The 62,077-nt window shown below is 39.8% G+C and overlaps 1 protein-coding gene across 4 annotated transcripts; it reads right to left on the bottom strand.

Moving 5' to 3' along the window:
• Positions 1-17,765: 17,765 nt before the first annotated feature.
• Positions 17,766-61,811, bottom strand: CAPN11 (calpain 11). Of its 4 annotated transcripts, none has more exons than XM_083349114.1 (22): positions 61,711-61,811; positions 46,751-47,041; positions 45,436-45,505; positions 36,417-36,535; positions 35,844-35,977; positions 35,503-35,671; positions 32,428-32,511; positions 32,258-32,343; positions 31,027-31,101; positions 28,454-28,614; positions 28,022-28,191; positions 27,900-27,911; positions 27,183-27,394; positions 26,857-26,896; positions 25,081-25,146; positions 24,054-24,111; positions 23,858-23,922; positions 22,844-22,912; positions 22,639-22,717; positions 21,155-21,271; positions 20,588-20,646; positions 17,766-19,627 (listed from the first exon to the last, which is right to left on the bottom strand). In XM_083349114.1, the coding sequence occupies exons 2-22, from the start codon at positions 46,994-46,996 to the stop codon at positions 19,601-19,603; spliced, it is 2,118 nt and encodes a 705-aa protein (XP_083205240.1). In that variant the 5' UTR covers positions 46,997-47,041; positions 61,711-61,811; the 3' UTR covers positions 17,766-19,600. The 4 variants fall into 4 exon arrangements, with proteins under 4 accessions (XP_083205240.1, XP_083205241.1, XP_083205242.1 ...); XM_083349115.1 differs by having other exon boundaries at positions 61,663-61,784; XM_083349116.1 differs by lacking the exon at positions 61,711-61,811 and adding an exon at positions 50,699-51,101.
• Between the last annotated feature and the right edge of the window lie 266 nt (positions 61,812-62,077).

Below are 62,077 nucleotides of genomic sequence, written 5' to 3'. Positions count from 1 at the left end.
GCTAACTTGTTGGGATTATTCATTGCCAACAGAGGCAAAAGTTTCACAAACTTTTTCAAACATTACCAATCCAAAAACAGTCATTTTAGCTATACAGTAGGTTCTAAGGTTTAAATGTCATATCTAAGAGTACACTTTTTAAATCTCTCAGATCATCTCCATGTACATATTTTGTGAACATTTTTAATAATGTTTTCTTTGAGTGAATCATTTTTTAGTATAGGGACTCTGGAATTAGAAGTTGTTTTTCAATAATTTACAGTCAATAATTTAGACATCAGCATCAATTATCTTTTTTATAAAGAACATTTTGAAATTAAATATGATTAACACTACCTTTGTAATCTTTAAGTGCAGTTTAAGAAGCGACCAACCAATAGACTGCTTATTTTATTAACTCTTTAAACTGCAGTTTCTATACAACAATATTATTTTAAACTATTTTTTTCTAGTTGACATGTTAAGTATTTTTTCATTCTTATTTCCTTTATTCTATATCAAAAATACTCTAACACAGCAGAAACAATTTTAGATGCATATTACATTAGAAATGGAAAGTTAAAAGAAGGCAGACAAATGATATATCTTCCTTACCCTTCACTCAAAATCTTTTTCCCCAAGGACCCGCATAGTCATATTATTTTTTATCACATATGTATGTCTGGAATTACATAGAGCTTAAAATTCTGTTTAAAAATTAATTGTCACAAATGGTCACAATTCTTTCTTCATTCATGATGATATAGCTCTGTCTCACGACATCTCAGTGTAAAAAACAGGCACTTAAAAAGGTCCACTGCAACAAATAGGAAGTTAATACTAAGCAAGTTAAATCTCATTGAATTGCATGCTTTACCCTGCATCTAACCCTTTATATACAAGCTGATCTTAAAAACCAGAGTAAAAAGCCACTTCAATTTTCAGCTGGCTGAGTCATGTGATTAATTTTTCCCCTATTACTATATTTTTCATAGCTGCTTATAATAGGAAATTCAGATCCTTTGGGGGATGTTTACAAGCAATCCTTCCACAGAACTTGTCTTTGACTAATATAGTTCCCAGAAAACAGCATTTGCTGTGTGTATCTTACTGTCTTTCTTTAGGTTCCTCCTCGGTCTCCTCTTTCAGAGATGCAGAAGGGTCCTTCTCTGAACCACCATTGACAAAATCACTTGCCTGCGCAGCTACTATATGCCTTGACACTAAAGAACAATTTCTCTTTCACACAAAAAAAGGACCACTTCTTATCAGCTGTCCTTTTACAACTATGTTCGCACCTGGCTTTCCCTGGCCAATAGAAGGGAGTGGGGAACTGACACATGCTTGGTGTCAATGATAGCTGACAGCCTTGAAATTGTCTGTTGGGAGGACAGTCCTAATTCTTGGAAAGTTCACAGGGTTGAGGAAGATAAAGAATCCTTGCATCCATACTGCACAGTTACATCATCTGGTATGGGCAACATCTGTTGAAAAGACATATGGAAGTCCTGCTCAGGCATCCTTCTTAAAAATACTCTATGACTCTTTACGTTTACTAATGACCATCACTTGTTTGCCCAAGAAAATAGGTACTGTGAATATATGTTGTTTTTATAATTATAGTTGTTATTAGTATAGCAAATAGTTTTGTAAAAATTACAGATCTCATAAGGTAAAAGGGGCATTTCTAAAATAGGGTATAACACAGATCCTAACACTAATATATATATACGCGGGGGGGGGGGGAAAACCCGAATGACCAAAGATCCATATGCTAATAAAGAATTTTAGGGAGGCTGAAATGATCATTTTGAACTTATTATGTTCTCATCAGTCAGTCATAAGAAGTTCGAAATGATCATTTCAGCCTCCCTAAAATTCTTTATTAGCAATTTGAATAATTTACACAAATAATGAGCTGTCATAAGTTGTGATTATATCCTGTGGATAGCCTTGAGTTAGGCCAAACAGGAAAGAAAGAGTTAATTAGCAAGGCTTATTCAAAAGGCTTGACAAATATCTAACACACACACACACACACACACACACACACAAACACACACACACACACATATATATGCAACTCCTTTTCAAAATCCTGCTTTGAAGGGATCATTCATCTTTGTCTCACAAAAACCTTACATCATAGCTGAGGATAAATGTCTCAAATTCAGTTTGAGTTTGTATCAAACTGAATAAAATATTACCAAATTAAATAAAAAATTTCCAAAGGAAAGTTACGGTATATCCAATATCCTGCATGTTATGTATTGTACCTGTGGAGGGTTGTTGTTTTTAATGAAAACTACTTATAATGAATTGGAATAATAATATTCCAATTATTTGAGGTATTCAAGTTGGAAAACTTCTTTTATTTAATATATAATCTTTATTAATTATTTACAATAAGAATGACAACAGAATAATACATAGGGAAAGGGACAAGGGGTTTAAAGACACAAACCATATAATCACTTAACAGAAACCATGGAAAAGAAACAAGACAGACCGAGAGTTATATCTACTCTCCTATTAACAAAAAATATATCATCCCAGCTAAACTTAAGTTGGAAAACTTCTTCTTGACACCACCGTAAATCTGGTATCTTTATTTTTATGGTTTTTATTCTTTCCCTTGAAGAACCATAATTAAAGACCCAGTCAACTTATGGAATAAGCCCCAAAGTGCACAGTAGAATTTGTAGGTATAGATGGATATGAATAAATATGCCTATGCAAATGTGTCAATTTTAAATCATGGAATAAATGCCATGAAGGATGTTGTTCTTTTTTATTTTTTTTACTAGGTGGTTCACAATGCTTAAACATATTTTAATATTTAGTATTCATGGTAACATTTTCAGGATAAAAACATTTTGCCACTGTTACTCTACAAGAGCCCTGTGAGACAACCTTTGCTGAAGACCGGATTTATGGATAAGAAAGTTTGGACTAGACAGTTTTCTTGCGTCTAAACCTAAATGTTCTAGTCCATAATGCTATCCGTCGGTAATTCCAGTGTGCTTAAGTGATACTTGATTCGAACAGATTTTTCTTGAATAACAGCCAAGAAAGAATTTTGCTTTCACTGCATTACAGATAATGAGATGAACAATATATTGCCTATAGTTGGACATTATTATGCCAGACCCTCAAGGGGATGTATTGGTTCTTGAAGCTGGGAAATGGGTCCTCTGGATAATGACTTGCAGCTTACTCACATAGGATTTCACTGGAGAATGATGAAAGAAAAGGGAAAGCGTAGCAAAAGAAGATTGGAAACTGTATAGAGTTCAGTTTGTTTGGTTCTATGAGGAGAAATTTGTGCCTAAGATCAAAGATGACCCTTTCTCCATTCCTCCCCCCATTTTTTCTCTCCAGCTTCCAGATAAAACTTCAAGATATGACCTATTCTTTGCCCTTTGAAGGCTGTGGCAATGAGCTCAGCCAGAATGACCTTTCCCAGCCTCCGAAACTTTCTCACAGGGAAGCAGAATTCAACCCAAGGGACCATCTTAGTCCCAGCATAGTAACTTCATGCTCCAAAATCAGGAACAATCACTCAACAGCTCACTTATTAGCACGAGGGGTCAACAGTGATGTAAGACTCCTGGGGCTTTCTTCCTCCTCCTCACACCCCGCCTCCCTCTCCGTTTTGCCTCATTCTTTTAAGCTGCTCAAGAACTCGCAGTTCCATTATTTACTTTCCACAGTACTTATATATGCTCAGCGACATGCAGGATCCTTAGTAAAATGGTGCAATCTAACTAGGGATTCCTGGTTTTCAAATGAAGCACTGCAACAATACTGTGGGGATCAAGGGAAGATTCTAAACTGTAGAAAGGAACTTACATCATGCAACAGCTGTATTGTTCAGCAACAGGAACATATTAGGAGCAAATATGGTAGCGGTAATAGTCCAAATTGTTCATAGCATTTCATTGACTGCTCTTTCCTCCAACATCTCGCTAGAGGAGATGCTGCAAAGTACTTACAGTACAGCTGGTCTTGCTGTATGCAGGCACAGTGGAGGCAGAAAAATAAGGGATTTGGAGCTCAGCTAGCCTTTCAAAAAGGCCTCACTCCATATATAATCTGAAGAAGAACCATAAAGAGCAAAATTTAGTTGAGGAAAATAAGAAAAGAAAAGCCAAAGTAGAGGTGCGTACAAGAGATTTTTTGTACAGTGCTAAGAAGTTTAAATAACAAAAACGTTTTTAGTATTGAGCTTTATTTGGTTTGTCTCAGCTGCTTCATACATTACATTTCCTACCTGAAAGTATTAATCTGCTGTTTAGATACAGACATTAAGATATACTGTAAATAAACACCTTTTGTTCTCAATGTAAATACCTCTTGAACTTAATATAACACATGCATATAATTTACTTACATGTCATTTGCACGTGTTGTGCAAATTAAGGTAGTTTCATTGCATAAAATTCAGCATGCAAATATGTTGGCTTTTCATTTACTTCTATTATATAGGAAAGGACAGCCCTTGTGAATAGAGCTTTGAAGCCTATTGCTTGGTTGGAAAGAAAGCAATCATCTTTCTTGTCTGTGTAGCATTGAGGTGAGCCTCAAACTGGAAATCAAAAGGATTTAAATATTCAGTATCATAGCTAAATGGTATCCTATCCCATAGATTTGATTGCTTTAATTATTCAGAGAATTATTCAGAGAATTGCTACTAAGATGATCCAAGGCCTGGAGACTAAAATATATGAAGAACGGCTGCAGGACTTGGGTTTGGCTAGTCTAAAGAAAAGAAGAAATAGGGGTGACATGATAGCAGCATTCCAGTATTTGAGAGGCTGCCACAAAGAAGAGGGAGTCAAATTATTCTCCAAAGCACCAGAGGGCAGGGCGAGAAACAATGGTTGGAAAGTGATCAAAGAGAAAAGCAATCTGGAATTAAGGAGACAATTCCTAACAGTGAGGGCAATTAACCAGTGGAACAGCTTGCCTCCAGAAATCGTGGACGCTCCATCACTGGAGGTTTTTAAGAAGAGACTGGACTGTCACTTGTCTGAGATAGTATAGGTTCTACTGCTTGAGTGGGGGGCTGGACTAGAAGATTTCCAAGGTCCCTTACAGATTCTATTCTATTCTATTCTATTCTATTCTATTCTATTCTATTCTATTCTATTCTATTCTATTCTATTCTATTCTATTCTATTCTATTCTATTCTATTCTATTCTATTCTATTCTTATTGTTTCCAGCCATAACTCTCATTCTATTTTATGTCCCAAAGAGGACTTAGTCTTAATAGATATGTGCTGTATGCAAATATATACAGAATTTAAGATATACTGTAAAGTGTCAAGTTATTAAAGATTCTGGGGACTCAATCTAAACAAATGTGCCTGGTCTTTTTTTCTTGCATACAATTTGATAATGATGATTTTAGATCAGGTTTTTAAATTTGAAAGTAGTCAATATATTGCATTACAGGACAAGACATTTTTAGAGCCATAGATTGGATTCAAGATAAGGAAAAGTAAAGCTTTGCACACTATTGAAATGCATGATACTACAAAGCTTTTCCCAAGATGACTGGAAATTGCAAAGGGATTCCTTCCAATTTTTAGCTTGGAAAGGTTTGTCACTGTGATCCATCATGTCAACCTTGAGTCCTGTTTATGGCAAGAATACTCCCTGTAACTTTATTGGTAACATTTTCACAAGTAATGTGCAAGTACTTTCTTCCTAAGGCTGAAGGCGTGTGGCTCAAGGTCACCAGCCAGTATGTGCACTTAAGACAGGGCTAGAACTGACATATCCCAGTTTTTAATCCAGGCCTTTTATCCACTACCTCAAACAAGTTTCTGGAAAGACTATATTCTAAAGCACTACAAAGTCTTTAAATTGCCCATTTTTTGAAAAGTTCCTACCTTTAGTATGTTGTAAGGAGGATAGCTAATATGCAAAACTGTTGAATAATAACATTATAGAAAAATACATTTAAGAAAGAGGGGCAAATACACTCAAATACTCTGTAAATTTCTCTGAATCAAGTCTGTTGTTAAAGCCATTCATTACATATTTATTTAAATAAATAACTAATTCATCAAGTGAAAGCTAATATTAGGAAATTTTAAAAATCTTTTAGATCAAACTTCGTTATGGTCATCATTTTTAAATAAAGAAATGAAGGACTAAAATGTGATTTACATATGTTATTAGCCAGTAAACCATATTGAGATTTTTGTGTACATTGTTCTACAGCAGTGATGAGGAGGAGAAGTTCCATCTTTGCATAACCGTGGCAAAGCTCAACAGGATCAGAAGCCTCCCACACACGGAAATATCCTTTTTCCCACCAAGGGATTTTGTTGGATCCAATCCCAAAAGATTAGCTACACAACAGCCAGTTATGGAATTGGCTCACTTACGACACCAAGCTGGAATTGTTTAATCCTTGACTTGTGGTAAACTACAATGGCTGGGTTCACAAAATATATAAGGCTACAAACTAGCCTACAAATCACTAGCTGCACAGATTCTTCCATACAGCTGGGTTCTGGAAAGGTGCAGCAGTACTACCAGTGGCATAAAATTGTTTTAAGAAAAGAAATCATGGTTATTTCAAGGAGACCCACTTAAGAGCAGCTAGTTTGATTAGAGTCATCACTAGAAGAAGAGTGGAAAAAGGGGAGAAAGAAATGGTTGAAGAGAAGCCCATGGAGTTCAGGCCACTGCCAATGCTGTACTTTCAGGCAGAATTACAAATCTTGTTCTTAAGATCTTGCTGAGGCAGCAGAAAGGGAATGCAATGAATGTAATGAGGTCAATGATTTAACTTCATGAGCCCTTTGATAAGGGCTGTTGATGGGAGGGCAGAGGTCTGCCCCGAGGCCTCTCGTTTGTGGAGTTCATCAGGGGTCGGTTCTCTCTCCCCTCCTGTTCAATATCTATATGAAGTCGCTGGGCGAGATCATTTGTGGTTTCTGGATGGGGTATCATCAGTACGCTGATGATACCCAACTTTTTCTCTCCACCCCGAACCAACCCAGTGATGCCCTCGCCGTGATGTCCCGTTGCCTGGAGGTGGTCCAGGTCTGGATGGGGAGAAACAGGCTTCGTCTCAATCCTGCCAAGAATGAGTGGCTGTGCATACTGGCATCTCGGACTAACCAGTCTATTCCACCTTTAATGATGGGGGGTGAGGTGTTACCCCCCGTCGATAGGGCTCACAACTTGGGCGTCCTCCTGGATTCACGGCTCAGTTTTGAAGATTATATAGGAGCCGTGACCAGGGGGGCCTTTGCCCAGGTTCGCCTGGTGCACCAGTTGCCGCCCTACCTGGACCGAGATGCCCTGCGCACAGTCACTCATGCGCTCGTGACCTCCCGATTGGACTACTGCAACGCTCTCTACATGGGGCTGCCCTTGGGGACCACCTGGAGGCTTCAGCTGGTGCAGAATGCAGCCACGCGGGTTGTGATGGGGGTTTCCCGATACTCCCATGTAACACCTCTGCTCCGCGAGCTGCATTGGCTTCCGGTTGCCCTCCGGGTGAGATTCAAGGTGCTGGTGATGACCTATAAAGCCCTAAAAGGCTTGGGTCCGGGATATCTGAGGGAACACCTGCTGCCGGCATCAAGCTCCCTTCGTCCTGTGCGCTCCCACAGGGAGGGTCTTCTCAGGGTACCGCCGGTAAAAGATTGCCGGCAGACAATACCCAGGGGGAGGGCCTTCTCTGTGAGTGCGCCTGCCCTTTGGAATCAGCTGCTTGTAGAACTTAGGACTGCCCCTGACCTTCGCTCATTCCGCCGGGACCTGAAGACCTGGCTCTTTGAGCTCTCTGGCCTGGTCTGAGAATATTAATTGGGATTTTAATTGTATTTTAACTGGGGTTTTATTTCAAGGTCAATATAATCTTTCTAATTGATTTTAAGTTTTGTAATTTGTTGTACTGTTTTTAAAAACCTTGTGAACCGCCCTGAGTCCTACAGGAAATGGCGGTATATAAATTGAATAAATAAATAAAATAAAGAAAGAAAGAATCACTCAAGCAGTTTTTACACAATACAGGCAGGCCATTTTGGGCCAGGAGAATGCAGATGAAAGGCAATTAGGAAAATATGACCATTTCAAGGAAAACAACATGACCACTGTCTTTTGTCAAGCAGCTAGTTCTCATCATTCTCATCACACTATAATACCTGCTTAATAGTAAACATTTAACAACCAGGACATAAGTGCAGTGAACTCTGCAGATCAGATGAATTTTCAAGCAAAACATTGTCTTATTTTCTTTTGGTGTGGCCCTAGGATACTAGGAGAAGAAAGCTGCAGCAATAAGTGTATGGCTTTTCAAGCACAAGACCTCGAGTTTTTTAATTTATTTATACTTATTTATATTATTAATTTATATTATTCTCAAAATTACTGATCAAGACGTGGAACTTCTTTAAATATGAATGGAGAAATTATACCAAGCAAGGAGAAGCTAGACTTAACAGAGAACACTACTCCTTGTGATTAAAGCAATGACTCTTCCTATGGTCATGTGTATCGGTTTTACAACTTCTGTACTGAACCTTTGGGAAACAGCTGAAGAAGTTACTGAATTCACCATCTGAAAGACGGAACAGCCTGAATAGGCCTGCTGAGAGCAGCTGCGTCCCAAACACCAGCAATTCTGCAGCCTGGGTAGGACAGGATGGCAGACATATTAGACAACTGAAATCCCCTTCCTACTGAATTTGAGATAGGACAGTTGGTCTGCTGGCCATTCTTTGGGGACTATAAATAAGCCTGATTCTTGGCTCACTCTGCCAGTTCTGAGACATCAGTTGTTCAAAGCAGGTGGCATGGGACATCTGCTCTCCATTTTTGCCTATCCAAATTTCTAAAGGCTGGTTTCAAAGTCTGATGTTATGCAGTAGACCAGTGTTTCTCAACCTGGGCCCTTTTAAGAAAGGTGGACTTCAGCTCCCAGAATTCCCCAGCCAGAATGGCTGGCTGGGGAATTCTGGGAGCTGAAGTCCACCTTTCTTAAAAGGGCCCAGGTTAAGCACCACTGCTTCAGACTGGAAGATGGTGCAGAGAGTGGTGAGGATGGCAGGAAAGATTATTTGTAGTTCACTTCCTTCTATGCAGGACACATCCTCTTCATGACCTGTTTTCCTTGTTGCCTTCTGGGGGAGGCTTCGTGATATCTGAAGCAGAACATCTAGATTCAGTCACTTTTGTTCCCTATAGCATCAACCTTGTGAATTCTCAATCTTCCTCTTTCTGCTATATATTCAAAATGGACAGTGATTAATATATACATATGTATGGGTATAGGTATATGTATATATATAGCATGTGTATATGTGTGTTATGTACGTCTATGGGTAATATACACTTTTTGAGAGGAGGCAATAGAATTTCATTTTTAATGTGTGCAGTGTGCCCACAGTAAAAAAAAATGCCAATAAAGGTTATCTTATCTTGTAGTTGAAAACAGTGGGTGATGTTTTTTTTGTCAGTTTGGGGGTCAGGTATCCTCAGTACACAGACGATATCCGATTGTATAATTTGAGCACAGACCATGCAGGTAATGTTGTCAATATCCCAACCCCAAATCTCAAAATAGTGCCAGTGTGTGGAGAATTTTCGATCTCTGATCTTGGAGGGGAGTTATGTTTCCTCATTCAAAACTAGTGGCACAGATTTAGCAGTGCTTTTGCACAGATATAACCAGTGCTCCAGTTGTGCTCTTTTATGAACTAGGAAGGCCTTCAGACAGCCACTTGCACCTTAATCACCTCACAAATGGAGTCTACTCAGACTATAGAGCTGGTCTGGAATGCTACAGCACAGTGATGGGTATGCCTCATTATGCTCTTGTGCCCCTACCATTCTGTGAACTGCACTGGTTACTAGTTGGTTTTTCAGTGCAATGCAAAATTCTTATATCACCAATATACCTCATCATGTCACAGGACCTGGTTATTTGAAGGAAGGTTTCTGGTTTTTCTCAGGCAGAGTAGCATGCTCTTGATTTCATCAATTAAATAATCCCACCTAATGGGACCCAGGAAATATTCCTTTTCTGTCATAGTGCCTGTTTCCTCACTGACATTTAGGAAACTGGCTACTCTCCCAAGCTTGGGATTGGATTGATTTTTTAATTTTTTTGTGTTTGTTTCCAGGTCATCTAGTTCTCTATGCTTGCTTGGAATTTTTTTTTTCTTATTTTTATAATTGTAAACCATGCAGAATTGTTGGAAGTCAGGCCTCTGAATGTGTGTGAAAGAATGAATGGATAGTAAATAAAATAAAAAATGAAATAAAATAAGCCAGCTTTTTCATTTCACAGTTTTATTTGTAAGGGGTTCAATGGGTTGTAGGAAGAAAGACAAATCATCCTAGAGAGTTGCAAGATGAATGGATCAGCAAAATGGAAAGCCAATTTTATGATGACAGTTTTGAGAGCTGCGGATACTACTTGAAATCAATAGTGGAAATGACCTGAGAATGGTATGAAGAGAGTCAGTGAAGTAGAATCTGAGCTCTCTAAATGTGAAGTGGCTCTGGATACTTTTGCCAACCTCACTTCCAGTGTTGACATTAGTGAGCATAAAAGTTCTTGTGGACTTTTGAAGAGGGCCACTCCTTGTTCCATTATATTATTCTTTCCTGCTCAAATAATTTGAGGGATGCTTGACATAAGATGGAAACAGTCCTGCCCTGTTCAGTTGACCTATGATAATTCACGTTTGTGAGAGGGAGAGTTTGGAATGTAGAGGAGGAGGAAGAGGAGGAAAATAGGTAAATATACTGAATGTGGACTGTGTGGCTTAGTTTTCCCTTTTTTCTAAGGGAAGAATCAAAGAACAACACTCAAGGTAGCCTGGTTTGCTACAAATTTAGGTTGTCCTTGCCACAATTTCTCTGTCCATCCAATGCAAGCTACCTGTCAGGACCCACCCCAATCCACGTCTTAGGAAAGAAGAACTCTTGGAGACAGAATTGTCCAAAAAGGAACTTTTACTAAAACATAATTGTCAGTGGGAAATCTAGACAGGATCTGAAAACTGTGTTACAGGTTGGTACTTTTAAAGTGTCCCCGAGTGAAACCTCCTCCCCTCAGTCCATTTGGTTAGTCCTGGAACAATTAAGGTTCAGGTGTCAAAACCTTCCAAGGGAAAAGGGATCTTCCATGCCTTTACATTTCCTTCCTCCCTTTCAGATTCTAATTGGAGATACAAACCAGATCTCTCCCCCCCTCCCTTTCTTTGTTCTTCTCAGTTCAAAGGTTCTTCCCCTGGTCTAATGACGGCCTCCAGGCAGGCTGAAATAAACACCCTTGCAACAAATGGAGAAGGATAGCCAATTAACATCTTCTCTCCTCCTCCTTGGGAATGGCAGAATCCAGTGAGGGATGTAAGATTTTAGAACATATAGATAGGGATTTATGAATGGGATATAAATGGATTCTGACACTACCTACATTCTCCCAAAGTATATGTTAGGGCTCCAAGAACCAAGGCATTCCTATGATAAAAAAACCAGCAGCTGGAGCATCCATGGAGATTTGACTTGTCTGCGCTCAACCTTATCTCCTACAAAAGGCCTTTTGAGCCAGCAATTCTGGAAGGACTTGATTTGTAATAGGAGGAAAATCTTACATCTGATGGGTGGAGTGGGGGGGTCCTGAGCATTGCATGCAGTAGGCAACTGCAGCAGCTGGCATAAGCAGGTGAGCACAGGCTGGGTGGATTCCCTTCCACCCTCTGTTTGCTCAACTGCTGACTGATTTGGAAGAATTATACAAGCAGTTGCTTGTTGGAAGAGAGCAAGTGGTGGGGATGGAGCCAGGCAGTTGAACCTTTAAAGCGCTAAGAGTTCTTTGTGACTGAAATGGCTGGGCAGCTGGCCAGTGGCCAAGAGGAATGGAATGGCAAGGAGAATGTGCTTAGTGGCATTAAGTGACATGGCTCCAGAATTCTGAAGAATTATTTTTATATATGCACATAAAGGCCCAAATAATAAAGTATGTCTGCATATGTTGTAGTTAGACTTCCTTCTCCGTTAGTCATACATTTTGCTCTATTAGATGAATATATGCAATCCTGTATATTATACTGAGCATATTATGCTGTATGTAACACCATTTCACGTGTATGCTTTTCATTTGATCATATTTTTAACTAAAAGGCAGCTTTGAATCCCAGCAGTTACAGTTGGAGCAATTTAAATATGAGTGAGTGTTCATAGTGAATTGCATCATTATTAAGATATCTCAGATGGTGATATGGGATGAATTCATTTTCCTAATTTGGATTTCTTCAAATGCAGTATTGTTCCACAAAAACAACCAAAAGGCCCTACCACCCACTACCATATATCTTCAAAGATTGAAAGAAGCCAGATTTTAATAAGAAAGGATTAGCAAATCAGTTCAATTCAGCACAGCAATAAATTCTGCTATCTCTTCTGAGGCTTAAAACCTGATTGAATAATGAATATACATAGATTTAAAGAACTGCAGGAGGAATTTAGAAACTTTCATACATTATCTAGCATCCTATCAAGGCCAAAGTGTTTCCATGGCTTGAAGGTTACTGAAATATTTTACTTTATATATGGTAAGGGCTAAATAGTACAAACGGTAGCGCACCAATAATGCAGAACTGCAGAATTCAAGTCATGACAGTCATACAGCTCAGGTTTACACATTCCACTAAAACATTATGGACGTTTAATGTGTTTGTGAACTAAGGCATGATTTACAGCCAGTGGCTCAGTCTGACATTTTGTGACCCTAGTCAATTGTGATTTATTCAACAAACCAGATAAACCAATCCCTGGTTTATATTTGGTGTATAGTCAGCGTGTTGGCCCAGCAACTGTATGGATCCTGTTTAGGATGGCTAGGTACAACAGAAAGTCCTGAAATTATTTTCCAAATGGCAACTGGACTTTCTTTTTGTGTGTATGTGTGAAAATGTTTCACTTCTTATCCAAGAAGCTTCTTCAGTTCTAAGAAGCAAACTGAAGAACTGAAGAAGCTTCTTGGATGAGAAGCTAAATGTTTTCAAAGAAAAAAAAACACACAAGAAAGTCCAAAACACGAAGAAATCCCCTTTGGGACAACCACGACCTGGACGATTGAGAATATCGATAGATCTCAAAAAGAAATGTTGTATGGGAGTTGCAATTTCAACAGAGTTTTTGTTGTGTAAGGCTGTTATTCAATTTTTAAAAATGTTCTGGAAACCTCTTTATTGTTGTATTTGATCACCCTAATCCAGGGGTAAGCAACCTTGGCTCTTTTATGACTTGTGGACTTCAACTCCCAGAATTCCTGAGCCAGCCATGCTCAGTTGAAGTTGAGTTGAAGTCCACGAGTCAAAAAAGAGCCAGGTTTGCCTACCCCTGCCCTAATCCATCTAACCCAGACGTGTCAAACACAAGGCCCAGGGGCCAGATCCGGCCCGCGAAGTGGTTTCATGTGGCCTGCGAAGCCATCCTGGAAACAGTGAGGGAACGGCCCCCTCTGCCTTGGCCCTGGCCCAGAGACCCTCCTCCTGCCAGAGACCCTCAGATCTGTCCCACTCCTGCCCAGGCCCCCATAGGCACCCTTGACGCGAACGATGCAGAGTTGGCCATGCCCACCCAGTAGGTCATACGCACTCTAGCCACGCCCACCCAGTAGGCCACGCCCACCCAGGCCATACCCACCCGGCCCCCTGAGGGCAACCGCAATGCTGATGCGGCCCTCAATGAAATTGAGTTTGACACCCCTGATCTAACCGGATTAGGTATTTCAGGCACGCTAATTTAAATTTTATTGTGAGCAGACTTTAATTATGAATTGCTTTGTTTTTCTTGCAGGTTGTACTTCATGTTATTACAAATAGCATGCTATTTATAAATATGGCCAACAATTTATTTGTAATAAATGTATAACTAGTACTGAAATTCCTATAGCATACAGGTATATGACAAAAATAAAATGCCAAGCAAGATAGTTCCAATAGTTTGTTTCCCAGAGAGTTCCAGTGGATTCTTTGAAGTGCAAGAACTTTTAGCAAGTTCTTAAATAGAAGTCACTTCCCAGAGTGTCACAGCTCCTTTCAGCACACCAAGGAAACCTCTTTCTTTATTGGAACATGCCTAGAATAAGTTTTACAAGTGGGGAAAAAAAATCACTCCTCTGCCTCCGCTCCCCAGTACATTAGCCCAATTTGAGATTCTGGAGCTGTTGATGGGAGCCCGCCAACCCTGGCTAACTGGTGCCACAGCCCCGAGATGGCTTTGTTGACACCTCAAAAGCTCATGCCCCAGAGCTGTTCAGAGATCCTTACATGAGAAAAGAGGAACGGAAAGAAAAAAAAAGATGTTGCCAAACACTGAATTATATTTGGTGAGCCACAGAAAGCTCCACCTTATCCATTCACACAAGTTTCCTGGAAGCTTTTCATATCCAGCTGTGAGGTGCGGCTAATCCCAAAACACAGGAAAAGCATGCTGGCCTCCTACAAAGCCTTACCAGGGCAGTGCTTTGTGTGATTCTAAATATATTGTCTCTAAAGACAGAACATCAGGATACATTCTTACTCCCAGGGTTTTGGATTGTTGAACCGAAACAGAAGCAGTACCCAGGAAGGAAAGAACAAACTGCGCTTGTTGGAAGCTTGGCACATGGTTTTTCAGTTGTAGCCACCTAGCATGATGAATGCTCGTGCCAAATGAGCACAGGAAGTCCATGAAAGCTTATTACTATTCCAAGCTGAAGGATATTAGGAGTTAGATTTTTCTCTATTTAAATAAATACTTGGGATAAACATTAAGAGCTCGTTTCCTGCAACAGCTGACTTTTGGATCAAAGTTTAATTTCTGGATGACTCAAACTGCTGCATATATATTTAATTCCACATAGGAGAAGCTTTTGGGTTTTTTTAGATCACATTCTGGTTTTTTTTTCCAGAACACTTTCAAATTGGAAATAACCTGGATTCCAGTTTAATTGTTTAGAAAAAAATAATACTATAAGTTGGTAGCTAACTTATAATCGGGAGCAGTGCCATGGCAAAATTAAAGAAGAAAAGTATTTCTAAAGTTTTACAGAAATAATCTCTGTCATTTCCACTTTCCAAAAGAGGATAATTCTAAAAAAGCATAATAGGAGTAGAGCTATTCTAAAATAAGGCACACACAAAAAACAAGAAAGTTCAAGGCACATCAATTTTGCATTAATTTCTTTCAGCCCTTCCAGGTGATATGAATCCAATCTAACAAAATAGGGACTACTTACCTGGAATACGATTTAACATATTGTTTTATACTAGTCCAACATAAATTTAAGACAGCTCTTCATAAATTCTTTGAGGATCTTTAAGTTCTCATTCTGAGTTATATATTAAAGCAATGAATGAGCATAATTTCCCTTAAGCCAATCTAACAAACGCTTCCCTGTGTTCTTAAACCAAGTCAGTCATCTTCCAGTCATTTTAGGAATCTAAGAGTAACAGGCAGGATAGCAATCTGTGTTAAAAGAGCTATTATGCCACCTGCTGGTTTCTGAATAAAATATAGAATTGGATTGGATTTTATATTTTCACCCTCTTTTGTGTTTCTTGTATGCATCATGCAATACTACTTCAGAGAGACTAATTAAGACTGCTACCTCTTCCTACAGTAGAGTTTATACTAGGATAAATGGAAATTGGATATTTCTAGTTTAGGCTAGGATCAATGGAATTGGGTATGTCTAGTTTAATTAAAAAACGACTGGGGTAACATGATAGCAGTGTTCCAATATTTAAGGAGCTGCCTCAAAGAAGAGGGGGAATCAACCTATTCTCCAAAGCATCTGAAGGCAGGAAAAGAAGCAATGGATGAAAACTAATTAAGGACAGAATCGACCTAGAACTAAGGAGAAATTTCTTAAAGCTAAAGCAATTAATCAGTGGAAGTACTTGCCTCCAGAGGTTGTGGATGCTCCAACACTGGAAGTTTTAAAAAAGAGATTGGACAACAATTTGTCTGAAATGGCATAGGGTTTCCTGTTTGAAGAGGAGGTTGGACTAGAAGACCTCCAAGGTCCCTTCCAACTTTCTTATTCTGTTATTCTGAAGTGTTATAGCTTTAATAGTTCCACCTTTTCTACTCTTCCAACTTAATTATTTTGATGACATTTATGAGCTTACTTTGTCATGTATTGATTAGTTCGTTACACTTATTGATAGACTACAATTTCTGGTCTAAAACAAAACAAAAGCAACCATGCTGATTATGGCAGGTAAAACCATTCATATCTATATTAAGGCAGAAATATTGCAATCAGTTCAACAGAAGCTTATGAAATAATATTCAACCATTAGAATTTCCAAGAATCTTTCATCAGAATCAGGTTTTTCTATCTGCAGACAATTCCTCTTATTTTTAAGACTGTAAAAGTAATACAGATATGGCTTGGACACTAGGTTGCATTTAGTTCCACCTTTTCTGAATTTTAACCATCTTATCCTGTATAAGCAGCAAATACATGGTACATTTAATCTTGGAACAGCACCCTTCCATTATGTTATTTTTTCCATTTTAACAAAACATAAATGGTATTGTTATCCTTGCATATTTCATAATTAGTTGTTGGTAGTACACAGTATATAACATTTTTCATGCAATTGAACAGTAGGTTTTTTTAAATGTAGTCTGCAAATTTTTGTAAAAATATTTATGAAACCTGCTTTAACAAGTGGTTCCTAATAAAATCCATTAGTTTCCAATAATTTTAACCATTATTAATAGAATTGCATGCATGCACACGCACAAACACAATATACGTATGAACAGAATTTGATAAATTTCTATTATTTTACATATGTTGCAATTTGGGCGAAGGCAGCAAGAGAGTATATACATCCTTGCAAGAAAACAGTAATGTCATTGCCAGCCTCTGGACACAACCAAGGGCATGAGTTTGGATCAATACTGCGCAGGGGAATATTCTATTATTACAGGAGTAATATGGAGGCTGTGGATGACTACAATGTCAAGTGAAATAGATGCACAGAACTATGCCATTTAGTAGCCATTTGCACTTCTAAAGCCCAGATCTGGTAGTCCCACTTCAGCACATTGGCCCCTCTTCCCCTGCTGGGACTTAACTACCTAAACCTCATATCCATATTACAAACTTAATCTTCTACTCCCAACTTTTCTCCAGCAGCAGTTTTTGTAGATTTCTGAAAACCTAACTCTTGGGGAAAGAATGTACGGTTTACTGTATGCCCTTTGCAAATCTGCACTTTCTTAGTGTATATGACTTGAATACAGAAAACAGTGTTACACCCCTCCCCATTTTTAAAGGAATAGATTACAGAGTGGTGACCTCATCCTTTTAATCAAGTGAATAATCTTCCTATGAAGGCCCAGAAGACATAAATAATTTCCTTATTTGGTTAGTAAAGCATACGCCTCTCACAATTTTCATTTAGTGCCAATAACATAGGATCCGCCCCCCCCCCCTGCAATATTTCTAACTGAAAACCATTAGGCTTTAGTAGATATTCTTATAAATGGTTGTTTTGTGTTTGTTAATCAAGAATAAGGCCACAATTCTGAAATCATGTCTATATAGTACAAACTCCTGTTTTGCACAAATTACTTAACTATGCAAGTTGGACATTTGCAGAAAGATGAGGCTGCAGGTTAGATGGGAACTTTTAGCCTGGTCCTATTCAATCAATGTAGGATGGGAAGCATTACCTGAAAGGATATTCTATTCAATAGTACTACAGCGACTTAGTAGTAAGAAGTGATCTACAAGTAGTGTATTTCCTGTGTAGACATTTTATTCCACTCTGATACCTTCAGAATAATAAAGCTACTAGCAAAAAAAGAAAAAGAAAAAAAAAGATATTTTTAGCCAAGGACAAGTCAGAGGCATGACTGGAAACAACACTCATAAATAAACATTTTCCTTCAATTAAGTCACATTGTTTGTTGTACATAGATATTGCTCTTAAAGCTTGGCGTACAAGGCATGTGGTGACCTGATCTATTCTTACAACTTCAACAGTAGCCTAGCCCATTCACCAAACCCTGTCAAAACATCCTTAGTTGCGTAGGAACAGAAAATATTCTAAAATAGAAGGCTATGCTTGCAATATGTTGATGTTCTCATTTACTATGTATAAAACATAAAATTCAAGAGATACTTTAGTTTTGCTTAAAAAAAAGTATTTTCATTATTAAAAATCTCCAAGCTCTAGTGGAGATAAATAAAAAAAAATAGGAAAGCATACCCTTAAGCACACTTCACTATTTCTGTGTTGGTTTTTAAAACTTTAAATTCATAAATCTAGAAAGATTGTTCTTACATTGGATGCAGGGGAAGTGGGGTACACTCTCCAGTGTGGTTACTGATAAAAATGTTTTTCAACCATTTTCTACCTAGGATTCTGTACCAATCTAGCAGGACAGGCTGCTTGGCTGAACCTATTCTAATGAGTTGGATGGTTAGCTTTTCTAATCTAATAGTGAACAAAGAGAAACCTCACTATGGATCACTTATGTTTCTGGTACAGTTTATGAAATACAAGGACTCACAATGCAGTCCCATCCCTTAGAACAGGGGTCAGCAACCTGAAACAGTGAAAGAGCCACTCGGAACCGGTTCCCTCACAAAAGGAAAAACTGGGAGCCGCAAAAAATGTGTGCACATGCGCGTACATACGCACATGCACAGAACAGGATTTGACTGAAGAGTGGAGCCAGGGCGAGATATGCACCTACCCTGCATATTTGAATTGATTGGTTGAACTTTTTTAGTCCCACTTTTTTTTGGGGGACTGCACATGGCAGAGGACTGGGAGCCACAGGGCATGCGGCTCCGGAGCCGCGGGTTGGAGACCTGTGCCTTAGAAGAAACAGGCTTGTAAATTGAGTGTTCTCCCTCTGCCTCTGACTTTGTTGAGTTCTTTCATAAAGTGAAAATAGTGGCCCTTTGTGACAGCAGTTTCTTAGTCGTCTTGGCAAATGCCTGATTTCACCAACCTTTGGCACTAGTTTAGAGTGTCACTGCATTAGTTTAGAAAGCATTGTGTTGAAAGTTGAATCAGGGACACAATTCCCTTCGTAACTTTCCCACAGGAAAAAAAAAAGCTAAGTAGCAGATGCAGAACTGCTCAGCAAAGAGAGTGAGGCTTCCTTGCAAGGTCAAAATCAGCCATAGCCAGTGAAGAGGGTAAGACTAATTTATCAGGAGAAATAACTGAACTGCAATCCTGCCTCTTGCTAACTCCGAAGGCAGTCCCTCTTGATAAGCTCAATAAAATCACTAAAATGTGCATGCAATGTATGAACAAACATGCATCCATGCCCCCTCACCCGCCTTTCCCCAGTTCCTAAAATGCTGTTGTCAAGAGCTATGCTAACAGCAGGAAATAGCCTGCTTCCTGAAGAAGCTTTGACATATAAATCTGAGACAACATAAATCACAGGATATTGTTGGGTCTTTTGCCAAGAGGAAGAAGAAAGCAGGTTCTGGACTGGATGCAGTGGTAAAGAACAGATAGGGTTGATGGGCCGCCCTATGTCTGTAGATTCGACATGTGGAAGGCACTTCTAGTCCTTTTAGGTGGTCTTCATGAAGTTCCATCACTGCATTAGCCGCACATTGTGAGTGTCAGCCACTGTGGAGAAAAGAAAGCAACAAAGAAGCTCAGAATGATATACTAACTAATGATATACTAACTTGTGACCTCTCGCCTAGACTACTGTAACGCTCTCTACATGGGGCTGCCCTTGAGATCCACTCGGAAGCTTCAACTGGTGCAAAGTGCAGCGGCACGGACACTTTTGGGAGCCTCCCGATACTCCCATATCACACCTCTCCTCCGTGCGCTGCACTGGCTTCCAGTTGCCTTCCGGGTGAAGTTCAAGGTGCTAACAATGACATACAAAGCCCTACATGGCATGGGTCCGGACTACCTACGGGAGCACCTTCTGCCATTGTCAACACCCCACCGCCCTGTGCGCTCCCACAGAGAGGGCCTCCTCAGGGTGCCACCGCTCAAGGAATGTCGGCTGGTGGCCCCCAGGGGGAGGGCATTCTCAGTGGGTGCGCCAGCCCTCTGGAACTGCTTACCAACTGAAATCCGGATGGCCCTCGACCTCCGCACCTTCCGGCGCGACTTGAAGACTCACCTATTCCAGCAGTCCGGCCTGGCCTGATAGCTCTAATTGGGGTCCCAGTTTGTTTTGTTTTGTTGATTGTTTTTCAGTACTGTTCATTATGTTTGCCTACCTTACTCTGTACACCGCCCCGAGTCCCTCGGGAGAAGGGCGGTTTATAAAAACAAACAAACAAACAAATAAACAAATAAATAAATAAATAAATAAATAATCTGCCCTATTTTTCAGAATTATGTAGGAATTAAGTGTTAAAGCCACTTTAAAGCTATTTTTTTCTCAAGTTTTTCTCTCCTTCAATTCAGTGATAACACTACTCTCTATCAAACAAGTCCAAACCTTTGTTTTTTTTTCTCCTTCTATCTCTTCTAATTTGCTAATTTCTTCTGCCGTATCCAGATGAGGTCCAAAAATAAAAAGTGGTAATTAAAAACACACAAAAACAGTCTTAACTTCCTTACCTCACTAAGGTTCATCACAGCACTCCCAGTGCCTTCTGAATCCAAACTACGGAAGAATCCTGAAACGTGTTTAAAAAATAAAGAGAAAAGTCATTTAGGTAAAGATTTTTTATTCCAGCTTTTCCATCAACTAGTTCCTGAAAAGAGCAAACACATCAAACCTTGGACAATCGAAGGAAGAGCTAACCACTAAAAAAAATGACTTATTTTGGTAATGACCCAGTTTACCTCTGTAGCTTGACAGAGCTTCATCTGGGGAGCTAAAATGGCCATGTTACATTAACACCCCTGCAGGTTTAAATGAATTGTATAGTCAGCCGATTATAGAATTCATTTATACCTCAATAGGACTTCCTTTCCTCCCTCCCTTACTTCTTTCCTTCTTTCCATAGTTCAATGACTTGGTGTAGCACAGCTGTTTTTTTTACAGTCAAATTGTCTTGCTGTACTGCAAGGATAAAGCAGAAATCCACACATCACGCTTAGAGAAGAAACTACACAAAATGAGGGTTTTTAACTGCCTCTGGAGACGGCTGCCTTATCAGCCCCTCCACTGTAAGCACTTACTGAACATAGTTTCAAGCTTGACTAAGCAGCAGACAAAGTTATCAAAGTCCACGCCCATTGATTCGTCAGCATAGCGTGCCACTATCACTTGATGCAACTTGTTGTCCAGTTTAAAACCTACAGATGTAAAAATGGAACATTAATCTTGACAAGTGTGAAAGTCATGGAAAGTACTGCAACAGATTCAGGAAACGATTTAAAAACTCTGGAAAGTTGAATAATATTAGGTATAAGCTCACAGAAATAGTCTGGAATCACCTAGTTGCTGAAATTATGTCTATATTTATAATACGGAAACAGATGCTATGAGATGTCCTTGCTAAATTTGAAAAACGATGCTTGGAAGGGATTCCTCACCCATGAATTCCTGCTAGAGGCTGGAGGTAAACCTTATCATGCTTGGAAGAAATGGAGTGGAAACAGCAACTTATTGATCTGCGTGTATTTGCAATAAGAAGTCATATTAGAGTTTTTTTTGTTTTTACCACAAAAGCAAATACTCCTTGGAGTGAGTAAAGAGAAACTCCAGGATAGATGTTTTCCCCAAGAATCTGTCTTAGGAAAATCATATCTTAAATGCACAATGGAGGGGAAAGGTTGTGTCTAGCTTGCTCCTCCAGGAAAAACACTCTAATAATGCACTGCGAGTTATATTATTAAGTGAGGTTTCCCTTGGAGGAACAAGAATGAGTTGTAGAAAGGAGTCCCTTTCACTTAAATGAACAAGCAATTGTTAGATTAGCTGTAAGAGATTAGGACACGCTGATTGGGAACTTGGAACTCTCAAGGCACCATCCTCAGAATTAGAGGAGCTTAAAATTCTCTCCTGGTTCATGTCTAGGTAAAAATAGAATCTGGAGGACCAAGCCTACAGCTAAGAACAACTAAGTCTGGACTACTCTTGGCACTAAAAGAAGAAAGGCAAAGCCACACCCCATACTTAGAGGGATCTGAATGCTCAAGGCTTGTTCATTAAGAAGTTGTACAGTCAAGGACAGGAGACGCTCCACAGGCATAGTACAATACTTATTTCTTTTGTTTCCAAACTATGTAAAAGAATTGGGCGATTCTAGAGCTTTGCCTGGTAAGTTCAACAACATGAATAGCATATTTGTATTCATCACAGAACTGCTATTCTCTTTCATGTTCTCAAATTCAGAGATCTCCAAATCAGAATGTGAAAGCAGCATTGGCATCAGTGGCTAAGTACCTTCCAAAGTTCTCATAGCCAATCTATGAGCCTGGAACCCAACCCATATTATTCATTAGCCTTATTTTCCATGCCTGAGAAAGGGATTTCATTCTCCTTTCACCCTCCATCGATCGTACTTGCAGGAAATAACAGACTAATTGAGCAAATCCCTTATTCAGCATAAATGAAAATTCAAATAAACATGTCATAATTAACATGTCAATCTCTTCAGCTGATAAAAGATTCCTAGACCTACCAACTCACATTTTCTAACCATCCCTTCCAGACTTACCAACTGATTCCAAGGCCAGACGCATCTCATAAGAGCTCATAGTTCCTGATTTATCCAGGTCATGCTGGCGAAATACATTCTGCCCCACACATAAACAAAAAATAACCAAAAAAGGGGGTTAAGATTTCTTTTCCCATACTCTCATCATCTTTAAACACCTTCCACCAAAAGCTGTGACCGTACGCATAAACAACATCTCTCTTACCAGCCAGTTCCTGATTTTGTTCCACAAAATCTGAAATTCCACAAGACCCAGACGAGCACTGCCGTCTTTCTGAAGAGCAGAACAGTTAAGGAGGAAACTTCAAAATGTAAAACGAACAGCCTATAATCTGAAAGTCTGGGGAAATATTGGTAAATTGGTGGGAAAATAGTGCTCTTCCAGTTTATGACGTCCAAAACAGGGATACAGAACCCATAAATAATGTTGGCAGGATTCCTGGTTTTCCATGTTCACCCGATAAACACACAAAAATCTGCTCTTTCATACTATTTTTAAAGTTGTATATTGGTATCTTAGAATGCAATTGACTATATATGCTGATCTAGACAATTAAGTTAGTCTAGAGTTATTACTTCAACAGGCTCTTCTCAAACCAGAAGAAAAATAGAACAGCAGCAAGTAATTATTGGTGAGACAAATGTGATGCCTAGCTAAAGCTTGTGCATAAAGCCATTTGGTTGTCCCTGAGGAGTCTTGGGTCAACATAATGAAAAGTAGCTTCATCTCATAGCTTAATTCCATTTATTTGTTCAGAATTTTTTTCTCCCCAATGGTCAACTCTGGCTTCCTTGGTCCTACATCAGTGCTCCTATGGAAGAAATTTTTTTTGAACAAGATAACAGAATAGAGATAATGTTATTTTTTCTCTCAAATGAGATCTGTAATATCTCCAACTCTAACTCTCCACCCATAACATTTGTAAAGACTTACTACTAGTGCTAGAATGAATACTTTTGTGAGCAGAGTATAATCTCTAGTATAGTATCCTAAACTATTTTAACACATTTCTTTCTGGACTACTTATGAGCCTGCACAAAGTTTACATAGGGACAAAATAAGCTATATACTAACTTAAACGGGTTTGGATAATTTGCAGTTCAGAATAATGTAGAAGCCCAGGTATTTCTTAACATGGGATAGGCTACATAGGATATATTTTGCTTGTCTGTTTTATTATGACCAGGAAATCCCTCTTATTTATAGCAGAGAGGATACATCCATCAGATTGACCATGTTGCGACAAGAATCCATGCTGAATCCATCAGTCTTCAGATCTTTGTCTAGCCAAAGGAAGAAAAAGAGCCAGTTATGGAGGAAACTATTTCTAAAGTAACACTTAGAATACAAATATGGAAAGGAAGATCTAACAATATGATTGCCTATAATCTGAGAGTGACTAAACAGTACTTACGTCTAGCAATGACTCTATTCAAAATCGTTTTGAGTTCAAAAACACTGATTTCCATGTCCTGGAATAATGGAGAATGGATAATTAGTTGCTTATAATTGTTCAAAGGTATCAAAAATCCCAATTTCTTCTGAAAGTAGATTGCTGATAATTTCTCACACGCTGACACTATCTAGGGCAGTCTACAAATGTGTGTCAAGGGAAGATCATAACAATGGATACAATCATGGGAATTCTGATTGTGGAACTCTGCAGCCAATGTAGTTTATTCCAATGACAACCACTTAAAAAATTTATTTCATGATATATGAATTTTTAATCAAACATTTGTTTTACTTTCCCAAGCTTCTGATGATATAAGATGTGCTTTTAACTCTCACTTTATCCCCACAATATCTTATAGACCAAATTAGGCTCAAAGAAGATTACCTTCAAGGCAATCATATCAAAGAGGTCTTTAATTCAAATGTACAGGTAGTTCTCGACTTAGGACCACAATTGACCCCAACATTTCAGTTGTTAAGTGAGACATATGTTAAGTGAGTTTTGTCCCATTTTTGTGACCTTTCTTGCCACAGCTGTTAAGTGAATCATTGCAAATGATAAGTTAGTAATCCGGGTATTAAGTGAATCTGGCTTCCCCACTGACTTTGCTTGTCAGAAGGTTGCAAAGGGTGATACACGTGACCTTGGGACACAGCAATGGTCATATGAACCAGTTGCCAAGCATCTGAATTTTGATCACATGATCATGGGGAGGCTGCAAAGGTCGTAACTGTGAAAAATGGTCATCAGTCACTCTTTTCAGTCCCGTTGTAACTTTGAACAGTCACTAAACAAAGTGTTGTAAGTCGAGGACTACCTGTATTGCTTCCTCTACTAAATTGGTCTAAATGGCAATGGCCTCAAAGCCTGCTCAGTATTATGTTACTCAAAGTAACTACCGATAGCCGCTATTTTCTCTACTCCTCACTCCATACGACAACTGAAGAAGACAGAATTTATAGGAAAGCTAACGCACAATACTTACTTCTCCTGCAAGCTGCTGGAACATATTCCTGAAATTTTCATCTACATCATCCTCAGATATTTCTTCCTGAGGAAACAAAAAAATAGGAGGACCCGATTAAGCCATCGACATACTACTTTTGCGCAAGGGCACATTAGGTGTAATGTGGGAGGCGCACAGAATAACCCGCTTCATCTATATGCTCCTTACTTCCCAAATACTCTATGGTCCCATGATTAATTCAAGTCCCTCAAATGTGAGTTTGGTTAGAGAGTCAGTTTGATCTAGTGGTTAAGGCTCCAGGCCAGAAACCAGCAGCCTGCGAGTTCTAGTCCTGCCTTCAACATGGAAAGCCGGCTGGGTGATTTAGGGCCAGTCATTCTTTCTCAGCTCACATATTGAGACTCAGGTGACAAGTCAATTGGTTATTTCCTTTTGCAACCACTGGAGCAAGGGTAGGGAACCTTGGTTCTTTTATGACTCGTGGACTTCAACTCCCAGAATTCTTGAGCCAGCCACGCTGGCTCAGGAATTCTGGGAGTTGAAGTCCACGAGTCATAAAAGAGCCAAGGTTGCCTACCCCCGCATTGGAGCAACACTCAGTTGATCTATAAAAAAAACAACAGACCCTGCACTTGGGGGAAAATGCTAAGAAGAAAAAAAAATATCAGGAAAGTCTCCACACAGCCAAGGGGAGGAAAGCTCTACAGACGGCAGAGCTACAGCAATTCTGAATTCTCTTTGATGCAATGGAAATTCTGGGCTCAGATGAGAGACTGAGATTCATTCAAGCTCAATTTCCTTGCTTACACCTAACGGACAAAATCTTGCCAAACTAAAGTTGTAAGTTTCTAAGCTACTAGATATAGCTTGAGAGATACTAGGGTATGGTTACCCTGAACCTCTCCTATCTCCGCCACCCCCACCCCTTGGGACTGTGCAGTCTCTTAATCCAGCTCTCTCTCTGGGAAAGCTTTGTGTTGCCCAAACACTCTCTCTGTGTTCCTGCAGGTGTACACTGCATCACAGAAATTGACACTTTAAAACTCCTTTTCCCCTCTGAATTAAAAGGAATAAAATTAGGACAAAGGGCTTATTTGGTCAAGGTTGGATCCTGGGGAGTGCTGGTGGATTATATGGGTGCTGCAGGGGATTAAGCAATACTTGAATACTTCTACGTTAAACAATACTTGGATAAAACAATGTCGTGGAATCTTCTAGAAATGTCTATCTACGTATAAACGTAAACTGAGGATATGTTATATCCTCCCAACATTAAAGTCAATTCAGAACAGGGGTGTTAAACTGCTGGCCTGTGGGCCAGATGTGTCATGCCGAAACCACGCCCACCCCAGCTCCGGCAATGGGGAGAGAGTTGCGATACGTCGCGACATGTTACGTGACATTGCGAGTTTGACACCCCTGATTTAGAACCTTCTTACAATTGTCACCTGGGATCATCTTGTTTCAGTTCTTTCTTATTTTTCCTTCTACCCAAGCCTATTTTAATTAGTAAGGGAGCGTTCAGGTTTTTTGGAAAGGTAAACCAAGCATGGAAACATGCAAATTGGAAGCAAGCGTAACCATGTTTGTTTTAAAGCACCTGCCCATCTTATGGCTTTCAAAAATCCTCCACAGAACAGCTCTTTCTCAACCTGTGCCTGTGAAGTGGGTTGAATTTCAATGCCACGATGTAAGAAGATTATGAGAACTCAAGTCCAAGCCATTTGGACAGATACTGCATTGAAAAAGGCAAGAACAGTGAAAGAAATAATGCCCCCGGTAGTTCAACTTCACCTCATCTGGTAGATCTGCAGAGATCTCATCATCAAGCACCCTAAAAAAAAAAGAAAAAAATAGAAAGAATACTTAGAGATCCCAATGCTCTTGTAAAAGTGGGAAGACAGGGGAAACATTCTATTCCTACTGCCTTCTATTCAGAGATAGATGAAACTGAAGTCTGTTGTGGTACTGTGTGACCAGCACCTTCTTTTTCCCCCAAGGAAACTCTTAATACCCCAGGAGATTTTCAGACAGAACAAAGCCTAAGGTTACTTATAGGTCTCTGGGGGAAACCCCCCCCCCAATCATATTAGAGGGAAGATCACAAAGCACGGACTTACTCTGTGTCTGACTGTTTCTCTGTGAAGACGCGCAGAATGAAGTCTGCTTCTTTGTTGGGCTCGAAGGTGGAGGGAACTATGATGTATTCACCAGGTGGCAGGCGAATGTGATTGCTCACTTCTCGCAGGTTGACAAAGGTCTCTGAACGTGCTCGAGACTGGTTCCTCAGAAAGAAGTCCTTCTTCAGATGAACACTTTGGCAGCCCTGGGCCTGGGAGAGAAGCATTTATTATTATTATTATTAATTTTATTTGTATACCGCCCTTCTCCCGAAGGACTCAGGGCGGTGGACTCAGGTATTCTATACAGCTGCCCAACCAATCATATATGCGTGTGCGTATAACCACACACTCACACACAACTCAAAAGCATAAAGGAGAAGATACAAGTCAAAACACTTTTCTTGAAATAAAGAAGGTACATACATACCCAATTAATATTTTTACAGGAAGGCTTCTGTGTCCCCTTATTAACAACTGACCCCTTTAAGTTTCAGAATATATACAGCATTGTGTATCTTAATTAATCCACACTGTAGCCATCAAAGTAATTGTGGGCAAATTATGATGGTTTCAAGTTAAGAGGAAAGCACCCTTTTCAAATGCTTTGTGGAATAATTACGAGAGATGACTGTCTACATCTCAGCCTATTTCAGTCAGCCATTTTCCACTATCACAAACAGTTCAAATAATGGACTGGTAGAGCTCAGGGTATACCTCTTCAGGAACCTGTGGGGAGGAGGGAAGAGAGAGACAGAGAGAGAGAGAGAGAGATTATGAACAGGTTTTGTGTTAGCTTTGCTCCAGACTAGGAAAACCATAAAACCACCTGGTGTTACCTCATAGACAGCAAAGCCAATGGTGTGCATGTCTCCTCCAGCGCGTCGCTCTTTTCTTCGATGTTTTTGCATCAGAGCCACTAAGAAGCTGCATGCTGTTTCATCATCATCTGGGTCATCATCTTCTTCTAAAAGCTTGATTTTGAATTGTGGATTAATCCAGAACGTAGCTGCAAGATGAATGGATAAGTATAGTGAATCTCAGCACCAAATCTAGACAGCATCACTTGAAATGAGTAAGATCCAGGAAGAAGCCATGTCAAGGAATAAAAATCAATGGAGGACAAGAGAGCTGACTTTCAGACTTCTACCCTCTCAATAGGCTCAAGATGGTCCCTCTTTTTAATCTAATTATATGTGATGAAGTCTATAGTAATCCATCAAGTACGAGACAGAGAAGATAGTGGAGTAAGTAGAGAAAATCCCCATTACCTGGATGGTTTCTGCATCCTCCAGCAGTACTGCCCCGTCGCCAGCCCCCCTCAAATAATGAAGTGTGCCATTTCTTTGTCTCATCCTTTGTCAGAGCATCTGGGCTGAGATTACAGATCTCAAGTCTAGAAAACTCACGCATAAAGTCTCGAAAAGACATCCTGAAGGAGCAAGACATAGTAAGAATATCAAAAGCAGGTATGATGGTCTCAGTGCTACTTTACAGCAGAAGAAAATAATCCGTACAACTATTCTCTAAAACTGTAATAATAGTCCTGCTGGACCAGGTCAAAACTCATCTTAGTCCATCATTTGCTTTTTCACACTAGCCAACCAGATGCCTCCTGGGTGCTTGAAAGCAGGAAGTAGAAACATAAATTCTTTCAAAATTATTCCTTTGCAGTAGGTTTTGGGAAGCTTACTATAGGATGTTTGCATACAGTATGAAGCAGCATTTCTTTTAGTTGTTTTAAATTTCCTTCCATGCAGATACCTGATTTCACTGAAAAATTGTTCCCTATTTATTTTTTCCATGCTATGTTTGATTTTATATACTTTAATCAAGTTGCCTTTATTCCAAATTAAAAAATTTCAAGCATTTTAGTCTTTCTTTACACAGTAAGTATCCCAAGTTTCCTTACCGATTTTTTATTATTTATCATTCAACCTATTTTAAAAGATGGTCCTGGAGCTTTTCACAATCAATTTTGATATCTATCACTCTGAACAGCTTAGTATCAAAATGGGCCGATAAATGTACAACAAGATCAGGATTGCTTTCACCCACATGTCTGGAGATGCTCTCAATATTAAAAAAGCTGATGAGGCAGGGTTCACTTTTCAATTCTGATTTTCCTTCAGCAAAACTCATTTACTGTCATTATGGTTAGCTGTACAGTCAGCCAGATGTTTGGACTGAATTTGGAATTTTTATCCACCTATCAAGTCTTCCCAAGAATCTGGAATAGGCAGCTGTTGTGGTTTGGTGTTAAAAAGTATCATCACAGGATGTAAGCTATCCCAGGTAAAACTGCCTTTTGCAATTGACGGATGGTGATTTTGTCAATACCAATAGTATTCAAATGTGCTCCCGTTGTTTTGGGATTGCATCTGGTGCCTATTATTATTGGTACTGTCTTCGATTTCTTTTGCCACGGAGGTTCTACTTCTATTTACAGGTATTTGTATTTTGTAATTTTTGCTAGTGTCTTCAATTCTGTTTTCTTTCAAGTACTGCCACATCCACTATTCAGATATTTTTTTTGTCTTTTTTATCAACGTCTGGGATGTTAGCTGCAGGTACTTATCTGTTTGACTTGTAAAGCCTCCGACCAATTCTACATCTTTCTTGCCCTGTAATAGTGTTATTATAAATTGTTTCCTTTTGGCTTCACTGGTACATTCTCTTCATTGATGGATTGGTTAAAAACGTTTCTGATTTGACCGAAACTGTAGCTTCCATTTATAATGGGCAATTCCAACTTTGTATCTACTGATTTTCTTCGCTATGACTGTTATTTGCTGTTTTATTTTTTCCGGTACTGCCTTGTTTCTTGCTTGAACAGGTATTCTTTGGACCTCTTATTCTTCAACTGCTTTTCTTTCATCTGTTCTAGTTTGCTTGCATCTGATCTTGGCATGCTGATTTTATTTTCCAGTCTGGCCTTTCATTTTGGTGGTGCATTAATTGGTATTTTTTTTTCCTTCTTGTCGATTTTCCATCCTCGGGGTTCAGTTATAACTGCAGTTATACTGTATATCAGCTGCTTTGTTTCTTGCAGTCAGCTGGTGCTTATCTTTGATATTGAAGTATTGACATTTTTAATATTTAAATTTTAGATTTTATTAGATTTATATATACCGCCCTTTCCCGAAGGACTCAGGGCGGTTTACAGGGCATTTTAAAATCACATCAATATAAAATACAAAGTTAAAAGAGAATTAAAAGATTAAATTATCCCTGAAAATAAAACCCCAGTTAAAAATTCTCAGCCTGGGTCAGAGAGCTCAAAGAGCCAAGTCTTCAGGTCCCGGCGGAATGAGCGTAGGTCAGGGGCAGCCCTGAGCTCCACGGGCAGCTGGTTCCAGAGGGCAGGTGCACCCACGGAAAAGGCCCTCCCCCTGGGTGTTATGCGCCGGCAATCTTTTATCGGCGGCACCCTGAGAAGACCCTCCCTCTGCGAGCGCACTGGACGAAGGGAGCTTGATGCCGGCAGCAGGTGTTCCCTCAAATAATATTTGTGTTAGGTGCTTCTCTGGAACAAACCTCAATGCAGGCAACTTCATTCTGTGGCTTTTATGCTGTTTTCTTTGCTCAGTTATTCTTTATTTCAATTCTTTTTTTACTTGGAGAACTTTGTTCTTCTGGAGAAGGCAGCAAAGTGGGTGCCTTGATTGGAAATGAAAACAATTCAGTAGCTATGCTGGTTTCCTCTGCTGTATTAGTGGTTCTAACACAAAGATATTTTAAGAGGCAATTATTTAGTCTTGTATACTGCCAAAGTTTTAGGAGTAATTAAGATACATGCCTAGTGTACAGCACACAGAATTGTCTCCCAGATTTCAGAACTTACCAGAATTCACCATCTTCCATCTTCAGTTGCAATTCATCCTTCTCATCAGGATCTACTTCATTCCATTCAGAAGAGCTAAAATGGCAGCAAAAAGGCAATTATGCTATTTTCCCTATACTGTTGCACTACTTTCAATTTTAGCTGGGAATGTTGTTACTAAAGAACAGCAAAGGGCTACTTTATAGTTACAAGCTCAGTGATATAATATATATTTCGTAAGGAGAGAAAAAAGTTAGTCAACTCTGGGCATTCTCAAATAGATTTGGAAAAGATTCTTGCCCAAAGAATCAATGTCATTCAAGACTCACTACTTTTTAAAAAATTCTTTAAAATTGACAACCTCGTATACAAACTGCTTGTATCAGAGACCATTGGACTGGAAATTAACATAATAGGACCATGTCGCTCTCATGACTTGTATGGGTTTGTTAAGCAGACATTTACAAAGTCTGCAGATGACATAAAATTAGGAAGGCTGATTAATATTTTAGATGAAAAAGATCCCAAAGCATCCAGACAGGCTGGAATAGTGAGCTGAAAATGATATGATGATATGAAAAATGTAAAAGTTCGACTTGTAGGTAGAAAAATTGTTCATCTAAGATGGAGAAGATATGGTTTGGCTGTAGTTCACGTGAAGGGATTTGGCTGTACTTATCGTCTGTAAATTAAATGTGAGCCAGCAGTGTGGTGCAGTATTAAAAAAGGCAAAGGCTACTTTGTGGTGGTAGTGAAGCATGAACTGAAACCATATCATAGGAAGTTATTGTTCCACTCTACTGTAATCAGATCCCATTTGGGATACGGTGTCCAATTCCAGGCACTACTGTTCAAAAAGGACAGTTAGAGCAAATTCAGGGATGGTGAATGAGCTGGAAAACAAATTTTATGTGGAACAGTTAAAGGAAATGGGTAGGTTTAGCCAACATAAATTGAAGGGAGATATGACCAAGGTCTTCATATAAGAGTGAGGTTATCAAACAGAAGGAACAGATTTACTCTTTATTGCCCCAAAGGGCAGAGGCACCACTAAAAGTTAAAATTTCAAGGAATAAAGCTAGCTATCAGGAAGCGTTTCTTGTTAGCAGCTGCCAAATGAAGTGGTGTGTTCTTTACTATGAACTTTCAAACATGGTCATTTGTCAAAGATGCTCTGGTGGATCCTGCACTGAGCAAAAGTTGGACTTGATGTGTCTGAAGGACATTCTAACTCTACGGTTCTATGATTCACCTATCACTCCATGCGCCAGTCCATTCGACCTGACCCCAGGGATTCCTTATGCGAATTAGCTCTTCTTGACGGCCGCGATACTCCACCTGTCAAATTTGAGACATTAGGCTATGTACGCAAGTAATTAAATCCTTGAATTGATATTCATAACTCCACAAAAAGAAACTTACCCCTTTAAATCCTGTGACTGAGTAGGCATGACCCTTCACTAGTTTCTTGAAGGTAACTGCTTCCATGTCAAATGCACTTGTAATCTGAGAAAAAGGAAAAAAAAATACATTGCATAATAAGCAAGGTGTCCTGGTTCCTCCAGCTAGAATCAGATGGCATGAAATTAAAGACCACAGAACCAGGGGGAGCAATAAAACTTATCAATCTGGGAGACAACTTTAAGTACAGTCTGTAGAAGAAGAACCTCCCCAAAACCATGATTCCAAAGTAATGGCTCAGTTTTAGAATAGACTTTTGTAGATGGACATAGGGAATGGCCTTGAGGGATGAAGAAGAGCTACTACTGGATAAGCGGGGTTTGAGCCCAGACCAAGAAAATAACTTAAGGAAACGTCTCAGACATGTCGTGCTAGTTCACAAAAAGATACAAGTGAAGGAAAAGATAGAACATCCAGACTTTCAATATTCTGTTATTGCATTAAAGTCATCCTGGCCTATGTGGCATTGATTTCTCAGTCTGGTCTGCTTTGTTCGGTTGCCATCATTCATGGTCCAAAGCAAACTACATATGCAAAGTTTGCAGAAACTTCTTCCAAGCTTGTACTGTATTCCAGGTGATACCTGAGCACAACCAGTTCATCCTAGTGCTGTGCAGGTTCTGAGGTTTTGCTTGATAAAAAAAGTACAGGAAACCAGAAGTTGCCTTCAAGCTTTACGCTTTTATTCAGCTGAACAAAGATGGCCTTCTCTAAAAAAAAGAGAAATAGCCCCAAATATCAGAAAAGCCTTATTTTTTATACCTTCTTTGATTACATAAGCAACTCACTCAGCAAAGCTGACACACATAAGATAAAGACTTCACCCTTTAAGGCTGGCACACGGTAGATAAGAAAGGAAGAAAGCAGAAGTAGCTAAAAATGTTCCCTTTGGGGTGTTTTCCCAAGACACCAGATGTTCCCGGGTGGGTTAGGATATTGGGTATTTCCTTTGCTCTCCTTTTATGACCTTGCATTCATGGTTCTGCAAATGGCCAGAGATAGCTGGGGCATCTGCATGTATTCACAATTGATACTGTCCCCTAAGTCCAGGTCAACACTAATTCCTGGGTCCAGGTCTTGTAGACCATGCAATTTTATCTCCTTCATCATTTAACTATCTTTCTGGCTGAAGGCAAAAGCGTTCAAGTAGATTGGATAATGTTTAGTTCAGAGTCTGAGTTTTGGAAAATAAAATTAAGAGTACTGAAACAGACTTCTGCTTCATTACTGATGCTGGGTTTAGCCCTCTGGATTTGCTCTAGCAAGTGCTTCAAGTTCTTTTAAGTTCGTATATCATGACCAGAACATTGTATTCTTTTCCCTGGTTATGCTCTTTAACCTTCAAAGAATATCAATACGTCATCTTTTATTGTGCGTAACATGAGCTATTAAATATACTAGTAGCAATCCACAACTTAAGATCTTTTAAAAGATTTTATTATATTGAAATGACAGTGAGTATTCAGAGAAGGCCACACCTGGAATACTGCATCCAGTTTTGGTCACCACGATGCAAAAAAGATGTTGAGACTCTAGAAAGGGTACAGAGAAGAGCAACAAAGATGACTGGGGGACTGGAGGCTAAAACATATAGGGAACGGTTGCTGGAATTGGGTATGTGTAGTTTAACAAAGAGAAGGGTGAGGGGTGACATGATAGCAGTGTTCCAGTGTTCTCAGGGGCTGCCACAAAGTAGAGGGAGTCAAGCTATTCTCCAAAGCACCTGAAAGCAGGACAAGAAGCAATGGATGGAAACTAGTCAAGGAGAGAAGCAACCTAGAACTAAGGAGAAACTTCCTGACAGAACAATTAACCAGTGGAACAACCTGCCTCCAGAGGTGGTGAAGGCTCCAACACTGGAGGTTTTTAAGAAGAGACTGGACAGCCATTTGCCTGAAATGGTATAGGGTTTCCTGCCTGAGCAGGGGGTTGGACTAGATGACCTCCAAGGTCCTTTCCAACTTATTATTATTATTATTATTATTATTATTATTATTATTATTATTATTATTATTATTATTATTGAATCAGTCTGGTGTAATACTTAAGGCACTAGGCTAGACACTGGGAGACTGTGAGTTTTAGTCCTGCCTTAAACACAAAGCCAGCTGAGTGACCTTGAGCCAGTCATTTTTTTCTCAGCCATAGGAAGCAGGCAATGGCAAATTACTTTTGAAAAACTTTGTCATAAAAACTGCAGGGACTTGTTCAGGCAGTTAAAATGAATCAACATTGATTCAAAGACGTGTACACATATATGCACACATAAAAAGTGAGCATTCACTTGCAAGTCTGCTAGTGCATTCAGAAGAACGTGGATGACATTAGTACCAAAATAACTGATTAGTCTCTAAATGTTCCATAACGTATTTGGAAATGTTTCCTTGGTCTATCCTGTACTTTTTTCCTTCACAAACAAGTTGAACAAGAAAAAGAAAAGAAAAATCAACTCAGATATACAGATAACCACACTGTGGACAATAACTCTTTTGCTTAGACTTATGTGTATTTGTACGTAAAATCTGACTTTATTTTTACCAACTTCATATTTAAAATTGGCCCAGAAAGTCCCAAGCTTGGCAACGTGCAAATAAATCAAATGAGAGTAAATCCAGGATCCAAGCGCAGAATATGATTAATCAATTATGGTCCCATTCCCTGTGTAATACATATCTCATTGTTTTTCATGTTTGAAAGTGATATTCTTTTCTTACTTAAAGTAAAAGCTGAAAGCTTGGAATATCTTTGTCTGAACAATGATTTTCAGAAGACTCTTATATCGTATTACAACGCCAACCAAAGTGTCATGGAGAAGAAACTCTGTAATCGAACCTTTGCTATGCCGCACTTCACGTAACATAGGCCCAATCAACTGTTCAACTCTGATAAACCTATACTTACTGAATCCTATTTTCTGTTTACTTCCTGGTTCCTAATGGCATCTAAAAATCAGAACCAAATAAAGGAAGCACTCCAAGACTTTTAATATTCCCCGACTCAAGCATTTCATGAACCCCTCTCAGGAGCATATCTTACATCAATGGAACAGCCAAGCAAAGATCCTCTCTCAAGGGCCTTGCAAATGATTTTTGATAAATTGCGTGGTGGTTTCTTGAGATCATACATTTCTGCCACACCACCAGTGAAATCTTCAAAACCTTCGGTGGTGCTGCCCCCTGACAGGGCTTCATAAGAGCCATTCAACCTGTGTAGCAAGCAACAAATTCAGGATTAGAAGGATATCTGCACACCTTGTCAATGATACAGGAGGTTGGAAGTATAATAGCAGAGAAACAAATCCAAAGCAGTTTTCTGGAGAAAGCAAGCATCCACCTTTACTTTAGCAATCTAATGACCTAAACAACAGCAATACTTACTTAGCATAAGCTTTTTCCAGCAGAGCACTCCAAAACTCTTGACACTCGGCCGAGTGCACAAACACAAGTTCTCCATCTTTGGTTGGTAATCTGTCATCTATTACTACGTCTACCCATTCGCCAAATTGCCATATCTGAGGAATAAAAAAAGAAAGGAATAATGAATTTATAGCTAGGCTTGGTTTGAGCAAAGTAAGAATAGTTAGGTTGGAGTAAAACATGATCCTTTTTTTGAACTGCACTTCTTTCGTTCTGTAACTGCACTGGCACAGTGGTTAGAATGCAGTACTGCAGGCAACTTCTGCTGACTGCCAGCAGTTTGGCAGCTCGAGTCTCACCAGGCTCAAGGTTTACTCAGCCTTCCATCCTTCCGAGGTTGGTAAAATAGGACCCACATTGTTGGGGGCAATATGCTGACTCTGTAAACCGCTTAGAGAGGGCTGTAAAGCACTGTGAATTGCTATTGCTATTGCTAATACAAGGTCTCACTATGAATCGCTAGGAAGCGATTCATAGTGAGACCTTGTATTAGCAATAGCAATATGCATGCCTGTAGCAAAATGCATGCCTTACCTGAAAATGGAAAATGCCCGCATAGTCCTCCTGGAAGCTCTGTCCATGGGGTACAACCCGATGTAAGAGTTCCTCATTGAGAGTCAGGGAACCAATGGCAGCCAATAACCAACAGTCACCTTAAAAGCAAGGAAACAGAAGTTACTTCAAATCAGTCTGCAATGTCTGATCAATATATCACTTCTCCTCTAGATTTTCAAAGTCAGTATCTTCACCACTACATTTATAGATACTACTTAAAATATAATCTTTTTTCACTTATGGTATCGATAGATCATTGAAAATGAGTAGATTCTTTCTGAAACATTTAGTCAATTTTAGTAAAATCTGTAGAAACAACAAACTGGACAGACAGCTCCTATACAGTCTGCTCTGATTATAAATGTGAACCATATCCTCTTGGTCAGAAATGTGAAGACTTTTGGTGGCTAATCCAATATATTGCATTGGATTTTTTGATATAGCCATTTGATATAAGGTATTAAATCAGCTTTCTCTAATACGTTGCTTTCCAGATGTACTCCAGTGACATTATAATCCAATATTCAGAAAAATATAGAAAAATAAAGTAGAAAAATAAAGTATTGTAGGAACAAACAGTGAAAATATGGTAAGCATTATTAAAACTTGGTGAAGGTCATCAAGTGGAATGCAAGAAATAAAGGTTGAAGCAGCGAGAATTCCTGGATGCTGCCATCCTGGAACAGATTGCATCACTTTTAGGAAGGGATCATAATGGAAGAATTGAACTATCTGGATAACTAATTGAAAGTCATGACTACAAGGCTTTCCAAATTCCTCAGCACAATTGCTGTTTCATTTTACAAAAGATTGAAGAACAAATGACGGGATTGGCTAGATCTGAGCCAATAAGAAATAGCAGACTGAAGAGATAAAAACTCTGGGAAAAGGAAAAAGAAATTGAAGCAGTCTCATACATGTAGAGTAGATTTCTGGAGAGACAAATCCAACAGGTTTAGAAGTAGCAAGTGAGATCTTATGGACCGAAATCTTCAGGTTGAATGGAATATAGGAGAATGGGCAATGTCTCAAAAATGGGACACTGGAACTACAATAACATCCCATTCCAAAAAATGGGAGAGTCAGTCTGAATGCATAGGGATCTTCTGACTCAGCTAAAAATTAAAAGGAACGTGTATTGGACATGAAAGATGGATACTTTTGTTGATTAGGATGAAGTAATGAAGCTTTAAAATTTTATTTATAGAAAATGGAGTAGGATATGGGATGAAGAGATGATTTATTATATTTTAAGAGATGGTGATGTTATTAAAGTTATCTGTACTGTACTTTCTGGGACAAAGGGGGATGTTACCTTTCTTTTCTTTTTTTCTGCATTTATTTTTTTACTTTTTAATCTCTTGTATTTTGTATTTTTATCCGTATAGTTTAATAAAAGTTATTTTAAAAAAGGATCTGGAAGATGGATGCAGTTTCCAAGAAGGCATCTTAGCAAGTAGCTGGTATATGCAGAAAGTAACCCAGAAAAGATAAAGCACAAATAGAATTTAGACTTGCAAAAAAAGATAAAAGCAGTAAAAAGGTTTTTTGTTGCTGAGTTAGGAAGAGAAAGGCCACTGCTTGGATAAGATAAGATAGTTAACAGGTGAGGAATTTTGTCTTAGGCCTAATAAACCTTTTGCGTAAAATGAAAAAATGCACTTATGATTTGTGGTTTGGATGATTTAGAAAAAAACCCTGGATAATAGAAAAGAGTGAGCTTTCTTTTATAATCACAGAGTAAGATAATTTTGTAACTGTACTTATAATTGCTACAAAGAAAATTGGAAGCTTCTTTTATTTTTTTCTTAATACTTCTACTCTCTTTTCTTTTTTCTGCTTTTTAATTAGTTTGGGTTAGTTTTTATATAAAACGCTTATAATTTTAGTCTTATTGCACTGCAGAGATATTAATCAGCATATGTGGTGATCACATATTGCAGACATGTCAAACACAAGGCCCGGGGGCCAGATCCGGCCCGTGAAGTGGTTTCATGCGGCCCGCGAAGCCATCCTGGAAACAGTGAGGGAACGGCCCCCACTGCCTTGGCCCTGGCCCAGAGACCCTCCTCCTGCCAGAGACCCTCACATCTGTCCCACTCCTGCCCAGGCCCCCATAGGCACCCTTGATGCGAACGATGTAGAGTTGGCCACGCCCACCCAGTAGGCCATACACACTTTAGCCACGCCCACCCAGTAGGCCACGCCCACCCTGGCCACACACCCCCGGCCCCCTGAGGGCAACCGCAATGCTGATGCGGCCCTCAATGAAATTGAGTTTGACACCCCTGACATATTGTTTATATACTTTTTTTAAGATTGCATGGTATATATAGCTATGAACCATGATTTCTTTTAGAAGCTGTTTTAAGATGTTTCTATTGCATTATGCACATTGTTATTTTCTTTGTCTTGGAATTGATAATGAGGATATTGAAGTGGTTGAATGCTCCTGCCTTTTAGGATCAACCCTCAACAGTAAAGGAACCAGGAAAAAACAGACTAGAACTTAGCAGCCCAAACTATGAAGGCCTTGGAAAAGACATTCAGATACAGTGATGTGTCTACACCTGCAAAGATCAGAACAGTGCAAGCCATGGTATTCCCTGTGACATTTTATGGATTGAAAATGAAACACGGACTTTGAAAAGCTGGACAGGAAGAGTATTGATGCTTTTGAAATTTGGTGTTTGAGAAGACTCCCGAGAATATCTTGGACAGTCAAGAAAACAAACAGATGGATCATTGATCAAATCAACCCACTTAAACTACAAATGATCAGGCTCAAATCATCTTACTTCAGACACATTATGTGAAGATCTCACTCTCTGGAGAAGACTCTAATGCTGGGAAAGGAAAGAAGAATATAACTAGTAGCAAGGTGGATGTACAGTCACAGTGCAGTGCAGGCACTGATGTAACATTACTGACAGATTATTATGGAGAAAATCTAGCAATGCAGTCACCAAGAGTCAACGCTGACTCAATGGAACATAATCAGCTTTCTTTGTCTGCTCTCTGTTGTTATGGCATCCCAGTTTATGTATTGTAATTTGAGGAATGTTCTATTTTGTATTAAAATTTGAATTGACTCAGCTCTTGGTGATTTTATGAATGTGTCCATGCAGATTTCTTGCTAAAAGTATCGGTATATAAGTGCTTTCCTATTTGTTTTTTTCAGTTTTTTCAGTCCAGTTTGCAAAACACGTTAATGCAGGGTAACAGCGATAAGGCAATACTTCACTCGGCTGATATTTAAACATACAGAATGTTCTAAAACTTGGGCTCTTTTCTTTTAAATGGGTTCTTGCATGGTGATGCTTAATGAACATTTTAAAACCACAATTTCTGTTCAAATTAATTTTTATCTGGCCTGAGACACTCCCTTAGTGAAGATTTTGCAGGAGTGTCCTGCGGTCTGAAAAAAATGGCTGGGCACAGAGCTTTATCTCACAATAAACTATGAGTAAATTGCCATTAAGATGGAAGAAGCTTTTTAGGATGTCTGAGAGAAATGGGAACAGGAGTACGTGCTGGTTCCTTCCAAGCTACAGATAACACTCTGATGTTTCTGGTTGCCTGAAGGACATGTGTCCTTTCTCTATTTCTATCATAAAAGGGCATGCTGAGAAGATGAAATGCTACAGCTACTGATCGGCAAATGGAAATATAAAAGCTATCACAAGCTGCCACTTGGCCAGAAATTCTATTCCATTAAGAACTTAGAGGAGCTGTATCTCCATTCATAACTATCCGATTGATAGGTTGCGCTGAATAGCAGTTGTTTTAATCAGCACTTCTTCATTGTTCACTAATGCAACTTATTTTACAGCAAAAGTTTCTCCATCCACAGTAGTCATATCTGCTTGATACCAATGTTGTTTTAATTACTTCTTCTTTTCATTATTCAGTGATGTAGAAGTCATCTGTTGTTTAACAGCATAAATGTTTTAGGAAAGGAGGCTAGTATGAGACAGACTGAAGGAAAGAATGCCAGGGAATAAGTTCAAAATGTATTTCAGAAAGCCTGATTGTATCTATTTTGTGGGTCCTGCAGACCCACACCTGTCAAATGAACAGGACCAAAACTTTCCACATTGGAAGAAAAATAAGAAAAACCACACTGAGCTAAGTAATTATAGGCCATCAAGTCAATATTGATTCTTAGTGACCACATAATTATTCTCCAGGAAAAGCAAATAAGGTGAAAGAAAAATACAATTAAAAGGAATTAAAACTGATGTGTATTTGCCTCCCTCTCCTCTTAACCTCAAAATAACCCTGTGAGAGAGTGGCCACCTGAACGACAATGAATTGTATGGCTCAACCAGGATTTGAAGCTTCATTTCTCTAATGACCACACCAAATAAACTCTCAATTTTCTTGTATGAAAGGAAGGTATAAATATCTCCCAAAACAGCACAGTGCTAATCAGCTCATTCCCTTCCTCCCCAAATTGCAATTTATAAAATATTACTGCCACCACACACTAAAGTAGCTAGTGGTGCCAAGAGGAAAAGCCACTTGGAGGCTGTGTGAGTGAGAGGGAGAACCACCTGGGAATGCCTCATTTTTTAAAAAAAATTTCCCATGTTGCATATGGAACTATACTCTGAAAAACTCTTCAGAAGGTCCTGTAGCTTTTTTCCAGAGTTGCAATAATGGGGAGAACACATTTCCTTTCACAGCTACCAAAGGAACAAATGCCTTGCCTTATCTAGCAGAGGAAAAGTGGACACTATCACAGACTGAGAAGAAGGCACCCATAATCCTGAATTATGCCATGGTCACCACAATAACTCCAACAACACAGGTCTCCTTGTTGACTTACTTCCTTGACATTCCGGGAAAAATATCTGTTGAGGTAAAGACCTTTCCAATTAGGGGACAGAACAGTCACTACTCTATTCTGGTAGAAGAACAATGGTAATGGCTACACTGAGGGTTGTGCAGTTGTAAACCCCCTACTGTAAAAAAGAATGAATGCAGGCAAGAGCCCACTGAAGTTGGGCTGGAAACATATATCAAGTGTTTGTTGATCCCCATATGTCCATCTTTTACTCTGTCCTCCATTATATTACAATATAATATATTGTATATACATGTCACATAAAGGTAAAGGTAAAGGTTCCCCCGCACATGCGTGCTAGTCGTTTCCAACTCTAGGGGCCAGTGCTCATCTCTGTTTCAAAGCCGAAGAGCCAGCGTTTGTCCGAGGACGTCTCCGTGGTCATGTGGCCGGCATGACTAGACGCCAAAGGCGCACGGAACGCTGTTACCTTCCCACCGGAGTGGTCCCTATTTTTCTACTTGCATTTTTACGTGCTTTCGAACTGCTAGGTTGGCAGAAGCTGGGACGAGTAACAGGCGCTTACTCTGTTACGCGGCACTTGGGATTCGACCCGCCAAACTGCCAACCTTCTGATTGACAAGCTCAGCATCCTAACCCACTGAGCCACCGCGTCCCTATGTCACATATAGATATATATTTAATCATGCACAATCTCCTTCCATCTTGATTTTCTCTCCTTGCATTTGTTTGCATAGAATATTGTTCATTTTATTATTTATTTATCCACACAATATTTGGTAACTTGTCCAGATGGACTCTGGGTGGGGCACAACAATGCCAAAAATGTGCATTAAAACACATCTTAAGTGATAGAAAATTGACAATAAAAATCTTAGCACATCAAATATGTCATTCATTGGTTATTTTTTTATTGGCCAGCTTCTGTGGATCAAAATCCATCTTGGGAACCATGATGTGAAAGCATTCCAAGTATTCTATTTCCTAACTTCTACTTAAAGTGATTCTTTCGCTATCATCCAGAATCATTTCAGGGCATGCCAGCAAGAAGGGAAGGCAGATTGTTTGGATCCAACAAGAACTTGCTGGATTAGATCCTTCAGCATCAGTTGCTGCAATGCTCTCTACATGGGGCTGCCCTTGAAGAGCACCCGGAGGCTTCAACTGGTGCAAAATGTGGCCGCATGGGTGCTTATGGAAGTATCTCGGTACTCCCATGTTACACCACTCCTGCGCGAGCTGCATTGGCTTCCGGTTACCCTCCGAGTGTAATTCAAGGTGCTGGTAATAACCTTTAAAGCCCTACATGGCTTAGGCCCAGGGTACTTAGCTACTGCTAAGCTTGTAAGCCGCCCTGAGTCTTCGGAGAAGGGCGGGATATAAATGGAATTAAAAAAAAATACTTGCGAGACCACCCACTGCCATTGTCAACCTCCCATCGCCTGGTTCGCTCCCACAGTGTCGGCCTCCTCAAGGTGCCGTCGGCCAGGCAATGCCGGTGGCGACCCTCAGGGGGAGAGCCTTCTCTGTGGCCGCGCCGACCCTCTGGAATGAACTACCCCTGGAGCTGCGGACAGCCCCTGACCTTCGGTCCTTCCGCCATGACCTGAAGACCTGGTTGTTTCAACAAGCGGGCCTGGACTGACTACAGTTTTTAATTAGGCTTTTTACTGGGTTAAATTGTCTTGTATTTATTGTATCTATTGTTTCTATTTTTAAAAAAATTACTTTATGTTTTTTTTAATTTTTATAGTTGTGAGCCGCCCTGAGTTCTCAGGGAGAAGGGCGGCATATAAATTTAATAACATCAAATCAAATCAAATAACATGTCACAATACCTTCCCATCCTCTTCACTTTACAAAAAAAATGACTATACTGATTCCCATTCATCGATCGTAACATGACTGGTGTGTCAAGAAATACTGATGAATGCACAAAAAATGTTCTCTGTGATGGTATTTTTTTACTGTGATGCACTTCCAACTCTTGCTTATAATTTAATGCTGAGCTAAACTGAATATTTGTTTTGGGGGGAAAATACAATATTGAATTCCTTTTTTCACAGATACAGAAGATTCAGATCTAGCGAATCTACAAAGGGTTAAAGCAGCAAAGAGGTATTGATTTACCTTGAAGAATAATATATATAATGTATAGACTCCTAACAGCACTTTTGCTCTCAGTATGGAAATGGGTATTCCGATAGCCACATTTTAATAAAATTAATCCTCTAATTCTGAATTTTGCAGCTCTGGCTGTTGAACAGTATTTTTTAAATACTGTATATTTGATACAGATTCAGAAGTCAGAGCAGGATTAGGCTTTTTAATTCTTTTGCTTGGTTTGCTCTGAAGTCTATACAATTATCTCTATCCTTTTTTTATAATTCCAATCTTAATTTGTAAGGTGAAATTGGTTATTTGAAAGGCTAAGCTTTAAAAGTCATACAATGTTTGTATTATAACTTGATGTGAACAGTTTAAAAGCTTCCTTGGCATCTTTTGGGTGTTTAATAGTGCAAAGTATAGAATACACATTGCACTAAAAATGCACCACTCTACTTGCTAATATAATAAAGAACAGGCTTTTATTGTCCACACTTATGTATCATCAGGTGCCGGGTGGGCACGGCCCTTTGGGTGGGTGTGGCCAAGGGTGGGTGTGGCCCTTTGGGTGGGCATGGCTGCAGTGGTAAAGGCAGACTGGGTGGGACTAAAAAGTTCAATCAATCAATTCCAACTTTGCGAGAACTTATTTTTCCCCCACGAGAAGTTGAAATTGATTGATTGATTGATTGAACCTTTTTTCTTTTGTACACGGCGGCGGAGGCCTAAAGTCAAAAAGTTTTATAAAACCCAGCTGAAGACCTAGAACTGGGGCGACAGCATGCGTGCCCACAGAGAGGGCTCTGCGTGCCACCTGTGGCACCCGTGCCATAGGTTCGCCACCTTGGTCTTACAACTATGACATACACGCAAAGATTATTACTTTTAGCTGAATAAATATTCTGTGACCAACCCATTTTATATCAATGCCCAATTTCTTTTACCTTTACAGTATTGGTTTGACGGGAAGGATTTATTTCCTCTAATTTCTATGAGAGGGCAAGTCAACAGGTACGTACATTACAATGTTAAGACAGAAATTCTGTTGAAAGCAGAAAGAACCCTGTGAAGCAGGGGTCCCCAACCTTGGCCATGTGCTGGCTGAGGAATTCTGGGAGTTGAAGTCCAGAAGTCATAAAGTGGCCAGAGTCGGGGAGCTCTGCTGTAAAGGACCCTCAATTTCTTAAGAGAATGAAGAAACCCCCCTCCTTTCTACAGAAATGATTGGGATCAGTGTGATCAAAATACACGGCCTTCTTCATGTTTAGGCCCTATTTTAAGTAGAGGACATTGTATTTGCTCCCAATTTTCTCAAATAATTTCTCTCTTTCTCCTTCTCCATATTAATGTAGATCCAGGACATAAGAGAAAAGGGTCTGCATTATTGAGCTGAAAAGGTACAAAACCATCTTAATTATTCTGGGAAAAGACGGAAGTCACATTCTGTCTTATGAATAACCAAAAAGCTCTACCATATGGCTGCCTTATGCTGCCACATATATGGGACTAAATGGACCAAAAATTTAGCAGCAACAAAAATAGGAAAGTTCAATTTATCTAGCTCAGGACACTAAAAAAACAAACAAACAAACAAAAACAATGACAATCTAAGGCAGACATGTCAAACACAAGGCCCGGGGGCCGGATCCGGCCCGCAACGTGGTTTCATGTGGCCCGCGAAGCCATCCTGGAAACAGTGAGGGAACGGCCCCCACTGCCTTGGCCCTGGCCCAGAGACCCTCCTTCTGCCAGAGACCCTCAGATCTGTCCCACTCCTGCCCGGGCCCCCAAAGGCACCCTTGATGAGAATGATGTAGAGCTGGCCACACCCACCCAGTAGGCCATACACACTGTAGCCACGCCCACCCAGTAGGCCACGCCCCCCTGGCCATACCCACCCGGCCCCCTGAGGGCAACCGCAATGCTGATGCGGCCCTCAATGAAATTGAGTTTGACACCCCTGATCTAAGGTTTTAATTTGAAAATAATTAATGAAACTATTAATCACCCCAGCATCTCTGACTAATGCTTATTTAGCCAAAACTTTACTACTTGTTATGTAATTGACTATACAATACTCACCCAAAGCGCCTTGGCAGATATCTGTCCTTGTTGCGCCTCCAACGATAAACTGAGGGTCATCTACAATTTCCTGTCAAAAGATATATTATGAAGGTTTTCTCACTGTTCTCATACAAACACAAGGGAAAACATGAAATACAATACACATGCAACGTGACTAAAAATAAATTAGTTAAATGGATTTCTGGGCAAGGCTAAAGTTGCTCTCTATTTTTCTCTAGGTTCCTTTATTGTTTTTGTTATCCAATAATGTCCAACCTTCTAAGATCCACTAATTCTTTTGTATGTTTACAAATTCATGTTCTCCTTTTCTTCTATTATGAGACTCAGCATAATGCCTGATTTAATCAAACAGGTCTACTGTCTTTTATAACCAGAAGAACTCACTACCCACTGGGATCCTCTAACCACCTTCCTTACACGGCATTGTGTAACTTTGTGAGCTTATTCCAAAGCTCTGTAAACACTCTCTGCCTTGCAGGGAGTGATGATTCTATATTAATTTATGATTCTGTGGTCCCATAGTTGATGGACATCTACTCCACAGTAGATGGACACTATCAGGAGTTGTGCTGAAGTTTCTCTAAGGAGATTACTTCAAGCATAACCATGTCTTCAAGTGTGTTCTCTTTCCCAGTTTCCTTCCCAATTTATATGTACCAGTCAAGTTATCTGGACAGGCCTATAGTAAAGAGTCTTCTCTTTACTATAATTTTATTTTGTGAACCAAACTGTTTTATATCCTGCATCACTAATCATAACTTTGTCATGTATAGCCTTGTAACATTTTCCTCTATTAGGAGCATAAGCTTACAAGCTTACTGCTAAGCTTGTAAGCCGCCCTGAGTCTTCGGAGAAGGGCGGGATATAAATGGAATTAAAATAAAAAAATAAAAATAAATAAATGGCTGTGTTTACCAAAATCTTGGACACAAGGATTATTTCTCCATCCTGTATTTGTAACCAAAAACTAGAGGCCTAAGAAAGTTAATGTCCACGATAATGAGCCCAACGGTATTCCCCATTACTGAAACTTTAACTCCTAAATGTCCTTTAAATCCAAACATCTATCTTCAGTGCTTGGTCCAAATTATTTCGGATGTAATGAACTTATCTGTCAGTTTGAGAGACTGTCCAGACAGAAATTCTATCTATTGCATATGAAGTCTACTAAAATGGGTCTGTTAAAATAAGGTTTCGCCAAATATATTAGAGTTGATTCAATAAGCCACGATGAAATCTACTATATTTGAATGCAGACCATAATGTCAAATCATCCCACTACTAAAGCTTTCTTCAGCACACAGATACTCACTGATGGGCGCTTCCAGCGCACCCCACGGGTCTTGCCAGAATTAGGGCCCAGTTCCTTGAAGCCAAGGACTGAGGGAACAGCAGGAAACAGGGGGTCTTCAAATAATGTTCCACTCTCCAAACATTCTTGCTTCAGGGTATCATAATCCTGACCAAGGTGCTTCACAGAATTCTGGTGATCACCCACACCCTCAGCTCGCAGGCGGTCTCTTTCCAGCTTGGCAGCAATTCCTCCAAAAGAAAACATGATCTACCCTGCTTGACAGGGGCAAGAGGTGCCTTAGCAGTTCTCCTAGAAGCCAAAATAAGGACATGTGAGTTAGACTATAGATCAGAAATCAAATCTGCAGTTATGGAAAAGGGTATTCCTGGAGACTTCTGGCCAACAGGACTGGGAATTATTAACCTTGCTTTGCCTAAGAGATCTAGAAAGATGGTATGCTGCCTTCAATTTAGGAACCAGTTATCTTGAACTCATTTCAGATTCTGATTTCTAACCAACAGTCCCTGCAAAGCCATCACCATTCTCCTTTCCCCTAAGAATGACATCAAGCCTGGGTAATTAATCCAGGAAACTCCAGCGGAAGAATGCTGTTGCTTGTGATTAACCCATGATAAAGGGTTAGTAGAGCTTTGCGAAAGTATTTCTTCAAAATCACACAGCCATATGACTAGAATCACCTTTCTTTAAAGCCGGTATACGTATATTAGGTCTGACTTTGTGTGCTTTCTATGACCTGCAAGATAATTCCTATTAGCAATTTAGCATGTTCAACTCTATTCTCTGGATAATCAGCAGTACTGATATTGAATGAGAAAATTCTGTCAGAAGTTCCCTGCAAACTGTTCTGATTCAATGGAAGTTGCAACGTAAAACATGTAACGTGATATTCAAGGACAATAACTGTGAAATAGTCAACTGATGTCTCTGAAATCTAGTTTCTGGTAGCCCTACCAACGAGTATATTACATTATATAGATTTTTATTTTTATTTTTTTAATGCCATTTATATCCCGCCCTTCTCCGAAGACTCAGGGCGGCTTACAATCTAAGCACAAATTAATGTGCTTAGCAATAGCAAACCAAGCAATTTTAATGTGTTATAATTACAATGCAATGTCTGATGTAGTGGATAGGTGGGGTAGGAGTTAGGATGATTCCAAAGGATAGAAAATAACTAAACACTACAGTAAGTGGTGTTGGTTTACACTTTTTGACTTTTTCTTCTGTCTTTCATATATTTATTGTCTTTGGCTTCTTATTTCAAGGTTCTAAGGGATTTAAATCTGGATTTTACGTGTGAGCTAACTGCTCTCTATTGGACTGTTGTCCTATAGGAATACAACAGGTTTACACATATGGGGTTTACACATATCAGGCTGATCTGTATTGTGAGTACAGTGCTAGGTTTGGCCGAGTTTGTTGTGCGAATCTAGGCAATTATGACTTAAAAAAAATCACTGTTGAACAAATCACATTTGTTGCAATACTCCATAAGCTCAGTTTAGAGATATCCTGGCCAAATTCATATTATTTAAATATTAAAAAGAAGGTTGCTCTATTTCTGTGCAGCCTAAAGTTAGAGAAAGAAGAGAAACCATATCACTGGCAGAAACCTCTGGCAGAATCAAACAATTTTTAACACATGAGTGGCAGAGTATGAACCACGTTGCATTATTACTGAAAAATCTGAAAGTTTAAAATACTATTTTGAAATAAGCAAGCAGGCTTTAAGGGGTTATTTTCAGTATTAGAAGAAATATATATTTGGAAAGGAGAGTGAGACTCCTCACTTCGCTGAATTTGCTATCTTTTTTTGTTTTATTGATTTTATTATAATATCTTTAGTTATTGGGAATCATCCAGTCATTAAAAGTCAGGTGGCCTATACATTTAATAAATCATCATAATCACTATACATAATTACTTTCCTTGTTTTGTGATGGGGTTTTCTTGCAGATTTTGAAGAGACTGCATTCTAGGGAAGGACGGGTAACATGTTACCTTACAGATATGGATTGCAATGTCTATCATTCATTAGTCCTGAACATATTGGCTCAGGTTGATGGGTCTTGGGAATTAGCAGTTTCTGGAAAGAGAACTGGGATGTATAAATTACTTTAGATGCAGAAACCCCAGGCCTCTAAAAACCATAATTGGAACTGCAGCTATTTAAAATGGTAAACAGACACCATTTGGGTTTAGCTTCCTCAGAAACAAATGTAAGCAAAGGATCTTCTAACAATGACATCGGCTCTTGAAGACTTTTTTCCATTGCAAACCAAGGGCTGCTAACCACAGTCTCTACTGCTCTTATTCTATAGACCATTGTTTCTCAATCTCAAAAACAACTCATTTCCTGGAATAAAATAAAAGAAGTATTAGAAGCGACTGGTGCAACCTAAGAATCTATTTCTACAGAAACCCATCCAGCCTCTGTTTAAGTACCTCCAGCAAAGGAAAGCCCCTCACCCTCTGAGACAGTCTATGCCAGGGGTGTCAAACTGCTGGCCTGCAGCCCAGATGCAACATGGCGAAACTGCACCCACCTCATTGCTGGCAATGGAAAAAAAGTCACAATACATCGCAACACATCATGTGATGTTGCGAGTTTGACATCCCAGGTCTATGCTCTTGTGGAACAGCTCTGACCATCAGGATGTTTCTTCTGACATCCAAATGAACTCTACTTCCTTGTGATTTCTTGTTCAATCTTCTGAAAAACTCCAAATAATTTTGCCTTTATCTTCTACAAGACGGATTTTAAGATTATGGAAGACAACTTTAAACCTGTAAACTGCCCTGAGTCCTTCGGGAAAGGGCGGTATATAAATTCAATAAAATAAAATAAAATAAAATAAACTGTCATGTTCATTTATAAGTTAAATTATTTATAGAATCTGTATGGCTGCCCACTTTAACCAAATCATTCTGAATGGGAAGTATGTGCATAAAATAAAAATGAATTAAAGTTTTGTAGAGTGACATGTAATTAAAAATAACACAAATGGAACTGTCTTCCAACATAGAATCTACCCATAAGCTTCTACTAATATCTTGAATTCAGGGTTCAAGGGCAATCCAAAGTCTTTAAGGCCTTCCATAAAGCCAACAAAGTCAGGGCCATCTGGATCTTAGATGGGGAAGACTAAGATCTATGTCCCAGTGCATGACATTGTTTCACAGACAAGACCTGGAATATGCCAACCCTGCTAGATCTGGTAGGATGGGAAAGAATGCCCAATATTATGTTTAGCATGGAGAAGAGAGGTTGAATCTGTTGAATTCCATGCTGTTTGGTTTTGCTCAATGTTCCAGCAACTATTTCCAACTAACTCAGCCTTTCTTCTATCTGTGACTCACTAGTAGGGTGGGGTAAAACGGAATCCCCATTCATCAGCATCGAGGCAAGTACTTCCTGCTTTATATAGTTTCATTGTTGTGTATGTAAGTTGACTGCAAACAGAAAGCAAAGTAAATAATTATGATATGAACTGTATCAATCATACTTGTATTTCTTTCAAAAAAAAAGAAAGACCTTGCTTTAGCTACAAAATGATAGCATGGTAGAATTGTAACACGCAACAGAAGATTGTATGATCAAGTCAACTCTCAGTGTGACCCACTGATTCACACCAGCAAATATGTCCTCAATGCTCAGACCTTTTTCTCTGAAGAGAAAACTCATAATCCCAATGCTCCCACAGCATGCCCTTAAACACACAACCAGAAGCTGTGATTTGTTGCTGTCCATACAGCTTCTCCATGTGATACAGTAAGAACCCTGATTTGTGGTTTTCCTTGAGTAAAATTTAAATATTATAACTTGGGAAAACCACTACCAGTTTCAATACAAAGTATGTGCCAGGGTCATGCTTGTGTAAATTCATTCTATCCAATCATTTCCTGTTTTAATTTCTTCTTACAGAGAACTAGCAAATGACTGACCTGACAGCCGACTGATGGCAGCGGAGTTTGTCCCCTTTAATTGCAGTGTAATGATTGCCTCCTTTGTGCAGCCCTGAGGCAGCCACTGAATAAATGTTCCTGGAACCAGAGTTCAAGAAAGAGGTTATGATTGGTAGGATGCTTTTGCACATATCCACCTGATTTTTCCAAACTTTTTTACTGATCTGTCAAGCAGTCAACTTATTGACTGGTAGGTGGCAGCAGTTAGACTCATCTTTCTTGGCTACCATCCAGTAATGTAAGTTGTTTAGTTTTATGCAACCAAAATGCCGCCTCTAGATAAATGTGGAAGAACTGGACTTTGTTAAATTGCAGAACACAGCTCTGATCATTCAAACTGACAGGAGAGGGGAAAAACAGCTGCATGTTGATGCTATATTTCTGCCAAGACACATTCTACAAGGGAGTAGTTTTTTTTTTTTAAAGGACATTTCTGTGAGGACGGGAAGTGAGGACACCAGGCTTCCCAACAATACCAACGTTATTGGGAAGGAATTCTTTGCTGCCCAGATCACAAAATACCACCCTTTCTATCACCTTTTCAATTATATGCATTAAATTGGGGATAGGCTTGTCAATTTGACTGAATAGCCCACAAATACAGGTAGTCCTTCCTTAAAGGTAAAGGTAAAGGTTCCCCCGCACATGTGTGCTAGTTGTTTCCGTCTCTAGGGGCCAGTGCTCATCTCCGTTTCAAAGCCGAAGAGCCAGTGTTTGTCCGAGGATGTCTCCGTGGTCATGTGGCCGGCATGACTAGACACCAAAGGCACACGGAACGCTGTTACCTTCCCACCGTAGTGGTCCCTCCTTCCTTACTCACCACTCATTCAGTGACCACACTTACAATGACACTGAAAATGCAGACTTACAACTAGTCCTCAAAGTTGTGGCTGTCACACCATTTCCACAGTCTTGTGATCATGATTTAGGCACTTGGCAACCAGGATGCTTTTACAATGGTTCCTGAATTCTGTGAGCAGGTGATTGCTCCTTGTTATCTTCACAGCCAGTTTCCAACTAAGTCAGTGGGAAAGCTGGCAGGAAGTTGCAAATTGTATTCATATGCTGTCACACGTAATGAACCCTGGTGATTTGCTTAACAACTGCAGAAGAACTGACTTGTAAATTGGGTGCAATAATGTGATGTTTCAATTAATGGCTGCATCACTTAGCAACAAAGTTCCTGGTCCCAACTATAATCAGTGAGGATTACCTGTAACTAACTAACTAAGAAGTGACTGCAGAAGCCAGATTCCAGTCTCCCTTGAAGTTCAAATAGCTGCACAACCAACAGAGAGCCAAGGGGTGGATAGAAAGAGACCTGCCAGGTTAACTCCTCTTTCATTACAGGATGGGACCTCTTCTTCCATTTTCCCAGGCAAAACATTCATCCCAGAACACCTTGGAGCAAATTTGGCCTGCCTCAGCTGTGGATGTTCATGAAATGGATGCTCCATTGTGAGGACATGTTCTCAGCAAACAGAGGGGCATCTTTCTGCCACAGTAATAAGCCTCTGTGGGTGAGCCCTTATTTAGTAGCAATGCCTGAACAGAAAAACTGTTTTCAGAAATGCCTAAAAAGCAACTGTGCAATGTGAGCAATGAGTTGGATCAATAGTTCCCACCCCGATATTTCCGTGATCAAAATGAAACCTCCCCCCAATCTTCTAGCCCCAACAATACTTTTGTTGTTTTCATTGTCTTGTTTCTCATGTTTTAAATAATTTGTAAACCACCCAAAGTTGCTGGGAGTCAGGTACCATAAATTTATCAATAGTGCCAGGCACCTTGTGGGCAATACCATGACATAGTTGTGGGGCTTGTGTGCTCCGAAAAAGATAACATCTATGCCAGAGGTTCAATCAAACTGAACAGGTCTCCTCGGAGGAGCCAGATGGAGAGTGCCTCTCCCATAACCAATATGGTGGGATGTAATTTGCAGAAACCTGTACAGGTAGTGCTCAACTAATGACCACAATTGAGCCCAAAATTGATGTTGCTAAGTGCGAAATTTGTTAAGTGAGTTTTGCCCCATTTTACCACCTCTCTTGCCGTTTGTTAAGCGAGTCATCGCACTTCCCCGTTTACTTTGCCTGTCAAAAGGTTGCAAAAAGGTGATCACATGACCGCAGGATGCTGCAACAGTCATAAATACGAGTCAGTTGCCAATCATCTAAATTTTGATCATGTGATCATGGGGATGCTGCAATGGCGGAAAATGTGTAAAATGGGCATGTCACTTTTTTCAGTGTTGTTGTAAGTTTGAATGGTCACCAAACGATTTGTTGTAAGTCGAGGACTACCTATACCACATATTGACAGCATCAAGCTGACAGCATTAAGCACATTGAAGTCAAGAAGAAGGTTAGAACAAAACATATCACGAGAGTGAAGAACATATCACGAGAGTGAAGAAATTCAGTGAAGGAAATACCATCGAACCAATTAACCCCTGAACAATTCGAATTCTACTACAGATGTTTAAATTAAACACCTCAAGGCAAAAAAAGCAGAATTAGAAAGGAAAATGATCATAACAAACAAAAGTGAAAACTGAAAAAAGAAACTGGAAAACCTGTGGTAATGTGTATACTTACATACACCCATCCTCACACATGTACTAATCTTAGGAAGGAATACAAATATTGTAATTATCCCTATTCAATCTTTCTACCGAAGAAGATATCTGTATAAACAAAAAAATCTATTAGGAAAAACATAGTAATTGTGGTTAAGACACAATGTCTGAACTTTTCTTTAAATGTAGAGTTTTTCAAAATGTTATGCTCCTTTAAGAAACAAGCCTCTTTATTTCTATCATCCAAACTACAATTAGGGGAAGTTAGTTCATTGTAATTTGGCCACTCTACACAATTTCTTTTCTACCTCTTTTCCAATTTAATTACTGAATATTGACTTTTAAAGCTTTATAATGGCAGAATGCTATAAAAGAAACACTCCCAGTTATATTGTTGACAATAATTATAAACATTTGATAACATATCAATTATGGGTGGCTGCATCATCATGTAATTGTTGATAAACAATAATACCATTTTCTTTTCCCAGGTTGGTTAAATCTATGTGCAAATACTGGTAGGTCAGGGAGACAAGGAATAGTCACTGCACTTTATATATCCCTATGATGGTTAATACGTGAAACTTTCTAAGCCAGCTCCAAAGTCAGGAAGAAGCTCTGACATTAATGGGCGAATTTTCAATTCAAATGGCACTACTGCACTATTTACATGTGAATCCCACCAAACTCCCGCTCTTCAAATCTTTGAAATTCAAGATCTGATTCTCAAAATATCAGCATTTTTGTTTAAAGGTCAGCATCTCACAGAGATTTCTTTAACCAATATCTAAGAGTGAAGATTGCTGGTCAAACAGGACGATATAATGAGAAATGCCAATTTGGATTGATACAGGGAAGATGCAGATATGAACAGTATGCTACTGTACCCCAGTCTCCTTCTATTTCCCGAGTCTAGCATCCGTGGTCTGCAGGTTAAATCCAAAATAATCACTGTGCTTTCCTCATTCTAAAATCTGGACCTACTCATTCAGCAAGTTTCATACAAACATTTCTCCCATTAGCTTTATCCTCCACCATCCTCCACCAAACCTGACACCATGCCAACTGGAGTCATCAATGCTTAGTCAGCTTCTAAACATTTGCAAATTATGTGCAAACCGGCCGGCCATTTCTCTTTTTCCAGCAATGTCTGGTCCATGCATTTTTGTAAAAGATTACTGCAGACAAGTAGCAGGGTGCTTTGCTTTCCTCCCATTTCCATTTCCAAACATTTTCAATCAAAAACTAAAATGGTACTTCTGTATTGCCAGCAAGGGGGGAGGGAAAACTTTTTTGCAAGGTCTGTTTTGCAACATTGGCAATGCAGAGAAAGGAAAACGAGGAAGACAGGCCTCTGTGGATGACTTTTGTAATTTGGGGATGGAAAGAGTTAATTCGCTAAATAAAAAAAATAAGCATTTTATTATAATCAGACTTAGTATATAAGCGTTATTTTTCACATATATGCACATGCATAATAGTTTTTATAAACCAACTAGTACTAGGTAGTTTATTTAACTGGGATGCCCCAGGTTCAAGGGATTTTGATAAGACTCTCTTCTGAGCATCATTTGGACCGCAAACAGGTTTTATCATTAGAGTTTATTAGGAAGTTATAAGGTAAAGGTAAAGTTTCCCCCACACATGCGTGCTAGTCGTTTCCGACTCTAGGGGCCGGTGCTCATCTCCGTTTCAAAGCCGAAGAGCCAGCGCTTGTCCGAGGACGTCTCCGTGGTCATGTGGCCGGCATGACTAGACGCCAAAGGCGCACGGAACGCTGTTACCTTCCCACCGGAGTGGTCCCTATTTTTCTACTTGCATTTTTACGTGCTTTCAAACTGCTAGGTTGGCAGAAGCTGGGACGAGTAACAGGCGCTCACTCTGTTACGCGGCACTCGTTAAATTATCACAATATAAAATAAAAATGAAAAGGAAATGGGTTGAGGTTGGCCCCAATCTAGTAGCCCTCTGGAAGCCTCTAAAGACCTGGATATTTTCCAAGAATGGCATCAGAATTAGTTGAGCCTGCGAGTCTTTGTTAACTTACTGCTGGTGGACTTGACTTGTGGTATTCTTTTATGCCTTTTTTACTAGGTGCTTTCCTTTTTTGTTATTTGTATCTGGGTATTTAAAGTGGTGTTAGTTGCCCAGAGTCACTATTGCAAGAGGAGTGGCCCTACAAATGAAATAAAATCAATCAGTCAGTCAGTCAGTCAATCAATCAAATTCTTGGTCTTTCCCATCCCATTCATTTCTCCTCTAGCTAAATATCTTGGGTACCTCTGGTACCACTCTGAGGTCTTGCAGTGGTGTCTTGGATCCATGCCAACTTTTAGGATTAATAGCAGGTACCTTTTGTAGTACAACTCAAGCTGTTGCTTTCTTTTTCTACTACTGCTTCACAACCAAAATGGCCTGATCGAGGACTCTAACCACCCTGGCTAGAACAGGGTTGTCAAACTGCTGGCCCACGGGCCAGATGCCTCATGCCAAAACCGTGCCCACCCCATTGCCGGCAATGGAAAAAAAGTCGCAATACGTCGCCACACATCATGTGACATTGTGAGTTTGACACCCCTGGGCTAGAATTTCTAGCAGTTGATAAGTTCCAGCATATCTGGGAGGAATCCAAATGGAGCAGGCTGACATCTTTTTTTTTTTATTAAAGAGTTTTAACATACAATTTTTCCTTTAAGAATCCCCCCTCCCTTCTCCCTCCCCCCTACCTCTCCCCCCTCCCCCCTCCCCCCCCCCCGACTTCACAGAGCTAAATACAAGGTATATATAAAAAAAACAATCATAAACAACCATATACTAACAACCATAAACTCTAAAATCCATCACTCTCTAGCTTATATAGGATAAATATATATATATCTTAAATATATATAGAAAAACAAAAATAGAAAAAGAAGAAAAGAAAGAAGACTTATTCAAATGCTATATGAAACTTCTTAACCCTATACTTGTTCTGGATAAACTCAATCCATTTTCTCCATTCCATAATATAGCGTTCTTGCGAGTGATCTTTCAAATAGGCCGAAATCTTCGCCATCTCAGCCAGGTCGGAAACCTTTAAAGTCCACTCTTCTATGGTCGGCAGTTCCTCTTTCTTCCAGTACTGGCCTATCAAAAGTCTCGCTGCCGTAATTAAATTCAACATCAAGTTAGTGTCCACAACTATAGCATCTGTAATTATTCCCAACAAAAAAAGTTGCGGACAAAACTTTATCCTCTGTTTAAAAATCTTCTGCATATTCCACCAGACTTTTATCCAAAAAGCCTTAACCTTTTTACAAGTCCACCATATGTGAAAATATGTTGCGTCTTCATCACCGCACCTCCAACATTTAGGCTGATAATTCGGATACATACTTGCAAGCTTTTTAGGATCTAAATGCCATCTATAAAACATTTTGTAAAAATTCTCTCTTAAATTTTGAGCTTGTGTAAATTTTACATTCCTCACCCAAATCTTTTCCCACGTGTCCATTGTAATAACTTCCTGGATGTTTTGGGCCCATTTTATCATACAATCCTTAACAAGTTCTGTTTCTGAGTCAATCTCTATCAACGCAAGATATATCCGTTTAATATGTGCTGGTCCCTGATTTCTGATTTGCTTTATCAAATTTTCATCAGTCATTGTAAAACCATTTTTCTGGTCTTCTTTCCACCTGGCCCGTAACTGAGTATATTGAAACCAATTTTGAACAACCTTCTCTTCTCGCAAGAGGCTATATGATTTCAAACACCAAACGTTTCTTTCCAAGCTTAGGATCTCCTTATACGTAGTCACATCATGTTTGAAGCCAGCATGTATATTTTCTATTGCGTGTTTTGGAATTGCCCACAATGGTATCTTACAATCTAACTTATGTCTATACTTCTTCCAAACTCTCAACAATGCCTGTCTTAAAATATGCACTCTAAACACATTGTCTACCTTCTTGTCATACAACAAATATGCATGCCAGCCAAACAACAAATCGTGGCCCTCAAGATTTAATAATCTCTCTTGTGTCAAATTAATCCAATCACTTATTCCTACTAATGCAGCAGCTTCATAATATAGTTTAAAATTAGGCATTTTGAGACCACCTGTTCTGAACCAGCCCTCTTCTCGCACCCCTAATCAAAGGAAGAGTCTGGAAAGCGTCCAAGATCAAAAGGCTTCTGCCAAGTTTTAATTACACTGTTACAAAAATACAAGAGCTTGACTTCTCAAACGAAAAAGTTGCTTCAGCAACTAGCCCCTCCCCAAACACTTCTTTTATAGAGAGCTCAGGGCGTGGTCTCCCTGTGCCTCCTCCCGAGGAGTCCCATAGCCTTCCTTTGTTTGTCCCTGCTCGTCTGCCTCCTGCGTCGGGCGTCCTTGAACAGGGCCAGCTGTGGGTCATCATCCTCCGCACTCTCGGGCTCACACAGCTGAGAAGAGGTTCCCGGCTGAGGACTCTGCAAAGTCTCCAAATCATCATCAGCCGGTTCGTTTCCCTCCTCCCCCACATCTGAGTCCTCCGATACATCGGACCCGGCTGTCGGACCCACAGGCTGGCCCTGAGTCACAACACCACCTCTCTCACGAGTATCCTGCATAATCTTAAGTTTAACTCGTGGTCTTTTCCCTGCCCAAACAAATTTATTGATACCTCGCTGCCATTCCTCCAAATTAGAATCTTTCTTAAGAATCGGTATCATTTGAAATAAAAATAAAAATTTAGGCAGGACATTCATTTTCACTGCTGCAATCCGTCCCAACAAAGACAATTGCAATTTTCCCCAACTCTCCAATTCTTTTTGAATTCTCCCCCATAATTTTTCATAATTATTTTTATATAACTTTGTATTAGAGGGCGACAAAAGCACCCCCAAATATTTAACCCTTTTAACAATCTCAAATCCAGTTAATCCTTCTAAGAGAGCCTTTTGCGAAACTGTCATATTTTTGGCCAAAATTTTGGTTTTCTGTATATTAACTTTAAATCCAGAAACCTTCCCATATTGTGTTATTATCTCCATCAGGTCCACAACAGAGTTCTCTGGCTGGGTCACTGTAACAACCAGATCATCTGCAAATGCTCTCAATCTATAATCCTGATCTCTAATTTGTATCCCCTTAATTTTTTCCGAATTCCGTATTTTAACCAATAATATCTCTAATGTTAACACAAATAACAAGGGCGATAACAGACACCCTTGCTGACATCTTAAGAAGTCTGTTGTTAATCTCAATTTCTCTTCTGCCTATTATTACTATTCTTATCACTCCCAAGAGTAAAAATCAGTAAGAGAAAAAAAGGAAAAATGAGAAACTTGAATATGTTATATTGATTGCTTATTTTAGTATCCTATGACTATCACTTGAATGTTGCATCTTATGATTTATGATTGTATTTTATTTATTTATTTAATTTATTTTATTTGATTTGTATACCGCCCTTCTCCGAAAGGACTCAGGGCGGTGAACAGGGACATAAATATCAAAATGCCCAAATACAGAAATTGAAAACAAATTAAACCCTAGTGCCCAAATGCAGAAGATAAATTACATTAAAATAATAATTACAACAAAACCCATCAGACCAGGCCGGATTGTTCAAACAGATAGGTTTTTAGGTCGCGTCGGAAGGAGCGAAGGTCGGGATCCATCCGAAGCTCAACCGGTAAACGGTTCCACAGGTCAGGCGCACCCACAGAGAACACCCTCCCCATGGGGGTCACCAGACGGCATTCTCCGAACGGCGGCACCCTGAGGAGGCCCTCTCTGTGGGAGTGCACTGTGCGGAGGGAAGTTGATGCTGGTCGCAGGTGCTCCCTAAGGTACTCCGGACCCATGCCATGTAGGGCTTTGTAGGTCATAACCAGTACCATTATAATCATTGATTATAATGATTTATCACTTATTGCTTGTATGTACAATGAGAGCTGATACACTGGAGACAAATTCCTTGTGTGTCTAATCACACTTGGCCAATAAAGACTTATATAAAGAATTCTATATGGGCCACTGAGGGGGGAAGCAATATTATAAATGCAACAATCGAACTGCATAGCCTACTTTGAATATAGTACTTCTATTTTCTTGGCAAAGAAATTGGACTGGAGAGTAGACAGTAAAGACAGATTTCTCTCTGTATGTAAGTCTACATCCTCCATCTCATTCTCATTAATATTATTGCTTCACTTTAAATCTGGAAGTCATCCCAGAATTAGAACAGCAAACAGTTTAAATTAGGACTCACCTTGATGGTGAGCAAATGACATTAAAATAACCATCCAACTCTACCATCCCAGAGATACACAGAGGTATGGTGTGGCTGCTTTACCTTCCACCTTACTCTAATCTTTTAGTTTCTTTCCCCGCTCCAGGTCATAATGAGTCTTTTTAGCAACGAAGTGGTAAGTTACACAAAGCATATTTTGGCTAATAGGTATTCCTAAGCTAGAGTTCATAGATAGGAACAAAGGCATCTACTGATGAAAGAAATATAGCTGCAACCAAGCAACAGATTGTACCCATCAGGAAGATTTATAGTACACTTTATGGAAAATGAAGATATGTAATCCAGACCATAAGGTTGCCATTCCGTGTGGCATATGGGCAGTTATTTGCCTCCTTTGCAGGAATCACTGTCTCACCACACCTAGTGTCTTGTTCGTGCCATGCTTCTCCATTTTTTCTGTTACCTGTCATAGAAATTGCTGAAACTTTTTGCAAATAGCCTAAAATACAAAACATTAAAGAAATGGATGGGTGTTCTGTATGTATAAAACTATGTATTTATAGAATTTATTTGCCGCTCATCTTGTATCCATCTTGTATCTGGGCAGCTTACAATACAAAAACATTGAAAACCTTAACATCATCCATCGTAAAAAAACATAGCAGCTAAAAATAGGTTTTGTTCTGCTATGGATTGGAGATGAAAGAATATTGGTTACTGTAAAGTCTATAGCAGGCAAGTTAGAGCACCATTTTTTGCTCTTTCTTGGCAGTCAAATTGAAAGGATCCTTTGAAAGGATGGGGAAGCAGAAGTGATAGTAAGAGAAAACTGCTTAAAAATTTAATTTTGCAAAATTGCTAGTCTATCAACAAAGAACAAAGCATCCAACTACAGAATGTGGTCAGTGATACAGGAGAGGAATTAGTATAACATGAATAGACCATAAATTCTACTGTATCCACAACTGCCCTCATTGTAGGACAATGAGTGCAGGGGGGGAGAAGTGTCCCAATAAATTAAGAAAACAAATCAAACAGGCTTATATGCAAAACCATTCTTTCCCCACCCTGGCAGCCCCTGGATGAGCTAGGCTTGCAAAATAGTGGCCAAGAATTTGGAGTGGCAGGCTCTGCATATACAGAAGAAGCCAAATTGGAAATGGCTACATTAATCCATCTGTACAAGTCAATATTTTGAGGAGCAGCATAAAAAGAATTTTCCCTCCAAGACCAAGATCATCGTCATCATCTGCAAGCGGGTAGAGGTCCGAAGCTGGCCTCCTCTCCTTTTCAACAGCCAACCCCAAGTATTCATCACACAAACACTGCAGAGAGAAAAGCAGGCAAGACACGCTGCTGCCTTGCTAAACTGAGAGGGCTGACTCTGAAGCAAATCTCAAATTAGGGGTGGCCGTTGTGGCTGATAACAACTTTAAGGAAAGCTTCCCCTCTCGGAAAGCTCAAGGCAACTCCTGCTTATTCCCGGTTAGGCCTTCCAGGAGTGTCACTTGCTAACTTGGCAGCCACTCAAGTCAGCTTCCAGCTACGCAGACTAAGAGTCACGGATAGTCATCCCGGTTAAGAGATCATCCCCACGCCTACATAAAAACACCGCGAGCGCACCTTTCGTGGAAAGGTGACTGACTTGAGCTGCGTTACTCAGGTTCTCGAGTCTAGAGGCTTAATTTGGGGCGGAAGGCGCGCCCGCAATCTCGGGCACCCGGTTATGAGCCAGTCGGGTGACGATCCTACGTGGCGACCAACTTTGGCCAGTTGCCCACATGGGGGCTACCAAGACTTGGTTATTCTGCGGCCACTCCTGGGCTAAAGCGGAAGCAGGGCAGGGCACTTGATCCAGCCGATATCTCCAGGCCCTGCAGCAAACCCCCTCTCCCCCCCCCCCCCCAAAAAAAAGAGCGGAGCGGAGAAAGCGCTAGATTCACAGGGGGTCTTCAAACTTGGCCCTTTTATGACTTGTGGACTTCAATTCCCAGAATTCCTCAGCCAGCTTGTCTGGCTGAGGAATTCTGGGAGTTGAAGTCCACAAGTCATAAAAGGGCCAAGTTTGAAGACCCCTGCCCGGGCTAGAATCTGCAACTGGCCTTTCCCCCCCCCCCCCGCCCCCCCGCATGAAACCAAACCTTAATCGGATGGTGTGTGGAACGGCCGCTCGCTGGACTCTTACTTACGCCGGCTTCCGCAAGGCCACAATTCTGCTTCTCGGAACCCCTCCCTACGCCCTGCGCATCGCCTCCGAATTTAAGCGCCGCAGCTGCCCTTCCAAGTTCCGGGGCTAAGGAAGGTGGGGTTTAGCTGGCTGAGAATGTGCGGGCGGGTCCACTGGGGCTTGGGCGGGGGCGGGGAATTTAAAGGCGCCGCCGCCGGCTGCCATAGTTCAGGCGGAATCCGGGTCTCTTCTCTGCTGCAAAAGTGGTGTCGGACGGTACCAGGCGCTCCGACGCCCCGTTTCGCTGTTACGACCCCGTAAAATCGGCACCTACGGATTGACCTTGACTTTCATCCTAGGTCAGGGGTCTTCAAACTTGGCCCTTTTAT

The sequence above is a fragment of the Vipera ursinii genome (assembly GCF_947247035.1).
Source record: "Vipera ursinii genome assembly, chromosome: 1".
In the NCBI taxonomy this organism is placed as follows: domain Eukaryota; kingdom Metazoa; phylum Chordata; class Lepidosauria; order Squamata; family Viperidae; genus Vipera; species Vipera ursinii.
Note: the sequence above shows the minus strand (reverse complement) of the source record. Positions and strands in the feature narration are given on the sequence as shown.

Excerpts from the sequence above, each read along its gene's own strand:
- CAPN11 (XM_083349114.1), bottom strand. The coding sequence starts at position 46,996 with ATGTTTTCTTTTGGAGGAATTGCTGCCAAGCTGGAAAGAGACCGCCTG. Across the intron at positions 32,512-35,502 it reads TGCTTGGCTGTTCCATTGAT|ATTACAAGTGCATTTGACAT; the intron begins GTAAGATATGCT and ends CCTTTTTCTCAG. Across the intron at positions 28,615-31,026 it reads ATGGAAGATGGTGAATTCTG|GATGTCTTTTCGAGACTTTA; the intron begins GTAAGTTCTGAA and ends TTGCTCCTTCAG.